Source organism: Lytechinus variegatus, chromosome 9 (assembly GCF_018143015.1).
Source record: "Lytechinus variegatus isolate NC3 chromosome 9, Lvar_3.0, whole genome shotgun sequence".
In the NCBI taxonomy this organism is placed as follows: domain Eukaryota; kingdom Metazoa; phylum Echinodermata; class Echinoidea; order Temnopleuroida; family Toxopneustidae; genus Lytechinus; species Lytechinus variegatus.
This window is the reverse complement of record NC_054748.1, coordinates 26352116-26424204: the sequence shown is the minus strand read 5'-3', so window position 1 is coordinate 26424204 and position 72089 is coordinate 26352116. Positions and strand designations below refer to the sequence as shown.

Here is a 72089-nt window from a genome sequence, read left to right as displayed (position 1 = left end):
GTGATCATTTTATTTTTGTCAGTGAAAGTCACAACCAAAATGTTTACCTCTTGACTATTGAGCCTGATTCGGTCATGTCATCTATCAGATTCCCATAACCTCCCGACCTTTTCTTGAGGTCTACCAAAGTTTGAATTCCAGCTTCATTATTTTGTGAATGGAGATGTTTTTGGAATTAAACATCCCAATAAATTCTGTCTGTGTATAAAACTTTTGGACTTAAAATTTGAACCTTCTCATGATATTGAAATTTAAAATTCAGATAGAATTATGGATGGAAGATTTATGTCGCACCTCCTCCATTTTCTTTTCCAAATTCAGTTTTGTCGGCCATGCCCCTTATATCAAACCTAGCAACCTAAATATCATTAATTTGCACTATATCAGAGATGCCAGTATTCAGGCTTTTGCCTGATTTCAGGCTCTGTCAACTTATCATTTCTGGCTTTTTCAAGGCTTTATATTGTACAGTACATATGGGCTTTTAACATGTTCTGGCGTCTTTTCAGGCCCAGTGGCCCGTATTCTAAAGTCGGGTTTAACTTAAACTCAGGTTTGAAGTTGTGGTTTAAGTATGGTGAGCCAATTGTTACATAAATCACTAACAGTAGAGATATCATACTTCAGCTCATTTTGCTCTCAAATCATTCATAATTGTCTAGGAAGTATAAAAAGATTATTGGCTTCACCATCAATGAATCAGGAAAGAGCACAGTAAACATGAGAAACGTACAACTTCATAACAAATTTGATACTTTTGGCTTCCCATACTTAAACCACAACTTTAAACCTGAGTTTAACTTAAACCCGACTTCAGAATTCGGGCCAGTGAGTAAAACTGACTGGCATCCCTGACTATATACAGACTGGAGACTTGTCAGTTTCTGTACTTCCATTGTGGCATTTTTCTATAAATGTATTTTAAGTTTCCTTTAAAATTCACCCATATTTGCCCTTTTTTATACAACTTTGTCCAAAATACAGGATGCAGAAACTTAGTACACGAATACCGTACGCTGCTTCCATCATTTTCAGGGCATTGTACATGCCAGTTATTGGATGGATTGTCGAGTTTCTTTGCTCCAAATTCATTCACTACATGGGTTTTCGCGGGAGAACGACGGAGGCGCAAGTCTTGAGCATCTATGAAGCGGCCCTCTTGGACTTTACCGCGGTAAGAAGGTGGTGTTTGTAGACGTCTCTGCGGTGGTCAATTGCCCGTTGGTCTGCACCCGCTTAGTGTACTTTTTATCTGGTCTCATCCCACACGGTCTAATACTCCTTCGTCTACGCCCAATTCATTTATCTCATTCCCCAGTCACCACTTTGTCTGGTTTCAAGTTAGACTTTACCTAGTCTGCAAGTACAAACTCATATTAGACACTTTAACCCATTTTAATGCCATTCTAGAGTGAACGCTAGAAGCCAATTTCTTTGCCTGTGCAGAGCTGGCCACGGTACATAATGAATCTAGTCTCACTACTTCAGACTCTACATTATGCGCTATTCGAATTGAGAAAACCAAGGTTCTGTGCTTGTAGACTTGGCATTACCCATTTATCTACTACAGGTATCCTCTTGGGTCTTGGTCTAATCTCACTCACTATATTTGATTAGATTTTTTGTGTCGGTGCAGGATCGCTTTCAGCACCACACTTATGCGCATTGCATGTGCGCAGAAATGCCCTTAGTAGCGCGCATTAGGGCATTGCGTAAGGGCGTTTCTGCACCAGTGAGGTGTGCGGAAGTTCGGTGCTAAGGGCGTTCCTGCACCAATGTATGTAGGTATTAGAAAAAGTGTAGTGTTGACCCAATTAAAAATGGACCAAATGAATATAAACCATGACATCCACCTGGCCTTTGTTACTTACCTTGTTGTTTTATCTTGATACAAACTGGCATAGAAGTTATAACCCATTGCTCTTAGCCTTCAAGTACTTTGGAAAAAGGTATAGAGTGATGCCATGGACATTTGGTCGTATGCTTTCATTCAATTATAGGCATGGTTATATGCGTGTACCATGTACTGTTGATGTCAGTGTAACACTTCATTTTACTAGTGTTTTCCCCATTTCGTAAAACCTTAAAATTTTTACTTGCCATTATGATAGCTACATGTACCATGTTAACACAATTCAAATGCCACTAGAAATCATGATTGTTGCAACAATGGCAAAGTTACCGTAATTGTCTTGATGAAAATGATGCTCAGATTTTGTTCATCTGTGAAACAAATTTACAGTGGTTTGATTGCTTTTCAGAATCATTATTCCACCTTTTATGACTTGTCAGCTGTTTGATTTTGAGACAAACTGTACCCTCTGCAAAAACCAAGCATGAAGAAACAGATTGAAAATAAAAACTGCCCTTAAAAACAAATGAACAAATATCCCACTTTTGAAACCAAACTAAAAACTCTTTAGAATAAAAATAATATGAATCTAATATGCTTCACTTTTCCTGATGTGATTGTAGTAACCTTTGTTCATTCTACTTTGTTTTTTCCCATTGAACATTTTCTTGGTAGATTTTTTATACTTATTTCACTGTTTTGCATGTTATGTGAAAATTCATTTTATATTATTTTCACAACTTTCAATATTTCATATTCACATACTGTATATATACATATCCCATATCATTAAACAATAAATGCACTTATATTTTACATTTTATTTGATGTACTTAAAATCTTGCTTTATGATTGGTTAAAAGTCAAGCTTTTGATAAAGTATGCATGTGATATTCCAAGTAATCATCACTAGCGGTGATGGATTTTTGTGTCTCGCTATTAAATCACTCCAACCCACATAGTCATAACACTTTATGAATGACTTTGAGTAAGCACAAATCACTCTAGTCAATTTTAATAAAAATTTTCAGTCATTTGTATTGTATACAGTGCACGTAGCAATGAGATGTGTTGTCCCCATGCCCTGCATGTACACCATAATCACAAATACTCATGAGGCTAATTTGAAATTCTTATTGATATGGTCATTAAATGGTGATTAAAAGAGTAAATTGATGAATTATCCATTTTTTTACAAATATGTATTGATATGATTGTCTGATTGTAATATTGTCTTTCAGAAAGAAATTTTCCATTAAGTTGTTGGAGCCACAATTTGCTCTCTGTTTAATATCCCCAGAACGATCACTCACGCAAGCAGTCTTTAGATTTTTGAGGTATTATTTTATTTTTAATTTCTCCAGTTTGCTAGATCTGTAAAGAGAATAGCCGAGAAGAAATTACCGGTCCTGCTATTCTTCTCCCTTGACGATGTTGTCGTTGAAGCAGAACTCCTCCAAGAAAATATTGACATTCTTGGGATTCCAGAGGCAGATATCAAAGACTATGATGTTAACGGAGAGTCAGAACTCATCTATGGAGGTGAGTTTTTCAAGGTGGCATTCTATCACCTTTCGCTTTTATTTAGTTCCTATTTTGTCTGAATATCAGGGACCATTTCATAAAACTTGTTATATTCAATTCAATTGTTTAACCATCAAATACAAAAACAATACAAACAAATTAACAACAATGAATGGAAATTACAATGATGGTAAGGTGACCCCCGAGAAGCAAGGCTTATAAAAGGGGCCACCAGATAACATATATATCAATGAATATAAAAAACACAAACATAATAACACACTCATGAATGCAGAAAAAAAAGGTACATTGGTAATTTCAGAAGGTTAAGAGGTTACCATTGCCCTGCACAACTTTTTAAATCTAGTAATAGTGGAGCTGTTTTTAATGTCATTGGGAAGTTTGTTCCATAATTTAGGGAAAGTCATTTTAAAAGAATTAGAATCAACAGAAGTTCGAACTTGAGGGAGACGAATGAGATCACATTGATGAGTATTGTAAGTATGAACTGATGAATTTGGAGCAAAAATATCTCTTAAGGTAGGAGGTTAAATTTTAGTATGGAACTTATACATGTACATGAAAACGAGAATTCAATTATATTAATCCATTTAATGGTAAAATGTTTAATTGGGTAAATAGCGGTTTGGAATGACTATTAAATGTAGCATTACATATAATTCGGATTGCTTTCTTTTGTAGAATGCATAACTTATCTAAGTGAGTTTTAAATGTGTGACCCCAGACAATATTACAGTAGGTTAAGTGTGGGAGAATAATACTGTTATATTAAGAAGTCAAAATAGTCTGAGGCATAAAAAGTCTAAGCCTGCAGAGAACCCCTACAGATCTTGATATTTTAGTACAAACTGAGTTGAGATGGGGTTTCCAAGAAAGATATTCATTTAAAAAGACACCTAAAAATTGGATACTGTCAACTTCAGAGATTATATTACCACCAATAATAAGATAAGTAATATTCAGAGGAACCATCCTGCCTCTTCCTCGAAAAATTATATACTTGGTCTTCTCAGAATTCAAGTGCAGTTTATTACAAATGATCCATTTATGTAGTTTATCCAATTCATCATTTGTTGATGATATAAGATCATTAATTTCTTTGTAAGTGTAACAGTGGTATCATTAGCAAATAATGAAAATCGTAAAACTGAGGAGCAATTAATTATATCATTTATATATAAAAGAGGAGGGGGCCTAACACAGACCCCTGAGGAATTCCACAAGATATATAACTTAGATTAGATTTGACACCATCGACCACCATTTGTTGCCTTCTACGTATCAAATAACTGGTGAACCACTGTAGTGGAACCCCTCTAACACCATAGTTTTCTAATTTACTTATCAAAATGTGGTGATCGATGGTGTCGAATGCTTTTGAGAGGTCCATAAATACACTAAGACAATAGTTGCTATCATCGATTGCTTGTGATATAATGTTTATTAAATTTAATACACCAAGTTCTGTAGAAAAATCTTTTCTAAAACCAAATGGTTGTGATATTAATTTGTCATTGGACAAGAGAAATTTGAAAATAAATAATTTTTTCTAGCATTTTTGAAAAGAAAGATAAAAGGGCAATAGGTCTATAATTAATGATGTCATGCTTATCACCCTTTTTGTAAATTGGTACTATCACAGCTGTCTTAAGTTTATCAGGAACGGTGCCTTGCAACATTTATTCATTGAATATAAAGCAAAGTGGGTTAATAATAGAATGGATACATGCCTTGATCACATGTGCTGCAATGCAGTCTGAACCTGGTGAGGCAGATGATTTCATGCAAGAGAGAACATTAAGTATTTCGGTATGAGAAGTTGGGTTAAAGAATAGTGAAACTGGTACACGGTTGAATAAATAGTCATGAAAATGAGAAGAGGAAATGGGTATCTTTTCTTGTGTAGCCATACCGATATCAACAAAATAATTATTGAATGCTTCAGCAATAGAAGCTTTACCCAGTATTTTGGTTTGATTGTAGTACATATGAGAAGGTATCGACTTTTTTCTCTTACCCAGGAGCTTGTTTATTACGGACCAAGTTTTTATCATGTTACCTTTAGTTTTCATAATATAATTTTTTACATTGACAAATGATACCAGTTAAAATATTCTTGTACCTAACATATTTATCACGATTTGAGATGTCAGATAACGACAGTAAAGTTTGTGTTTTTTCTTAATAGATTTGCTAATACCGTTAGTGATCCAAGGTTTATCATATTTTTTACGGACTTTCCTCTTTACAAGTGGAAAACATTCAAAATATAAATTACTAAGTTTATGAATGAATAGTTCATAAGATATATTAACATCTGTTTGACAGTAAATGACTGACCAGTCAATCAAGTGTAGTTTACTTTTAAATAAGTTAATTTTCTCATTTGCAAAAACATGTGATTTAGTACAAAAAGGTGGATTAATAGGAATAGCGTACGTAAAAGTAGCGTACGTATTAGATATGGGCGTGTCACTGAGTTTGCCGTCGTACGCGAGAGATTTAGATCTTGTATTCGACATTATCGACACATAAGAAGCAACAAAAATCAATAAATGATGCACATCCAGTCAATGAGATATGATATTACCTTATGATGCTGAGAAGTAGTTTGAAGAAGGTCCGTTATTGTGGATTTGGAGAGATTTTGTCGGAGCGAAAAAAAACCTACATTATCTTCAAAGCGCCCTCAACATATTAACATATCTTAATAATAGTTAAAAGCTACTGAAATCCTTCAATCTGATTGGCTGATGTTAAGTTTGTTATTTGAAGTCATGCATTTGTTACCATAATTAGTCTTTATTATTAATGGCAGCCTGTTCCAGGTGGAATACTGCGTATAAAGTTAAATAATCGCACAACTCTGCATTATTTCAGACCAGAATATTCCAAGCATGTGTTGATAACATCTTCTTGGTCAAATTTCTCCTAAGTTGAACAGATTTATATAGTCCCAAGAGATTTTACTGAGGCAGAGTTGCCCGGGTCCCGTAACACAAAGGTTAGCGATTAATCGTACACTTGATATTCGCAGTTGATTGTACACTGTAGTCGATACGATCAGTCATAAAGAAATGTTCTGGTATCATTGCTAAGCTTTGTGTTACGGACCCCTGAACAGGGGGGCGTTTCATGAAAGGACTTGTCAGACATTTTATCCAACAAGTACCAGTTTATCCGACAGTTACCATAGGAACAGTGCCTCTCAGCCCATCAGAATCAAGGAAAGATGTCAGATCTGACAACTTGTTGGATGAAAATATTGATGAAACGCTCCCCAGTTTGCTGAGACCTGACTTTTTTGAAGGCTATGCAAATCTACAACATTAAACAGTGTCTTCTGGGCTCAGCTAATTTGTATTTCATAATAATGTGCAACAATATTCATTATCACGAGAGCGTTGTGGGTCTACCGCTAGTTCCTGAGACATACAATACAGCATGGGCTGCGAATGTGAATTGAATCAAGTCATGATGACTTAGGTCACTGAAAAGTTACTCGAGCAGTATTACATGACTAGTTCCCATTGACATAAGCATATTGACTCGACTGACTTGACTAGTCTTGATTCATATAATGACTTGACTCAACACAAAACTCTAGTGACTCTTTATAGCAACTCTGAATTTCTATCCACCATATACTGGTTATAATTCTATATAATGCACAATGATAATGGAGAATGCCTGTTGATGAGTAAACACCCTACATGTGTCGAATTTCTCAAGAAAATTGAAGCCAGAGAATCTTTGAAGCCCATACAGCCTCAAGGGAAAAATTAAATAAGTTTATAATTTTACCATATAAATAGGCTTATCATTTCCATTGTATTCTTTTCACAGACGAGACCCTACGGAGAGTTGTCCGCTTCGCCAAAGCTACCCATCGGCTGCAGTTCACCAATCCGGAGAAGACTACAGCAGAGATCGTCTCGTTGCTGGATGCTCTGGGAAAAAGATGATGATACTGAGCCAGAGTGCAACACATCTCACACACACACACCAAAAAGTAATGATTTGGAATCGCTCAAAGTAATTGAAGTATAGTAAAAATGTAGTCTTCATGAGCAGGCTGCCTTCATGAACAGGTTTCAAGTCCAGGTGGGTGTTTCAAAAAGCTGTTCATCTAGTCCATTTGACTTTAAACTTGTTCTTAGGTGCTAATCAGCTAATAATAATAATGATAGTCAGTTCTTGTATAGCGCATAACACATAATGAATATTATCTATGCGCTTCCAAAGGACTTGGATATTATTACCCTGGCTGTAGCTCAAGCAGCTTTTACAGCACGGTGGCATTTCAAGGAATAAATTCCTGCGAGGTACCCATTCACCTCACCTGGGTTGAGTGCAGCACAAATGTGGATAAATTTCTTGCTGCAGGAAACTACGCCATGGCTGGGATTTGGTCCCACGACCCTCTGTTTCAAAGTGAGAAGACTAATCCACTGGGCCACAACACTCCACATAAGAATATCATTATCACAAGAAAGGGTGACCATTCGTACGTAAGGGACAGCTTTATGAAACGCCCACCTGGTAATTTTGATGGGAAATACAGATACATATATACACATGGTATTTGCATGATGCACCAGTGATATATATTTATACAGATTTTCCATGCCATCTGTTTAAAAAGCAAATCTACCTGAAATACTATGACACATTTTATTCAGTATTATCATGCTTTGGCCATTTTATTCTGTTAATGACATATGTTTGCATTTTCGACCAACAGATTTTATATAAATTTTTAATACACAAAATTTATAAAAAAGATATCTCAATACTTATGTTGTGATAAGAGTTTTATTGAGTTTGTTGGAGCCATTCTTATCAGGATATTTCATTGTATAAATTTTGAAATAGATTATACAATAGTATGAAGTAAAAGATGCCTTAATGTGCTGTGCCAAAGTTTATATTATTGGTCAGTGAATATTGAACTTAAGATAAATGTTGTATTAATAATTTTGAAATGTGTTCATAAAATAATGAATGTGAATATATGGGTAAATAAATTACCACACAAGTGTCCGTTTGAATGAATGAAATTATATGTTCTAAATTATTCTGGAATTGGTGTATTTGCTGAGAAATTAGCAAAATAAGCATGGGATTCTATACAGATGTTTGGTCTTAGGCCCTGAGCGCACTATGCAATCCAATACGACACAATTAAAAAAAAATCGCATTTTGCATAAAATTTGAAAGTTCCAAGGAGAAAAATTACTGTAGTTCTGCATAATGTTAGGAATAATAAAGTAATAATTTTGCTCTGCGGCAGTCTGAATCTGCTTCAAGTCTTGGCCGATGATGACGTCATTGCGATTTAGAATTAACTTTGCTGTTATTCCTACAGGGAGGCTCGAACTGGACTGAATTTTTATTTCAGTAGTCTCACCACTATTATCTCTGATCGCTAAGATTTCATTGGTTGGAATGTTCATATCAAATATTATTTTGATTTTGAAAATCAGATCACAGCGAATTGCATAGTGTGTGTTGGGCTTTTTAAAGATTTTTTTTTTGCCTGCGAGGATCCCAGGAAAAGGGCCATTGTTATTTCATCCCTATCACCAACATCTGGGCCCTGTTGTTCAAAGAGTTATGATTGATCCGATCAATTGTAACAATGGACGGCCAGCAACGTCAACATCTATTATGCATGTTTGTTCAAAATATTTTCTAGCTGTGATGTATATTCATGCATTCGTTGTTTTCTTGAAAATTCACTGCGCTTCTCTTGGCATAAAAAGGACATTGTGCAAATTTTTCATAGAAAAAATTATGACACTGATGGATTTCCATAGAGTTATGATTGATCTGATCAAACGTATCTCTTTGTACAAGTTGGTTATAAGGTATAAAATAGCTGAAAGAAAAGGTGGTATAAAGAGAACATTCCTTGTCATTTGTTGACAGTTTTTGTTTCTGGCTAGACAAGTGTGTGTCTGATAATTATACTCTAAAATAACAGAGTATTATACATGTATGCAGGAAACCAAAATTTAATGATATACAGTAAAAATCAGTGTTGACTTTTTCTCAAGTACCATAACATCCATATTTGATATACTTGTATATAGGCCTATATAAAGGTTTAATAAATTCATGACATTAATTTCTTTTTATAATAATATTTAGTATTAATGATAACACCATTTCTATAGCGCCATATCGTCTATTTGCTTCCTATTTATCTTTCTATTATCTTCCTTTGTTTCTCTTTTAGATATACACATTTTATAAAAATTATGGAAAAATATATACATTATACAGGGGTGCATGTGCGTGTGTCATCATTTATAAGCACAAATGTAGACTTTAGTGGGATCTGTACTTGTTGTTTTAAGAAAAATGAGATTTACTCATGTGTGTGAAGGGAATTCCATTCTCTATGTTATTCAGTGCTTCTATAGTATACAAATGCCCAAATGCTTATCATTTATCATGCTAGTGCTCACATATTAAGTGCTATATAACTGATGCATGATTTTATTGTTATTTTTTGTGAACTGGAGTTTAATCTTGTGTTTTGAATATAACATACAAATATACCACCCTTTCAGTAAGTATAGTGGGAATTATTGGTCCGATGTTGGCTGGCATTACTTTTTTAAAAAGTAATTTTAGCAATATGAATTTTGATGCAAAATGTGCTCATGCGGTGTGAGCTCGATCTGTTGATTGTTGTGTACATACAAAATTCGTGCTGCAAACACAAGCTTTTTTACTTGTGGTGCCTGGGGTCTTGGTGCGCGCGTGCAATGGACAAAATCGTATTGATCCAAAATTGCAAAAAAGATGACGTCATTGTAAAATGGGCTCAATGATTGATACAGACAACCAATCAAATGACAAGGATCTATATAGGTGTCATATAATGCCAAATAAGATAAGAATACAGGTAACTCGGCTTATTAAAGTCAACCTTCCATATGTCGAAGCATTATGTTTATGTCTGACGTAGAGTGTATTGCGATGTAAAAGAAAAACCATCATTATTGTATATCATGTATGTCATGTTTGATAATTATGCAATATTTTGTGAATGATTGGTAAATCATATATATATATACTTGTCATTACAATGTAAAGATGGATATTTTTATACCATGAATAAATTGATTCATTTTTCAAAGAAAAAATGTCTTCTTTATTGTATATCATGTATGCTGTGTTTGATAATTATGCAATATTTTATGAATGCTTGAAGGAATATGTATTCTTGTCTTTACAATGTATAGATGAATTTCTTTGATATAAATGAAATTATGTTCTCATTTCAAACATAATTTGAAGTCGCAATGTTTTTTAAAATGCAAATACCCGGTAGTAATATAAAGGGCCTATTATTAAAAGGAAATTAACATAGTTTGGACTATGTGGATGCAATGGCATATCTGGGGCCTGTTTCATAAAACTTGTAAATATAAATTTTCAACAACAGCTTAAAGCTACAGAAATAATTCAATTTGATTGGCTGATAGTAATCTTGTTCCAGAAACTGCATTTGTTACCGTAACATTAAAGTTTTTTTAAAACAGGCCTCAGGTTTCTATGATTCGAGATAGCAGGGCCTTGTTGCATAAATTTTACTATAATGGTAACTTTTCCATCCAATGGTAACTACCATGGTAACGTGGATCAACAGCCGATCAAAATCAAGGATTCCATGCTAGATACCATTATATGGCAGAGTTAACATAATGGTAAGTCTTATGCGATAGAGCCCATATTGTCTCAATTCTCAGGGTCAGCCGCACAGAAGCTATGTAAGAGCTAACAATGCACTATTAGAGGCCCTGTTACAAACAGTAATGTCGCAGCGATGTCTAATATGTCTGAAGAATGCATTGGATCAATGTTCGACATCATAATCCGGAATATGTGACTGGGCCTACTGTAAGTGCTCTGTTAACGCTATATAACAAGGTTTCTGTGCAGCAGATGAAGATCATTGTACACTACCATGGCTATTAAAACCCAATGTTAATAGCCTGTAAGCTGGAAAACGGTGGACTACGGGCCGACGGTCCCAGAGAGTGAAGTTGGCAGTCAGTAAAGCGTCTGCCCGTCGAACCAAAGATTGTGGGTTTGAGTCCACCCCAGATGGATGAATGAAGCCAGCCGTTGTGTGTAAACGTCTCTCCCCCGTTTCATACATGTAGATGCAGGCAATGTTACAGTGGAAAACACTCCGTCCCTCGGATAGGATGTTAAATAGGGCCCCGTTTAGAGGATCGAGAATCACTACCAGTACCTTTCCACGTTAAGAACCCACTGCACTATTCGATTAAGAGTAGGGGGAAACCCCGGTGTAGTGGTCCACCTGCATTCCCCCAACCAGTTATATCGGGAGAGACCTGCAGGTCACAGTTCTGTGTGCGCGCCCTTCTAGGCGACCGAGATTGGCTGGCTCCTCCAATGCGCCTTTGAATGTCTTTGGCAGATATATGGCGCCATACAAATGCTGTGCATTGACTAAATATGGCAATTAGACCAAATGGTTAGTAGACCAACTGCATGTAGACTAAGGATTAGACCATGTGGGATGAGACCTAATGGAAAGTAGACCAAGTGGGTGAAGACCAAGTGGCAATTGACGATTGAAATTCTTAATACAACCCCCCCCCCCACTCCCCGGGTCCAGCTGGATTATAGGTAATACCATTTTGGGGGCCATATTGTTTTTGCACAATATCTGGCCTCTCCAAACTATTGTGTCTAATCCACTAGATCCGTGCCTGTCCCCCCTCCTGAATCCGGACGATCAAAAAGTCTCACACAGCAAAGTGACCAAAGATTTGTAGGTTAGATTTTATTAAGAATATATAACTTATATAAAAAAATAAAAACATGCATTTTCTTTTAAATTTCAGAATGACATGACTGAATAGATGTTTGACTGAAATGGCAGGATATATGTCTCTTATACTAACATAAAGCACTTTTACTTGGTTAGTAGTACAATAAGTACATAAATACATAAGTACAAATACAATAGTATATTTCAATACAATAGTACAGTCCTGTTCTCAAATAACAGGACTGTCATAGGTACAAGAATAAAGTAAAAAAAAAGACTTCAAAGTCTGTATTCTGAAATTCAGTTACCTAATGCCTTGGTATAACTGTTAAAATTACAGAAAACTAATAATGCCAAAATTGTATTTCCAATGTTTGTTGCGAAGACACAGGGGTGTGGGTGGTGACAGATAAAAAGATCTGAATAAAGCTGAAGAGTATTGAAAAAGTTTGAAATAGAAAGAGCTCCCATACTTTTGTACAGAGGAAAGCCAAATATAAGCTGAAATTCAGCTGAAACTCAAAACAAAAAAATCTGAAATCAGATAAAAATCTGAACTCTCACACCCCTGAATACAGTATTCTCTTATTTTACTCCAGGTATTCAACTTGTGGATTTTACCCGTAAATGCTATCTAGTACTGGACATACCGGTAATAAAAAAAAAATATCTCACATCACCTTGGATATGGCCATGTAAACATGCATGCACAAAAAAAAACACAAAATTTTTCCTCAAGTCACCAACTGGTCCGACTAAAAATATTGCATATGAGGAACAATGTAATACAAAACAAAGAGTTAGCATTTACATGTACATGTTACAACAAGCTTTGCTGATGTCACATACCCATGGACAATCAGTAGTTGTCATGGTCGATTTTACAACATTCAACAACAACATAATAGCCACCACATTCAAAGCAACATTCAATAAGGTGGTGATTTTTTAAATATTGATGAAGAAAGCATCTAAAAGCCTGTTTTGGCAAAAAGTAAGTAATGTGAACTTGTATAATTGTGTATCATTGAACATTACAATAACACAAAACCATAGTAGTTATTGAATGCATTTTTTATTCGTTAGAATTTCTGTATGGAAATTTTCCGGCAGTTAGAATTAAAATTTAAATCTAGCACCCTCTCTTGGTAATATTTTTATATTTTATTCACAAAAAAAATCTTTAAAACAGCCATTTGAGCACATATTTCACTTTATTATTCAGTAATTGGATATCAAACAGCTGTTTTCAAATATAATATACTAAAATTTTCAGCCTATTTCTTAAAAAGGTGTTTTGTATAAACAAGACAAAAATACAAATATATTCTATTTTTATCAGGTATGCGATGAAATTGAAATTGTTACATTTTATCCAATACAACAGACAGAATCATTTTTGGAGCACATGCATAAATATAATTCAGTAATGAAATGGAAAAGTGCCATGCACTTTTGGGGGATTTACCAAAACTAACGATAGGCCTTAAGGTCTTTTCCATGGGACTTGGTAAGGAGGATAAATAATAATAGGCATTTATATAGCGCTATCTATCTAGAAATATTCTATTCTGAGGCGCGTTGTTATTATTATTATTACCTTGGCTTTAGCTCGAGCTGCCTTTCATGCATTCAAGGAATTAATCCTGCCGGGTACCCATTCACTTCACCTGGGTCGAGTGCAGCACAATGTGGACAAATTTCTTGCTGAAGAAAATTACGCCATGGCTGGGATTCGAACCCACGACTCTCTGTTTCAAGTCAGAAGACTTGGCCACAACGCTCCACATGGCCTACCAAAGGGCACCAGTGCACCAAGTGTGTTTTGAACCCAGGTACATGTACCCCTGTTCTACTGAGTGAGCTGTCACGTATTCGCATTGGTATTTATTTTCCATATTACAATGATAAAAACAATACAAGGTAAATGAATGTACATAATAAAATCAGAAGTATAGTGAAATGGCTGGTTAAACCCACTATGCTTTGTTAATATAGACTGATTTTATTTGTCAGGTAACTATGAACAAGTACAAGAAAATATGAACAGAAGTGTATACCTTGACAGGATTGCCCATGAAAGCCGAGATGGCTATACACAAAGCTGTAATGAGCCAAAATTGCATATCCATGGAAACCAGCAATTATCGCGGTAGTCAAAACAGTGACACATCATTTGCTCTGGCTACAATTGGTCCTGGATTTAGTTCGTCTAAGATATAGGGTTAGATTTAGATTTGAAATAGGGTTAGAGTTAGGTTTGAAATAGGGTTCATGTTGGGTTTGAAATAGGGTTAGTGTTAGGTTTGAAATAAGGTTAGAGTTAGGTTTGAAATAGGGTTCATGTTAGGTTTAGGATAGGATATAGTGTTAAAGGGAAAGTTCACCCTCACAAAAAGTTTATTGTAAAAATAGCAGAAAAAATAATAAAAAATATTGCAGAAGGTTTGAGAAAAATTCATCCAATAATTAAACAGTTATTAGAATTTCAATTATTTGATTTGTGACGTCATATGCGAGCAGCATTCCTACATAGCAAATGGTAAGAAAATCAATGAAATGTCATTTTCTCAGAAAATTGAAAATGGTTTTCACTGTAACTTTTGTATATCAATAGGCAAATCATTTCATACCCGATCATGAAAGAAAACAAAATTAAGGCATCAGGAACCATACAAAATTTGAAATTCATACATTTTATATTACATAACACATGGGGCAGCTGCTCGTTTATGACGTCACAAATCCAAAATTTTGAACTCTAATAACTTTCTTACTCTTTAACAGATTTTCCTCAAACCTTCACCAATACTTTTTACTATTTTTTCTGCTATTTTCACGACAAAGTTTTCTTCAGGGTGAACTTCCCCTTTAAATCCAGGATTGAAGGTGGACATTCCATTAATGTGTGGAATTCGCAGTGGAGCAACCGTCTCCGGAGCAAATGTCATGGAATCGTCAAAACATTCGACGACAATATTCAGCAAGAACAATTTCTCAAGGTGATTCCATTGTGTCTTTTCTCCATGGAACCCAGCAGTTGTCATGGTATTTTGGGTTGCTCCGTGTGTCGGAAGGCTTATTCCTAGGGGAAACCATTGTCGCGCGGTATTCATCGATTCTCTTCAGGAGTCGCTCGACAATGTCTGAGAAAGCGATGAAAAAAAAGGATAAGAAAAGACAAAATGAGATTAACAAGATCAGACAAGATCAAGATGGGTACTAACACATCATTAAACAATGAATGCAGAAAAAGACGGTTTAAAGCAAGTGTCACTTCTATCTTGGAACATTAGAGCGGGTCTTGAACTTTTCACATGGTGACACAACATTTGCTCCACGACAATTGCTTTATTTCTTCTAAGATGTAGGGTTAGGGTTGCAATAGGGTTTTAAGTTAGGTTTAGGGTAGAGTATAGTGTTAAACCCAAGGTTGAAGTTAGTCATTCTATAGGTGTGTGGAATTTAGAGCGGAATAAATGTCATGGAACTTCTTAAAGCCTGCCTTTTTAGTAATGATTAATCCCCCAAAATGTGGCTAACACTATCCCGAGTGAATGCTCTAAAATGGTTAAAAATGAAGCCCAGAAAAAATTGCGTTCGAAAATAATTATTTAGTGCTTCAAAAATTGAAATATAAAATGACCGAAAACACCATCTTAATTTCATCCCATACACTTATGTGTACTATTTAGGCGTCTATAAGACACCTATTTTCAAAATTGGTGTTTGCCTTGTAGTTTTAGCTTTTCATTCTCAATAATGTTTTTTTTCAGGGTTTATTAGTTCTAATACATGCACTTGTACACATGTTTCATCTTGGTTTGAGAAATTTTTAAATTGGCTGCTCGCAAAGTTAAACAATACCTTTAAGATTTTGATGATATAAAATGAAAAAGTGTTCTACATGATAAATTTTGTGATTTTACATTCTTTAATGTTCATGATTACTAATATCTTTTTTTCTTTCAGGAGAGGGTGTAAAATAATTTGTCTTTTGATATACTGAAGGTCCAATAAAAACAATTTTCAATTTTCTGAGAGAATGATATTTCATTGATTTTTTAAATTGCATAATATATGGGGTAGCTGCTCGCATATGACATCAAAAAGTTAAAATTCTACTAACCTTCACCAATGTTACTTATTATTTTTTAATGCAATTTTTAAATAAAATTTTTGTCAGGGTGAACTTAATTCCCCTACAGGTCATTTAAATTTTAATGAATTCCCTGCTGATCACCTACCTCGATTCCAGTCCGCTATGTTGTAAAATTCACAAGGATCATGCCGTATGTTGAATAGACATGGCTTCTCTATAGGTTTGCAGTTGGTTGAGGCATTGGCAGGCTTGGGCAGGCAACGCACAACAAAGGCATTAGGGACGGGGTTGGATTCCAGATCAGCTGGAATGCAGAGAAAAAAAGAAACAAAGTTAATAATAGAGCTGCACTAAATAGTCCGACAATATTGCATCCAGAATGTATATTCCATCACACAATATGCAAACAATTGAAGTTTTAACATGTTTCTGATATAGGTAAACTTTATCAATGATACATGTGGTCCATAGGTGTTTCTAACAATATAAAGAAGGCATTTTTGCCTAATGCTTCATCCTCCAGTGCCACAATATGACATTAGTCTGCTGTGCAAACCCTTCACTCAAGTTCAGGGTCTGAACGTGCAACCAATAATGCCTTGTGTAGCGGAGGCCCTTTCGCTCAGAAATAGCAATTTTTACTGTATATCTGCTAGTCTTTGCATGGAGACCCACTTGTTGATCAAAGTTTCAATCATGGTCCGAGCCTGCAGACTAAGATGACATTACCTAATGACGTGCCCTCAGGGGGGTACCAGCCATCCCAGTCTGTTCCTCGTTGCCCCTGTACAAGTTTATAATCCCCAACAAGAATGGAAGACAGGTTCATCGCAGAATCTATCATGTGGAGGACTTCTGTGCGAGGTGAAGCCTGCCCTCTGTAGTTGAAAATAGGAGAATGCAAGATGGTGGAAATTATAATAAAATCTGAGTTTATTCTTTGTAGAGAAAAGGGTAATAGTGAACAGGGAGAGGTGGTATGGTGCAAAGGAAATTAAATGCATGGAATTGTGAAATCTGCCATAAGTTTGAGCTAAACTTACGTAGGACTGTTATTTTGACATTTGGTTTCCTTTAATAGTTTAGTTATTTATAGTTCAAGCTTTGGTATTTAGTTCAGCTTTGTTTATATTCTACATGCTTCTGTTATCGTCCATTTACATTTGACTTTCAACCTGCTTCTCCTGTCATTCCTTTCCTATTCAGATGTGTTCATTCATTACATTCCCGCATCTGATTCTTTTGTTCAACATTCTTATTATGCAATCATCCGAATCAAATTTTTGTTGGGGTGGACTTGTCCTTTAATAAACATCCAAGGCCCAAATTCTGGAGGGAAACTTTTAACAGGCTCCAAGATATGATGAAATTGATAGTAGACCAAATTGTCTGTATTTAACTTAAGCCATTGTAAACTGTGTGCTGAAAATAATTAGAAGCCCAAAATGACAAAAATGTTTATCATGTTTACTGTGATCTTTCCCCATGCATTAATTGTGATGAAAATTGTTTCAGTTACTATTCCTAAATGCTAGAGTAGCAATTGTGATGTCAAATTGTAGTTTCATAGAGATGTTATTCACAATTAAACCACAACTTTAGACCATGTTTTAAATTGAACAAGAATTAAAAATACAGGCCAATGGGTTTAGCCCATGTGGTACAAGAATATTCAAGATGTACATGTAGACCCAAAGGCCCATATTCTTAAGTCAGATTTAATTCAAACTCTGGTCTAACGCTGTGGTTTAATTATGGATAGCCAATTGTGACATAAATCTCTAAAATTTGAAGTTTGATGTATCAGCTCATCTGACCCTCAAAACATTCTCAACTGTCTCGGAAGGATAAGGAATAAATAAGAAATATTTTGACTATTAAAGAATTAGGAGAGAGCATATGAAACATGAAAAGCACACAAGTTAAACAATTTTTTGACATGTTTTTCTTCCCATAGTTTAGCACAGTTAGACCATGGTCAAAATTAAATCCGACTTTAGAATACGGATCAATGTAACTAAGAAATACTCACCTCGAGAGCATAGGCCAGACATCAAATCCATCGAGGTGTTTTAACCTGTTGGTATTCCCACCCGCTACGCCATACAACGTTGGAACCCAATCACAAACATGCATCATCCCATCGCTCTTTCTCCCAGGCTTCTCAATGAGGGCGCCCCATACAAATCCAACGGCACGTACCCCGCCCTCCCAGGTGGTGTGTTTCACCCCCCGCAGTGGCCAGTTGCTCGCGTAGTTGTAATCAAAGCCGTGAGCGGGTCCTCCGTTGTCGGTTGTAAAAACTATGATGGTGTTCTCGTAGAGGGGGCTTTCTTTCAAGGTCTCTGTGATGTTACCGATTGAGTCGTCCAAAGCTGCTACCATTGCTGTTATAAAACAAATGAATGAATAAATAATCACTTATAAATACATATCAAAATAGACCTTTTGAAGGTAACGTGGAAATTACAGATGCGCAGATTCTAAGTTCAAAGACCAGCTGTGCATTAGATTTTCTGTTACTCGGTGTAAGATCGGCGGCATTGTGAACAATGTATATTGGGATAGGCTGTAATACATAAGGAGATGGGGGGGATGAGCAAGAGTCCGAAAGGCGGGGGTGTCATGCCTGAGGGGTGAGATAGGTATATCTTTGGGAGTTAGAGTGGTAACCAATTCGTCTATTGGCAACTTGTCCACTCATCACATGGTCTACCTTCATTTTAATAGTCTTATGCCATTCTGTCCATCAAAATTTCATCAAAAAACCATTTGGTCCAACAACCATTTGGTCCAATCATCAATTCGTCTACTAACCAGTTCGTCTATGCCCATTTCATCTCATAATCAGTTGGTCTACAATGCAAATCATTTTCATTTCGCCCAATTAACACTTAGTCCAATTAGACCAAATGGCATATGGACTAAATGGCAAATGGACCAACTGGTTATTAGATGAAATGGTGAAAGGATGAAATGGCAATATGACCATGTGGATGGTGGACGAACTAACGGTAGACCAAATAATAGTAGATGAGTTGGTTATTGGATGAATTGGCATTAGACCAATTGAAAATTAAATGTTACAGTATGAGGAATTAATACTGTATGGCCCATATTATGAAGTCAAGTTTAAATAGACCATTGTCTCACTCTGTGCTAAAATTATAGGAAGCCAAAAGTGTCAAAATTGTTATCAAGTTGCATGTTTCTTATGTTTGCTGTGCTCTTTCCTGATTCAACGATGGTGAAGACAATTATCTTTTATACTTCCTAGACAATTATGAATGATCTGAGAGCTAAATGAGCTGAAATATGATATCTCTACTGTTAGTATAAACTTATGTAACATTGGGCTATCCATTTAACCCTGAGTTTGAGTTAAACCTGACTTCAGAATAGGGGCCTATATATACACATACCAGCATATTTTCTCCTGTTTTTATCTTTGATGTGAGAGAATAACTCATAATACTTATACGGAGCTTGCAATCTCTGACCGTCGTAATTGGCACTATGCACTGCTTGGTGAGCCAAGTAGATATATAGAGGCTGTAAAGAGAGAGAAAAAAAGAATTACAGTTGGTATTTTTGTTAAAATTGAAAAAATTCTGAAAATTGTTATCAAAATAATAAAAATTGCACTCATCATCTTCATCAGTTTATTAACGCTTTGCCTGCCACGGACAGAATCACTCCTGATGAATTTTCTGAAGGTATCCATTGCAAAGAAGATTAATGTAGGTACAGCAGCATCATTACTACCATCACCATAATCATCATCATCATCACCATCATCATCCCCCTCTTCCTAATCACCACCATCATCATTATCACCACCACCATCATTATCTTCATCACCACCATCATCTTCATCAGTTTGAAGGATCCCCTCTTACCTCATCCTGATCATGATTACGAATGATCTGTTGTGTCCTTTCTGTAAATATCTCTGTAGAATATTTCCCATACACTGGTTTGTAGACTGAACCATCCAAATGAAAATCAAAACCTGTCCAATTATTCTTACTCTGCAATGGAAGAACAATCACAGCAGATGAAGTCATGTTTGAATTGGATGAATTAAAGATAAACGCCAGTTGTGGTAACGATCTCAAAAAGACTTTTTACAGAATCCAATATAATGACCACCCAAGTGTCTGTTTGTCTGAATATAAAATATCTGCTAAAGGATTCTGGAAGAAATTGTGTAATTGCTGAGAAATAAGCAAAATAAGCGTGGATTCGGGTACTTCCGTCGGGTCTTTATTCCAGCAATAATTATACACTGTCCCACGTGTGCCTATCTGTGTTGGCGATCTTCAGTGTGATCGTTTTTCAGCTTAGATTTTATTTAGTTGAAATGTAACTATACCAGATACAACTGTACCAGATTTAGATCCACGATTATAGTAGACCTTGGTTTTACAGACTTTCTCACGATATCAGTGTTTTCCTGCAAATCATTAAGCTTTATAGATTGTCAAAACTACATATACTGGTAACTTTTCCTAAAGCGCTAAACTATTTCTTCGGGACCAGCAAAAAAAGAAATTGGTGACACAATATTTGCTCCGGTCTTAATTTCGCCTAAGATGTAGTATTAGGGTTGCAATGGGCTTGATAGGGTTTTATATTAGGTTTATGGTTAGGTTTAAGATATGGTATGGTGTTAAATCTAGGATTAGCATTTGTCATTCCATCATTATGTGGAATCAACAGCAGAGCAACTGTCGCCAAAGCAAATGTTATGGAACCCAAAAAACTTTTCCTTTCTATACACGTTTGGCATAATCAGATGGTATCCTGTTTGTAAAGTTACACACAACTGGAACATGATCTTAAGTGCTAAGTGAGCTACATAGGGATAGTGAGGAACAAGAAAGGTCACCAGTCGTGCATTAAGTCTTGCGTAACTTTACAAACAGCTTTATGACACACCCACCTGGGCTCTGTAACTCAAAGATTAGCGATCAATCGCTAAATGAACTGACCAATCAAGATCAATATTACACATGCATTTGGATCAAAATACTGACCAGGAACCAATCAGAAGTGTTCTCTCATATTTGCTATTCATTGCTATTAAAGCTTTGTGTCACAGGGCCTTGCTCTAAAAATAGCTTTCACACCTAGGGCAAATCTTCTAATTCTCGACCTTTCATACGAAATGGAAGAAAATGTGACAAATGAAGAAGATTTGCCATACAATCGTGACTGAGACCTCATAGGTCACCAAATGCTGAGGTCTGGGAGACACACAGAGACCATGCCTGACAGAAGAATCTATACCCTTATCATGACATTACAGATATTAAATTTGATGAAGTGGTTTATCTTTTTTTGTTTCAGGTCAATGATTCTAATTTCTATTTATCCTATGGTACTTGCCACATCCATACAATATAAATGAATATCATATAAAAGATCAATTTTCTTGGGTATACATGTTTCAACAAGCTTGTAATGGCTTTCTAGTGCACGCCCCATTTCCATTCATTAGTTTCCACTATACTGTCATAATCATGCATCAACTATTATTTCACTACATGTATTACCACAGTTTGTTCTGGTTATGTTTTGTTGATACCGTTGTTTTAGTTGTTAATCATATTTTCTTTGCCTATATATATTTAACTTTGTTCTCATTTCAATGTGTTCTTCTTAATCAATTTGGGAAATAAATTGTTGAATTGAAAAGCTATGACTCACAGCTTACCTATAATTACCATGCAATACACCACGCATGTGAACAGTAGACAAAGATAATAGACCAGTTCGTACATGTAGTAACTTTATGGACAATTTTGGTCATTTCTTTCATTATGATATGCAGATTTCAAAGCAAGATATTACGTAAGCATGCCTTGCATAGCAGGATGAAGAAACTGAATAGACCAGGTGACTAGAATAGCACACCAAAAACACTTTATGAAGGTATTGTTGCATTTCTACTTTTAAAGCATTTTATAGCATGTTGTACAATGTACCTGGAAAACTGTGAAATACCATTCGTTCGTTGACGCATTGTTGTTTTCTTTTTTATATAAATGAAAACACGATGCAAAAGATATCAAAGTTGGTGCTTATCTCATTAAATTTTAAAACACCATGTCACTTTAGTACCAATGACCTTCCTCTGATCACACGCAGAGTGGACCTATGAACTGGCTTATTATTTAAAGATGGTGCAAAAATATCAGGGTTTACAGTAAAACTCACCGTGGAGGTTTCATGCGTATAGTAGTCCCCCATGCCACCGTAAAACCCGTAGAAGGTTTCAAAGCCACGATGACTTGGTGTTAGACTCTCCTTGAAAAACCCAAGATGCCACTATAACAGGATAAAGATGGAAAGGAAGATTTGATGAATGGAAGGTTCAGATTCAGAAAATCAACGACTATGGCTTATTCATACACACACTCCATACACCCCCTCTAGGATACTTAGATCATCAACTCAACTACTCCTTCAAGTACCCAGACTAAGAACTAAGATGCATGGCGAAAGGTCCTTCTCCTACAGTGCCCCAACCATTTGGAATTCCCTGCCCAGTACTCTCCGCTCACAAAATAATTCTGAACTTTTCAAATCACAGCTTAAAACATTTCTCTTTAATGAAGCATTCAAATAGGCCTTTCCCAATACTTATGCCGTACATGTATGTAACTGATTAATGTTGATGTTGATAATTGTCATTCTAAGTAATTTCTTATGTTAGTGCATTGAGAGTCCATTCAGGTCTGAAATGTGCTATATAAAAACTGCATTATTATTATCATTATTTCTTGTTGTCTACTGGGACTGTATGGTCCCTGTAGAAAGAAGGGACGGATCCAGGGGTCAATTTCAGTTGGTCTAATGCCAATTGGTCCTATTACCATCTAGTCTACTATCATTTGGTCTACCATCAGTTTGTCCACTGTTCAGAGGCCCGTATTCTGAAGTCATGTTTAACTTAGACCATGGTCTAACACTGTGGTAAAATTATGGGAAGTCAAAAGTGTCAAAATTTTTATTAAGTTGTATGTTTCTTATGTTTACTGTGCTCTTTCCTGATTCATCGATGGTGAAGATGATCATCTATTCATACTTCCTAGAGCAATTATAAATGATTTGAGAGCCAAATGAGCTGAAATATGATATCTCTACTGTAAGTGATTTATGTAATAATTGGCTATCTATACTTACACCACAACTTTTAACCTGAGTTTAAGTTAAGCCCGACTTCAGAATACGGCCCACAGGGTCTAACTGCCATTTCATCCACTCACCATTTCGTCTAATAGCCAGTTGGTCCAATAGCCATTTAGTCCATATACCATCTGGTCCAATTGGACTAAACATTATTTTGTTTCATGTAAGTTTGAACCCAAAAAAACCCCAATTAAATGAAATAAATAAATGAATCAATGAAGAAAACCCTATTAAAAAGTATATTCTACATACCTTCCCAACCATGTGTGTTCTGTAACCTATTTCACTGAGGTACTGAGGCATGATCTTCTCCTTGAGTCCTAATCCATAGGGATCATCTAATCCTATAACTCCATGTTGTAGACCTATGAAAGGATAAATCATAAACTAGAAATTTGATGTGTTTAAAGGACACAGATGCCCCCGCTTGACGCGATCACAAATTCATTCAATATAATTGAACTTAACATCGTGCAGAAACCAATATGCATATATATCATGAACAAATTTAGACCTTTCAACCAACTCGAATATATAATGAGCTATGACCTTTGACCTTTGAACTCCAAATTTGAACTTTGCCTGTATTTGGTGTCATCTACCTACACACCAAAATTTTTTGTAAATCTGTTGAATATTTCATAAGTTATCATGCGGAAACCAACTCGCATATTTAATGAGCTGTGACCTTTGATCTGCGGACTCCGAATATGAACTTAGCCTGTATTTTGGTGTCATCTACCTACATGTACACACCCAAAATTTTTAAAATCCGTTAAATATTTTCTGAGTTATTGCGTGGAAACCAACTCGCATATTTAATGAGCTGTGACCTTTGACCTGCAGACTCCGAAGTCAAACTTAGCCTGAAATTCGGTATCATACACCTACACACAAAAATCTTTTAAAATCGGTTAAATATTTATCGAGTTATTGCGTGGAAACCAAGTGGGGGGAAGTACAGACGGACAGGATCAATGCTTAATGCCCCCACGTTTTTAAGTCCCAAAGGCTGATAACAGATTATGGACGAACTTGAGGTCTAGGTGGTAAGCAGTGAGCAATGGCATAGAGAGGTCTTATATAATAATCTGTGATGAGGCATAATCTTCCCATTTATAGTCCTAATCCATATGGATTATCTAATCCTATTACATGTTGTAGACCTCATAACAATTATAGGGAAACATCCCAGACTCAGTTTACAGTCAAACTTGACTACCTAGTCGCAGTGGGCAATGATATCAACAGAAAGTCTCTATCAAACTGTATTTATTATTATCATATCATCACACATGAAGTTACAGCAAGTTTTAGTTTTGACCCGGGGGGGGGGGGGCTGTCCTGCACTATCGCAAGATATCCCAAAGCCCCAGGGGATAAAATACTTGGGGTCTGGCGTAGGGGAACTTTGGTCCCCAAAACACTCAAAAGAGCTCTGGAAACTAATACAAGTGGAATGCCTCTGGCCGTCTCACCTGCATCACGCGGTTCAATATAGCAGCAGTGCTGACTTTGAATACTACTCTAACTCGCACAAGATGTTCAGTGATACATAGTTACTCTTATGTCCACTTTTTATGAACTAGACCAATAAACTTACAGAGATATGATGGTTATTCAACAAAAAACCCCATCATGGCCAAAGTTCATTGACCTTACATGACCTTTGACCTTGATCATGTGACCTGAAACTCGAACAGGATGTTCAGTGATACTTGATTACTCTTATGTACAAGTTTCATGAATCAGATCCATAAACTTTCAAATTTATGATGGTAATTCAACACCCAATTCGGCCAAAGTTCATTGACCTTTGACCTTGGTCATGTGACCTGAAATGCGCACAGGATGTTCAGTGATACTTGATTACTCTAATGTCCAAGTTTAATGAACTAGACCAATAAACTTTCAAAGTTATGATGGTAATTCAACAAATACCCCGATTCGGCCAAAGTTCATTGACCCTAAATGACCTTTGACCTTAATCATGAGACCTGAAACTTGCACAAAATTTTCAGTGATGCTTGATTACTATCATGTCCAAGTTTCATGAATCAGATCCATAAACTTTCAAAGTTATGATGGGAATTCAACAGATATCCCCAATTCGGCCAAAGTTCATTGACCCTAAATGACCTTTGACCTTGGTCATGTGACGTGAAACTCATGCAGGATGTTCAGTGATACTTGATTAACCTTATGTCCAAGTTTCATGAACTAGGTCCATATATTTTCTAAGTTATGATGACATTTCAAAAACTTAACCTCAGGTTAAGATTTCGATGTTGATTCCTCCAACATGGTCTAAGTTCATTGACCCTAAATGACCTTTGACCTTGGTCATGTGACATGAAACTCTAATAGGATGTTCAGTAATACTTGATTAACATTATGGCCAAGTTTTATTAACTAGGTCCATATACTTTGTAAGTTATGACGTCATTTCAAAAACTTAACCTCAGCCGCCGCTGCCACCGCCGTCGGAAAAGCGGCGCCTATAGTCTCACTTTGCTTCGCAGGAGAGACAAAAAAGGGGCCCTGGAAACCTCAATCATGGCAATGATGCATATATGGACAGAAAGTTGTGATAAATAGTCCCCAACATAAAAAAAAATTGCCTGCAAGCCCAAAGAGACATAGCTGCAAAATTTCATGAGCATTTCCTGTATTAAAAGAATACTGAATTAGTGCAAAACTTTAAAATGTCATAACTTTGTTATTCCATGTCCAATTTTACTGAAATTGTCAAAATTTTCCACCGAAAAATTTGCCCCCCCCCCCTCTTGGAAAATCCTGGATCTGCCCCTGCCTATAATAGCAAACCTGTATAACACCTAGATGGATCCTTGCGATTTGATTGGTTGTTTGATATCGTTCATTCAGCCCATATTGAAATGACGTCATCAACCGTGCAATTTTGTATCCATTCATCGTGCAATTTTGGATCCATACGATTTTGTCCATTGCACGCGCGCAACGAGACAGCTCATAGACAAATAAATATGCATGTTGTAATGAAGTAACAATCAACAGACCAAACTCGCACTGCATGAGCATGTTTTGCATCTGAATTCATAAATTTCTCATGAAAAAAAAAAAAAAATTTGTGTGTCATATAAACCAAATACCTTGTAATGAATGTTTTTTCATTCATGCAATGGACAGAATACTTCATTCGGTGAAAGATGAAATAATGATCCATTCACCTCTGCTGCGCCTTGTTGAATGGATCATTTCATATTTCACCTCATGAAGTATTCTGTCCATTGCACTCAAAAACATTCATTATTTGTATACTATTGCCCTTGATCATCTTCTGCATTTTATAGCAAACCTGTATGGATAGGATGTCTACCAGTCATGAGAGCACTTCTTGTTGGCGTGCAGACGTACGTCACATAATAATTGGTGAGAATGACGCCCTCTTGTGCCAGAGCATCAATATTAGGAGTCGGAATCTGTGATGAACCATGAAAGCTAACGTCGTTCCAACCCTGCGGGAATGAACACATGGAAATTCATAATAACAATAATAACAAACAATACTTGTATAGCAAAAATATCACAACAAGATCTATGCACTCTGAGAGAGACCTTGGATATTATTATCACGACTATTAAATTTGAGGTGGCTACCGTCATAGTACGCAAGAATTCAAAGGATGAATCCTGCCTCTAGGTCCCAATTCAACTTGCAGCACAGTGTGCTCCTTGCTGAAGGAAATTAATGCCAGAGCTGATATTCTATCTCATATCCCTTTGATTTAGAGGTGAGTCCTGGCAAAGAATTATTTTTCTTTTTTATTTAGAATTTCTTTACTTTATTTATTTTTTTTTTCATTTTTATTTATTTTGTTTTATTTATTTTATTTCAGTTTTTTATTTATTTATTAGGTGGTCTGTCATTTATGACAGATCACCTCTTAATTTCGTCAATTTCTTCTTATTTATTACTTTATTTATTTTTACGGATTTTCTTGTCGCCAAGTTATCTCAAAATGGATTCGGTCAATTTCATTGAATTTCATGTCATCTATAGGATCTGTCATGGACACGTCAAAATAAGCTTTTCAAGGTCATCAGGTCATGATGACGTCATCTAGGCGCCATTTTGTAAAATCACATTATCAATCATATCTCCATTATCAATTATCAAAAATCAGTCAAATTAACATCACATCAACTTCAGGTCAAAGGTCATTAGGTCATGTCATCAAAGGTCACCTGGAGGTCACGACGCGCGCGTCAAAATTTAAAAATGCTCAAAATCACTTTTTGACCAAACGAGAGTACGTTTCAGGTCATTCTAAGCATTTCAAAAATTTGCGCGCGCACACGCATGCGCGCGCGTTTCCGCGCGTTACACCTTAACGCAACGCAGAAACACCGTTTTTTTTACATCATTGCATTGATAATAAAATTCTTAACAATTTGATACCTTGATCAACCTTCTACGACCATTAATGACGAAATTAACACCCGTTAAAGTTTGCAGCACGTGTGCGCGCGAGCTCTCACTATAGGCCATATATGGGCAAAAACATGCCTATTGAAAATTCACTGTAGCTCTTTAAATAATCCGTTGACCCCCAATTTTTTTTTCATAAATCGATAGAGTATGAGTTGTAGATTTGATTTCATGTCACCATTGTCCCTAAATTATATCGTGACGTCATCAAAATGGCGCCTAAACTAAAAATTTCATTTTTTCAAAAATGACGTCATCAAATTTATGCAAATTTCATTGTAACTTCTCGAATATAGGTCGTTTTTCGCCCAGATTTCGATATGTTGTAGTTTAAAATGTATTCTTTCTATTCAGTATACATGGATTTTCGTTTTGAGAAACGCATCATTGCGTAAAACAGCGATGAAAAGAGGCATGTCATTTTTCCTCATTTTGCGTGTAATCTCTATGGGACATGACTTTTTCTCAAAACTAGATTCGACATTCCTCTATTTCGTGAGCCATATCTCCATTGTTTCGTGTCGGTTTTCCCTGAGCTTTTAGTATGTTGTAGCTGAGATTCTGAGCTTTCGCAATGTGCCCTTCATTTTTTGATCAGATGCCGGGATCATGCCCGTATTTCACTTGCAAAATTGAACTTGTAATTCTCAAAATTGCTTACGTGTATTCTCTATGGGGAATATCGTGGCTTTGACTGCTTTCTAAAGGGCGCGGGTTCGAGTCCTGGGGTGAACAAGATGATTTTTTTTCAGTTTTTTTTTTCTTTTTACCACTTCTTACATGATCCTTTATGATAATTAAAAGGTATAAATGTTTAAATTTAGCAAGATAAAACAGATTATAATTGCATTTTTTCATATCACATGTGTTTTGCGTGTAATCTCTATGGGACATGACTTTTTCTCAAAACTAGATTCGACATTCCTCTATTTCGTGAGCCATATCTCCATTGTTTCGTGTCGGTTTTCCCTGAGCTTTTAGAATGTTGTAGCTGAGATTCTGAGCTTTCGCAAGTGTGCCCTTCATTTTTTGATCAGATGCCGGGATCATGCCCGTATTTCACTTGCAAAATTGAACTTGTAATTCTCAAAATTGCTTACGTGTATTCTCTATGGGGAATATCGTGGCTTTGACTGCTTTCTAAAGGGCGCGGGTTCGAGTCCTGGGGTGAACAAGATGATTTTTTTTTTCACTTTTTTTTTCTTTTTGCCACTTCTTACATCATCCTTTATGATAATTAAAAGGTATAAAAGTTGAAATTTAGCAAGATAAAACAGATTATAATTGCTTTTTTCATATCACATGTGTTTTGCGTGTAATCTCTATGGGACATGACTTTTTCTCAAAACTAGATTCGACATTCCTCTATTTCGTGAGCCATATCTCCATTATTTCTTGTCAGTTTTCCCTGAGCTTTTAGTATGTTGTAGCTGAGATTCTGGGCTATTGGCAATGTGCCCTCCATTTTTTGATCAGATGCCGGGATCATGCCCGTATTTCGCTTGCAAAATTTGAATTGTAATTCTCAAACTTGCTTACGTGTAATCTCTATGGGGATTATGCTAGCTCTCAGTGGATAACGCATTTGACGTGTTCGTCCATATTGCTGACGTGTAGGTCCGTGTTGCTGACGTGGTGGTCCGTGTAGCTGACGTGTAGGTCCGTGTTGCTGACGTATTGGTCCGTGTTGACGACGTGCTCTGCCGGCATGATCCGTGTAGATCCGTGTGAAGCTGCCGTGTTGATGCCGTGTTCACAGTCATCTGGGGCAAAACTATCCCGGACCTCCCCGGACCATGCCGGCATTGCCGTGTTGATCCGTGAGGTATAATCATCTATCTTGTATGTATCTGTTTGAAGATGTATGTATGACGATTGTCATCACCACATCAATAATCACATTTAGTAATGGTCAAAACTTATTCTTAGGATGTCTACGATCAAGATTATCAATGATATCTAAATGATTTATTTCATACATCAGCCGACACTGAATGACAAATCATGACAGACCACCTAATTCGTCCGCATGACGAATTAAATTCTAGTTATTATTATTATTTTTTTTTTTTGGGGGGGGTACTTTTCACAACTTACTGCCTGAATTGGATAAGTCTACATGGTAATGAATTGCAATTTTCCAGGGCTTCTTTTTAGTTTCCACGGCGCTTTTGAGCATTTCGGGGCTAAATCGCCCCCCCCCCCCAGCCACCATGATGTATTTTTTTCTTTGGGCGAGTCAAAATCACTCAACCACAATGCTTCATGATTTCACTGAAGTAAAATTCTGTCTGGAAGTCTACTTACAAAAATAGATGGTAAAAGTGAGCACACAAAACAAAAGTAAAGTTCACATCGTTGAGAAAGAAGAAATCACAGATTTTTCTTTTCAGAACTCTAAATAATTTTTTGAAAGGTGATATAGAGTCTAGTCAAGAGAGTATGTCTTCATATTTTATGACCATCATCTACACTGACAAATAAATGTCAGATATATGCCAAGAACTTGGTACATTGCACAGTACTCTGAATTTGCAGTAAAAAAGAGATCTGCAGATAATATTTCTACAGAGTATTAAAGGGCCCAGCAACTGACAAATCATGGGGGAAATAAGAATTTTGCAAAAGGCCAATTGACTTGCATAATATAATCCGTCCGTCATGAGCGCCCGTCGGACTAATGCGATAAAAGTTCGGACTGCACGAATTTCCAGTTTCCAACAATCCCAATTCCTAGACTTATGGCAGGCCTCTTGATTGCTAAACCAAAATAAATAACCACTGTAAAGTTCCATGATTCAAAGTGAAAGGCAGTTTACGTCTGGTTGGTTAGTCTATTGCTCTCAAGACCTCCCAGACATGCCGGCGTCTATTACATTACACCCCCAGGCCGCGTGCAGCCGAGTGGAATCCCTTCTCTGTTGATTTGTCAATGAAAGGTCGCTTTAAGTATAAAACCTTTGCTTCAGAACATTCCCTTCGAATGTCAAATGCTCGTGGTTGAGGCTTACAAATAATTGTTTACGCTGCACCACTGTATTGGCACACAGGTTAGATAGAATTCGAAGTCCATGCACGCCAGACAAATGTCGATTTGAATCAATAGAGAAAAATCCAATAACGCTGAAAACTTCATCAAAATCGGATGTAAAATAAGAAAGTTATGACATTTTGAAATTTTGCTTACCGTACTTTTCACAAAACAGTTCATGAACAAGTCAGAGACATACAAATCGTAGTACAAGTACGATGATACACCAACCTGTTGGACAGTACTTTCGCGGATGATGATGATGAGAGTCAATGATGTCCCTCACTCACTTTTTCTTTTTTATTGTTTGAAATGTATACACAATATTTCAATTTTTACAAATTTGACAATAGGGGCCAACTTCACTGAAAATGTTTTATAAATGGTAATTCCACATGTTAAGAGACAAATTTAGAATATTTCATAGAATAAAATACAAAAGAAATAGTGAGTGGGTGATGTCATTAGCCCCCTCATTTATATACAGACCTGGGGCCCATTTCATAAAGGACTTGCAACTGCTGTAACTTTGCCAAAATCGATAATGGCAACTACCAGGATAACCTTGATTGTGATTGGCTGCTGAGCCCTGTTGCCATAATGACAAATTTACAACAGTTGTAACTCTTTACGAAACGGGCCCCCAGGATGTAAATATAAAATGTTTTATGACGTAAAATTTAAAATGTCATTACATGTACATCTGATTTTGATGAAATTTTCAGTGTTATGTTTGTTGGATTTTTCTCTTTTTATTTAAAAGAACTTTTTGATGGGGTGGACTTGTCCTTTAATAGTAACAACAAGGGCACCGGAAGCACGGGGAGGGGGGGGTGGGCAAAATCTGAATTTCCTAAATTTTCAGCTCGCACTTTGCGCTCGCAAGTTTTGATTAGTGAGATGGGTTTGTTAATTATGATTACAACTTTACAAGTGCTTTTATGTGCATGTTTAGATGTAATTCTAACACAATCAGCAAGCGCTCATTGGCACTCGCATTAGATGACTATATGGTGAGATGTGTATACCCGGTACTCTAAATGGATTCCTAAAAAAAAGTACTTAAAATCTTCATGTTTGGGGGTCAATATGTACAAAAATTTCAGCTCGTGCTTCGCGCTTGCATTATTTAGCCAGACAGGTACATCTCATGATTACAAAAGATTTATTTCAGGTCTGAATATCAAAATTTTAAGCTCACGCTTTGTGCTCACATTATTTGACCAGTGAGAGGCATATCCGTTTATTATAGCACTTTCCTTAAAATGTCTCTATCAGGTCAGTATAACTGGCAACTGGGCGTGCTTCACGTGCTCATATAGTGACTCAAATTTTTTCTGGTGCCCCCCCAATGCCGTGACCCACGGTACGCCACTGCTGTCAGCGACAAGTTGAAGTTTATATTATACATCTGAAGAACTTTTCATTTATTTACTTCTTTAGAAATTTAGTCAGTTAGTTATCCCAAGTCAAGAAACATAATTGGGAGATGGTGGCAATCTGAAAACAATAGTAAAAATACCTCCAGCTCTAGGACAAGGCAAATATAATTTCTCACAAGTACTAAAAAAAAATGAAACTTTCTTCAAATGACAAATGGTTTATCATGAATTATGTTCTCATCTGCTGTTTGATTTGCTATACTGTATTCGCATTGAACACGTCACTAGGGTAACTTAGAACTCTACATTAAATTTATACATGAATCATATTCATTTTAATATATTACAGATTTCAGCAGATTGTCAAGTCAATTTAATTTAAGGATCGGTGCCTTGACTTTTAATGTTATTGCTGGTTTGTCAACATTTTTTGTGGGGGCATAGTCATTGTTGGGAATCGTACCAGTTAGCTTGCCATAGTTCAGCATACGTGATCGACGCAAATGTATCACGGAGAATTCCATGTATCGACAGCGATGTGGACGACATCGCCATCATGATTATACTTGAATAAAGGCAACAGCCATCCAGATACATAACTTGAAACATGGTGTCAGAAGTGGAATCACCGGACATATGATTTGACAACACATCGAGCCTGTAAGAAAGCCAGAGTTCGTCGAGATGTCAAGTAAGTTCGGTAGAATTTGATTGCATTTCGCGGGCAGAAGTTGACCTGCTAAGGCCTGGCCGCGCCCCCGCGGACGAGTGGGTTAGCGTAGTGAAGGAGCCACTGAAGCCTTTCTTACCCAAGAGTGCATACCAGCACGGGAGCCGGGTCAAAAAACTTTAGCCCAAGATTTGCAAACGGTGAAGGATTATAGACTTTGACAAACTCAAGCATAAATTCGAACTATAGTTTGATAAATGATGGCTGCATCAAGCAATTTTCCAGTCCCATCACCCATGGATATGAAGGGGGATTTGAGGGGAAATTGGAAGTTTTTTCAGTCGCAATGGGAAAACTATGAAATTGCGTTAGAGCTAGATAAGAAGCCAGACAAAGTGAGAGTAGCAACTTTAGTATCACTCATAGGGAAAGAATGCTATAAGCTCTACACTACACTAGAAGAGAGTCAGAAAACGACAACCACACAAATCCTTGATGCTATGAAGAAGCATTTTGATCCTACGACTAATGTCATATTTGAACGGTACCAGTTCAATACTAGAAATCAAGGTGAGAGGGAGACAATCGATCAGTATGTGACAGCACTGAGAAGTTTGGCAGAAACCTGCGAGTTCGACACGCTAAGAGATGATTTGATCAGAGACCGCATCGTCCTAGGAACCAATGATCCAGACGTAAGGGCGAGGTTGCTGCGTGGGGAAAATCTAACGCTACAAAAGGTGATAGATGTGTGCCGTAGTGCAGAAGTGACTAAACAACAACTCAAAAGCATCGAAAGTGCCAGCACTCATACTGAATCAGTGCAAGCAGTGTACAAAAAGCATGTGAAGCCAAGAAAGGCGAATTCCGGTCACGAGAAGAGCCACAGCAAAGGACAGCAGAAGACACAAATGATACGAAATTGCAAGTACTGTGGTGGAGAACACAGGAGAGAGAAGACCGCTTGCCCAGCATGGGGAAAGCAGTGCGGCAATTGCAAGAAAAACAATCATTTTTCAAAAAAATGTTTGGCAAAAGGACCGAAGCCAGTGAGGTCTCTTGATGATGAGGATGATGACCTGTCAGATGAATCCATCTACACCATAGAGAGGATAAGCAGTGTTGGATCCAATGGTAAACGATGGAGAGCAAATGTCATATATCGAGCTAATGGATCTGACAAAAAAGAGATGAACAGTCAGATTGACACAGGTGCTACAGTCAATGTGCTGAGCTACACTGACTTATGTGATGTCCTACAAGATGGAAACCCAAGGCTGGAGCACAGCAAGGTCAGACTGAAGCCATTCAAAGGAAAACTAATCAAACCAAAAGGACAGACAGCACTAGAAGTCCAGGTCAATAATGGTCCAGTACACCTGCTTCAATTTCAGATAGTTGATGGATCAAGTCAAGTTCCAATCCTATCAGGTGACTCTAGCGAGGACTTAGGGTTAGTCACAAGAAACAACCCGGAGCGGATAGAGATCCTTAGTCAAGCAACAGAACAGCCTCTGACGAAGGAGCAGATAATGAAGGAATACAAGGATGTATTCACAGGGCTGGGATGTCTGCCTGGAGAATATCACCTTGAGACTGACAAGACAGTGAAACCGGTACAACACATGCCACGGAGGGTACCAGCAGCACTCAAACCAAGCCTGAAAGACAAGATAAGTGAGCTTGAGGAGAAGGGAGTCATAAAGAAGGTGACAACTCCCACTGAGTGGATCAGCAGCATGGTAGCAGTGAAGAAACCAGGGAAACTGAGGATTTGCATAGACCCAAAGGATCTAAACAAAGCCCTGAAAAGATCACATTATCCAATGCCTACCATAGAAGAGATCCTGCCCCAATTGTCACAAGCCAAGGTGTTCACGATCCTCGATGCCAAAGATGGATATTGGCAAGTGAAGTTGGATAAAGAGAGTAGTTTTCTGACCACATTCTGGACGCCATTTGGTCGCTACCGATGGCTGAGGATGCCATTTGGCATTGCTACTGCTCCAGAAGAATACCAGAGAAGACAACATGAAGTAGTCCAAGGGTTACCAGGAGTAGAGGCAATAGTTGATGATCTCCTAGTCTATGGAAGTGGAGAAACCATGGAGGAAGCGATCATCAATCACGACCAGAACTTGAGGAGACTTCTAGAGAGAGCAAGACAAGTTGGGCTCAAGTTCAATAAAACCAAGATCCAACTGAAACAGACCGAAGTCAGGTACATTGGTCATGTACTTACTGACAAAGGACTCTGCCCAGACCCAGAGAAGATCAGAGCGGTTGCGGAACTGGAAAGGCCACGAGATGTAAAGACGGTTCAACGTTTTGTAGGCTTCGTCAATTACCTTGCCAAGTTCCTGCCACATCTGTCAGAAGAGTGCGAACCACTGCGGCAACTTACACTTAAAGAAGTAAAGTGGTTCTGGGGTCCGGCACAGGAAAGAGCTTACAGCAGAGTAAAGAAGTTGGTGACAACAGCTCCAGTACTCCGGTACTACGACGTGAACGAAGAAGTTACAATCCAATGTGACGCCAGTGACACGGGCTTAGGAGCAACCCTCATGCAGAAGTCACAACCAGTTGCGTTTGCATCTAGGGCTCTGACGGAGACAGAACGAAGATATGCTCAAATAGAGAAAGAATGTCTAGCGATAGTATTCGCATGCGAACACTTTCATCAGTACCTATTTGGGAAGGAGACAGTAACTGTAGAATCAGACCACAAACCTCTACAGTCTATCTTCCTGAAGCCATTGCTGTCAGCCCCAAAGCGTCTGCAGCGGATGCTGCTAAGATTGCAAAAGTACAACCTCCAGGTCACATACAAACAAGGGAAGCTTATGTATGTGGCTGACATGTTGTCAAGAGCAGCACTACCGCTGAAAACCCAAGGAGAAGGAGGATACTACGAAATCTACACAGTCAGCCAACAAAGACAAAGAGAATTCGAAGAAATCAATCCAAGAGAGTCGGTGAACTTCACAGACAAACGGTTCAAGCAAGTAGAAGAAATGACCCAGAAGGATGAGATCCTACAAGTGCTCAAACAAGTCGTGATCGAAGGTTGGCCAGATACAGTAAACACTGTACCAGTAGAAATACGCGAGTATTGGGCTTATCGCGATGAGATAACTTCGCACAATGGTATTCTCTACAAGGCCAACAGAGTCATTATACCGAAGCGGCTCAGAGGCGAACTACTGCAAAGGGTGCATGCCAGCCATCAAGGCATGGAATCTAGCCTGCGAAAAGCAAGAGAGACAATCTTTTGGCCCAAAATGAACCATGAGATACGGGATGTAGTTCGACAATGCAGTGTTTGCAACGAACATCAGGCACAGCAGGCGAAACAGCCACTACTTCCTCGCGAAGTTCCAGACCGACCTTGGAAGACACTTGGCACAGACCTCTTCACACTGAATGGGAAAGATTATCTCATTACGGTAGATTACTACTCAGACTTTTGGGAAGTAGATGAGCTCCAGTCGACCACAAGTGCAGATGTGATTACATGCCTGAAATCACAGTTCAGCAGACATGGCATTCCCAAGGAAGTCATCAGTGACAATGGTCCACAGTACTCCAGTGATGAGTTCAAATGCTTCATGGAGGAGTGGGAGATACATCATACCACATCTTCGCCTCATCACCCCCAATCCAACGGGAAGGCAGAATCTGCTGTAAAGATTGCCAAGAACATCATGAAGAAGTGCGCAAAGTCAGGCACAGATATCTACAAAGCAATCTTAGAGTGGAGAAACACCCCCACCGAAGGAATGCAGAGTAGTCCTGTCCAGAGATTGATGTCACGTCGGACACAGACAACACTGCCAACAGCACAACACCTGCTGAAGCCGAAAGTAGTGACAGGAGTTAAGCGAAAAAAGGTAGAGAAAGGCAAGAAAGCAAAGACACAGTTTGACAAATCAACAAAAGAGCTACCAGACTTGAAGGTTGGTCAAGCAGTCAGAGTTCAATTAGCGATCAACAAAGGAAAACCAACATGGCAGCTAGGTGTTTGCATGAGAAAGCTTTCACCAAGGTCTTATGTGGTAAAAGTCAATGAACAGCTCTACCGTCGAAATCGCAAACGCATTCAGTCAACCTATGAATCTTTGCCAGCGACTCCAGATGTGTGGACCGACATTCAACCTACCACGAACACAACAGGCCCACAGTACAACAATCCTGGAGATGAAGAACAACGCGAGCAACAACAGCAAGCGACGCCATCACCGGTAGTAGCCCACACCCGCACGAGAACCATCAGGCCACCAAGTCGTTACAAGGACTATGTACAGCCGTAAAATATCAAACACAACAAATAACTGTAAATACAAAGAAGACAGAAATTGACAGTCTTAAACTTACCTGGAACGCTCACAATATATTTAACAGCGAACATATGAACAATGACGTCTACGAAACAATTAACCGCGGACAATAAACAAAGAACAATCGCGAGAAAAAAAAAAGTTTCAAGGACTGTAAGATAATTTTTTAGTGTTTATTGTCCAAGTTGATTTTGGATATGTTTTTTCCTTTAACTGCGATAGTTGATGCATATTGTGTTTTATGTTTTCCATGTTTATTTTGATGTAAACAGTTGAGTCGATTTGTATGTGGACATGCAAGCAATCGCAAAGTTTTAAACAATATTTTTGTTATAGTTAAAAAACAAAACAATAAAAAGAAAAGGAAGAGAAGGAAGAAAGGATAGATGAGAAAAAAACGATATTGATTTTAAACATCATAGCTACAACTGAACTCCATGTCAGTTAGAAAATTGCGTCAAGTACATGCAGTATTTTTATACACTGATTTTCTGGAAAAGAATTCATTTGCATCATTCTTTCATATGAAAAGGGGGATGTTGGGAATCGTACCAGTTAGCTTGCCATAGTTCAGCATACGTGATCGACGCAAATGTATCACGGAGAATTCCATGTATCGACAGCGATGTGGACGACATCGCCATCATGATTATACTTGAATAAAGGCAACAGCCATCCAGATACATAACTTGAAACAATCATGTTCAGAACTTTAGTTACTCACAAGATCATCTGCTACGATGAATATGATATTTGGAGGCTGGTCTGTGTAAACACTGTGTAATAAACAGCTCAGTAAGATAAAGAAGATCCTAGGCATACTGATAATCTTCTCACAAATTGCCACTTTGTGTGTCAGAGTCTAGACTCAGAGTTTCACTCCTCTTCGGTCTTCCTTGCTCTTATCTTAACGCTCGAGCTTTTTCATCTGTCATTTGATCCAGTAACGTGACATGTGTCCAGTTGTAGTCTAAGTCTTAGACATCAAAATTTGTATTCAAACACTTATCACTAAATTGGGGTCCACGAAAATAATAATAAGCTAGTATAAATACTTGAATTATTTTATTAGCTCATATATCTTGGGAATCGTCAAGTTTTTATAAGAATTAATTGACACAATGTTCCAGCAAATATCAAGAAAATAAGATAACTGTCAATTAGAGTCTGCATGCGTATATGCAGAATAGGAAAACATTGCAGTCGATATATCATGTGACTCAAAAGTCATGTGACTGAGTGCAACTGAGCATGCATAGAGAGCGAGTTCGAGAGGATCAAACTTCAAAGCAAAGGAGGAATCGGGAGTTTTTCGAAAAGAAAACATCATTCATACTGTTGCTTCAAATTCGTCAGAAAATTGAGAGAATAGGGTGTTTTAAGGTGCGTACGGTATTAAGTTTGGAATTCACACCTGAATATGATACACAAATAAAGAACCTAGAATAAATACCAGCGACGGCTCCGCGCTCCTGCCCTGGGACTTAAGTTGGAGTTCGCCTCCTCCACGGCCATGGCTAACGCGGCGGCGGGGCCTCCGAAGGGCGGGCGAAAGAGCTTAGGCCTATGCTTAGCGAAAGGCGGCGGAGCTCAAGGGCCGGGTACGCGTATGTAGTGGTGCCGGGTGGGTATGGCCGATTGCACGAAAGGGTCTTGGCCGTTGGCGAGGGGCAGTCATTACCGGGGGGGGGGGGGGGGAGGGGCACTCAAATTAAACCTTACCTACCCAGTACGGCAAATACAGTGGAAGAATGCTAAATCAGGACAGCAGCAGTCGAGCTTCCAGTTCCAGGTAATTTGGGGTGTGCCTTACGCACGAAGTCGAAGCCTGCCCCCAAATTTTAATGGGGGTCTTTCATATCGCTTTTTGATGCACCAAATGACTTTTTTATGAGAAGCCTTTCTTTAGATAAATTCCCTGTAGCTGTAAACATATTTTATTCATTAATTGAACTTAAGTTTGAAGGGAACAAAATTAAATCTATTGAGTATTGTTTATAAAATGACATAATCCGGTAAATAATGTTAATTGTTTATACTACAGTAGAGGCGCACGGCCAATATGGGAGACTCTCCAATAGGGGAGACAATCTCCCACATTGGAGACTTGCTTTGCAAAAGGACAAAAGAAACAACACCAACAAAAGCATGATTTTTTCCACCCAAAATTTTGTCTCACTGAGGTCAGAAGCCCATTTGTTTTGTGTGTGATTGACAACAAAAATCCTTATCAAAACAAAAGTAGACGGTGAATTTTTAAAGTAGACGGTGAAAAGGGGTAATTTGTCATGAGGAATCTGCTTATCACATTTTTATTTGCCGCCAAGGTAATCCTTTTGCCGCAAATGTAAACAAAAGAAATTAGTCTCCAAAACTGGAGACTGTCTCCGAAATTGGATACCCAAATTCTTTACAAAAGTCTCTGATATTGGAGATATGTCGTAGGTCGCAATAGGTCACTTCCAAGAAGTACAAGGGGCACAACAGATTCATGTTCACTTGTCTTTATTTGTCCATCACAAGACAAAAATAAAAGAAAAAAAAAAAAAAAAGGAATCCAAAGAACCCTAAACTGATTTGTTTTCATTCATAAAAACCAGATGGATGCGATTCTTAGTCATGTTTAACAAAACAAGGAATCCAACAACCTCGCAACCCAGATGACACGTCCTATTGAAAACAAACTTTGCATAGCCAATCCCTAAAATTTCTTTAACTAAGAGGACGCCAAATCGAGCTTCAAATATCTTTATCTATAGAAGGAAATACTTTGGCTAAAACTCAACTTTCCACAATTCCCCCGCTCAAGATATAGTCGACCCGACTATAATATAGCACATAATTCAATTTAATATCAGGTCGACTTACACTACAATCAATGTTCAAAATCACAACAAAGATTAGAAAGTACCGGTATATGGTATCTATCTTCCAGTTCGCTGATTCAAATAAATTAATATCTACTCTCTGGATACTATTAAATCAAATATGTCTTTTCAATTTTCTTGATTATTCTCCAATCTTGATCAAATTTCTGCCTTATTACTTCAACCTATGAATGAAAAGAAAATTCTTTCACTGAACTTCTAACAGTAAATAGTCCACTTATTTCTTGGAATAATTGAAATAATAAAAACTAAACAATCCAGATTCAGCCAAATCACTTGATTAGCATATTCCAATACTTTTTTTTTTATTTCACTCATTCGACAGTAAACTAAACAAGGTTTAGGATGTAAATACTGACCTCTTCAAATTTCAATCCGAAAAGAAATTTGTATAAGATACGCATCTGTCACGAAGAACTGAAAGCAAGGAGTTATTTTGTCTTCTCATAAAGAATTGATCTCAAAATGTAGAATTTCAAACTTGTACTGAAAGTAAAATTCATAATCCCTAATGAAAAAAAATTAGGCTGAGAGTCAAATTGTATTTGATTTTTTTTTCTACTCTAAGGACTAAAGACTACAGTTAATTTATTGAATCCTGTCAAAATTGAATGAGAATTACTTTTAGCCAATTATGTGTGTTTTTAAGGATTAGATAATTTTTTCTTCCCTTTTTCACGAGAATAAGCAAAGAGGGCAAATCTGACTCAAAGAAACTAATATATACCAAGCAAGCCTTGCAAAAGAAATCCTATATGACACAGTCCAAATTTTCCTTTAGCAAAATTTGTCTTCCATATTCTTAAATGAAAAACTAAATCAGCTAGACACTTGAATCTCGAATACTTTTCACTAAATTAGGCTAGTTTGATAAAATCCATCTCTAACGGGATCAATTTCATGAAATAAATAATAAATCCCTGATCCAACATTTCTTGCAACATTTGTTTATCATCTATTTGTGCAGGGGGCAAACGTCGATATGGTAGCCTTATAGGAGGACCTTCTACAATTTTCATGAGGTACCACAATGCATTCTCCCAAATCAAATGAGCCCTCAGAAAAGGCATCCTTATGCTGAGCCAATAATTCAACAATCTTTTCTTCTTCAACCACTGACAAACCCTCCAATTTCACTCCTTTAGGAAGATCTACACCATCTCTACTACCTGCCTTGTTGGTATCCTCCTTAATACTGGGAGTCTGATCAGTAATAACATCGTGTCCTGACACCAACAGGCTACCCTCTTCCTGAAATTCTACATGGACTTCCTGCTTCCTACTCACTGCCTGAGCTTCTGCTACCGGCGTGTGAGGGGGGATTCGTACCTCATGCTCAGAACTATTCTGTACCAATAACTCCACTGAATCTCCCCTAATGCTTTGGGAGCCTTCCACTGTACAGAGTGTTGGATCAAACCTACTCAGCGTGTCCTTCACCAATACCTCATCTGTATCAAAAGCACTTGACTGAACCTTACAAACTACTCTTCGAACAGACAAGGGTGGAAGAACTTCCTCAGAGCTCACACTAATATGTGTAGAGCAACCAGCCAACTCATCTCCGCAGCCTTCTTTTGGTTTAAATGATTGAGATAAAACCGACTCCATCATCTTAAAAGGCAACTGACGAAGGATATTACAACCTAACAAGATGGGATGTTCGCATTGAGCAGAACGACCAACCTCATCATGAATCACAAGGAAGCTACCTACTAAATCCTGACCTTCAATAGTTATAGGGACTTCTACATATCCCTCAACAGGGACTTCAACTCCACCTACCCCTACTACGTTTACAAACAAACCATCATGCTGTTGTAGACCACAATCCAAATTTTGAAGCTGGGAATGAAATACCGATGAAGGAATTATGGAAGCCTCCGCCCCCGTATCAAACACACAACCAAGTTTAACATCTTTGAACCGGACCTTGCCTCGAGGACTGTGAGAGATCAACTTCTGGGTTAACACGCTACTCTTAGCATTACCTATACCACTAACTCTCACACTTGGACTATCCACTGGAACATTTGAGGAAATTGGACTATTAGATATTACCGCTTCTGGACAATTCTTGCTAACGTGTCCTCGACCTTTGCAATTGTAACACAAAGTTGGCTCAGTGCATCTGGGTCGAATGTGCCCTTTCTTTCCGCAGTTGTAACATACAACTTCATTTTGTGGAACTTTGGGAGTGGTCTTCATACTTTTAACCGAATCTGCTAAAACCGCCACCTGTCTACATAACTGATTCAAATGACCTCTTAGTTCACTAAGCTCATTAATGTCAACAACTGACTCCTTATCACATGAAACTACTCCTATCAAAGGGTCCTCCATCTTCACTTCTTTTACCCCGATCTTACGAATAGATTCTTGGTCTCTAAAGAGATCCAATGCCTCTGAACGCATGTCCATGAAAGGTTTGCTTTTCATGGCCAATTCAATCCTACGTAATTCTCGCCTCACCGATGCCTCTCTGGCACCCCTTACAAAGCCTTCCTTCAAAGAAGTATCACGTAATGCGTGTAATGCTTTCTTTTCATCTTCAGAGGGAGCTGCCTGCTCCATGCGAGAATAGTACCTCATCAAATTCCTACTAAAGTCCGCCAGTGACTCACCATCCTTCTGAACACAAGAGTGAAAACTAGCACTCAGGGTCTGAAGGGATTCTACAGGACAAAATTGGGATTTAAGAATCTGAACCAACTCGTCATAGTCTTCTCTGACAGAATCCGCTCTACAAAGAATCTCTTCTTTCGCTATCCCACCTAAATGATCCACTAAGGCCTGAGCTTTGGATTTTCCACTTAACTTATAACAATTACTATAGGCCTCAAACTCATCTAACCACTCCTTCAGGGATGGATCCCCAGGAGACCTAGGTGGACCCTTGAATTTCTGTAACTTCACTTTGGGTAATTGTGGAGTCTGTTGCACACTCAATCCTTTCAAAACACCAGTCAAAGTTTGCAACATCTCCGCCATTTTTTCTTCCGCCATCTTGAGCAATCTACTACCTTCAACTATGTAACTACTATCTTAATCTATCTCCAGGAAATCTAACTCCACAAGAAAAGATCCAGCCTATGCCTTCAACTATGTAACTACTATCTTAAGCTATCTCCAGGAAATCTAACTCCACAAGAAAAGATCCAGCCTATGCCATACTTAAATAAAGCCCTAGCAAAACTTATTCTTGCACCAGCCTCAATCACAGCTCTGAATCAATCTTCAAATACCTCATCCTATTTGTTTTTGTTTTTTTTTGTTTCATTGCTATCCAAGGTCAAACCCATTTCAAAGTATACCCAAAATAATCAAATTGGAACCTAGTAACTATTTGATTCTCAGCCTAACCTATTGGATTTTTCTTCTATTTAACATCCATCATTAAATTAGATTCAAGCAACTCCGCTTTCAGCCATCGTTACAAAGTGCTGTGAAAGAAATAGGAGAAAAATAAATTGTTATTACACAGCTTAAAACTACTCTTAACTACGGCTGGAATCTGGATCAAACATCTGTACCCTCAGTCAGCTATGTTCAGCTACACCGCCCGTTCTCAACATCTCTGGAACTCAAATCGGGTCTCAGGAACCTACGAATAAACATAATCATTAATCATACCCTGTCTTACCATATTCCTATTCTTTTATCAAAATAGGATCAGTTCAGTTCAGTTCAAAATCTGGAAACAAGTTAGTCCATCTCTGTCTTGAATATTACAGTCACTTCTCTCCACCGCTACCATCACTCCAACTGTCCAAAGCTGTTGTCACTCTGTCGACGCTGTCACTCTCTCTGAAGCCGTCATCGATGCAACCGTCAGACGCTCTCATCTCCCCAATCGTTTGATGCGTCGTCACTGTAACCATCTGGCACTCTTGTTGCTCTAACCACCTGACGCTGTTGTCGTCGCACCAACCGTCTGATGCCGTCGTCGCACCAACCGTCTAACGCAGTCGTCACACCAACCGTCTAACACCGTTGTCGCACCAACCGTCTAACACCTCCCTCGTTGAACCTGGGGTTGTCCCTCAGAATCGGCGCCTAATCCTGACCTATCCTGTCCATGACGCCATTTGTCGTAGGTCGCAATAGGTCACTTCCAAGAAGTACAAGGGGCACAACAGATTCATGTTCACTTGTCTTTATTTGTCCATCACAAGACAAAAATAAAAGAAAAAAAAAAAAAAAAGGAATCCAAAGAACCCTAAACTGATTTGTTTTCATTCATAAAAACCAGATGGATGCGATTCTTAGTCATGTTTAACAAAACAAGGAATCCAACAACCTCGCAACCCAGATGACACGTCCTATTGAAGACAAACTTTGCATAGCCAATCCCTAAAATTTCTTTAACTAAGAGGACGCCAAATCGAGCTTCAAATATCTTTATCTATAGAAGGAAATACTTTGGCTAAATATTGGAGACAGTCTCCAATATTGGCCGTGCGCCTCTACTGTACTAGAATAAACTTGTTAGAAGGCGCTTCACACAGCGCGTTTTAATAAATGGGTGGCATGAAAGACGATCCTTGCAAAGACATGTTCTTGCAATCGGCGCACTCTACTTAGTTTTTTTATTGTGGAAAGAATATTTGTTTTTGTCTCACCTGCGAAGCAAAGTGAGACTATAGGCGCCGCTTTTCCGACGGCAGCGGCGACGGCGGCGTCAACATCAAATCTTAACCTGAGGTTAAGTTTTTGAAATGACGTCATAACTTAGAAAGTATATGGACCTAGTTAATAAAACTTGGCCATAAGGTTAATCAAGTATTACTGAACATCCTATTAGAGTTTCATGTCACATGACCAAGGTCAAAGGTCATTTAGGGTCAATGAACTTAGACCATGTTGGAGGAATCAACATCGAAATCTTAACCTGAGGTTAAGTTTTTGAAATGTCATCATAACTTAGAAAATATATGGACCTAGTTCATGAAACTTGGACATAAGGTTAATCAAGTATCACTGAACATCCTGCATGAGTTTCACGTCACATGACCTTGATGTTCAGTGATACTTGATTAACCTTATGTCCAAGTTTCATGAACTAGGTCCATATATTTTCTAAGTTATGATGACATTTCAAAAACTTAACCTCAGGTTAAGATTTTGATGAACTTCGGCCGAATTGGGGATATCTGTTGAATTCCCATCATAACTTTGAAAGTTTATGGATCTGATTTATGAAACTTGGACATGATAGTAATCAAGCATCACTGAACATTTTGTGCAAGTTTCATGTCTCATGATTAAGGTCAAAGGTCATTTAGGGTCAATGAACTTTGGCCGAATCGGGGGTATCTGTTGAATTACCATCATTACTTTGAAAGTTTATTGGTCTAGTTCATTAAACTTGGACATTAGAGTAATCAAGTATCACTGAACATCCTGTGCGCGTTTCAGGTCACATACCAAGGTCAAAGGTCAATGAACTTTGGCCGAATTGGGTGTATCTGTTGAATTACCATCCTAACTTTGAATGTTTATGGATCTGATTCATGAAACTTGTACATAAGAGTAATCAAGTATCACTGAACATCCTGTTCGAGTTTCAGGTCACATGATCAAGGTCAAAGGTCATGTAAGGTCAATGAACTTTGGCCATGTTGGGGTTTTTTGTTGAATAACTATCATATCTCTGTAAGTTTATTGGTCTAGTTCATAAAAAGTGGACATAAGAGTAACCATGTATCGCTGAACATCTTGTGCGAGTTAGAGTAGTATTCAAAGTCAGCACTGCTGCTATATTGAACCGCGTGATGCAGGTGAGACGGCCAGAGGCATTCCACTTGTTGTAACTTACAGGTCTTCAATGAAATCAATGATGATCAGAACTGTGTGATCATTTTTAAATTCTTGGAAGGCTGACTCAAGTGAGATGTATTCAGTTTCAAAGATGTTCAAGTTGGCTCCGATGAGAGCTTTTCTTCTTTGCTGTATGCTCAAATGTGTGTTCACAGCCCAGCCTCCTAATATTATATTCATCGTTGCAGACGACCTGGTGGGTATAAAGATCAAGATGATTTTGTCCTAATAATATTATAATAAAAAAATGTCTCTTACTCTCTTTAGTCTGGTCAACTCAGAAAGAGGAAATGTTTATGAGCAACTACATGTGTCAAAGGTCAAGTCCACCTCAGAAAAATGTTGATTTGAATAAATAGAGAAAATCAAACTAGCAAAACACTGAATATTTCATCAAAATCAGATTTAAAGAAAGAAAGTTATGACATTTTAAAGTTTTGCTTATTTTTCACACAACAGTGATATTCACAACTCAAATGAGACAGTCGATGATGTCCCTCACTATTTCTTTTGTTTTTTTTGTGGTTTGAATTATACAATATTTCATTTTTTATAGATTTGACAATAAGGACCAACTTGACCGAATCATATAGTATTAAGAAATGCTCATTCCACATGTTCAGGGAGGAATTAATTTTTTTTCACTTGACAATGAGGAGAAAAATAGAATATTCCATATTTCTTATAATAAAATACAAAAGAAATAGTAAGTGGATGAAGTCATCAGTCTCCTCATTTGCATACCCACCGTCATGTGCATATAACTGTTTTGTGAAATTAAGAAAAACTTTAAAATGTCATAACTTTTGTATTTTACATCCGATTGTTATGAAAATTTCAATGTTATGCTTGTTGGATTTTTCTCTTTTTATTGAAATAAGCTTTTTGTTGGGGTGGACTTGTCCTTTAACACTTCTTATTATCCATACCAATATAAACCAGCTATAGGTCTTTGGTATTAGAAGGAGGAGGAGGGATAGAAGAAGAAGGGGGAGTTGAAGGAGAAGGAGGAGGAGAAGAAGAAAGAGAGAGTGGGGGGAAGAGGGAGGAGGAAAATTCATTTCATATCAATCTTACTATATTATATCCCAATGACTTAGGTATGTATTAAAGAAAGAAAATGAAATTAGAAGTAGTTTTGCTTTTGATGATGGAGGAAATGTGTGATTGACAATTATTTTACCTAGAAAGCACACATTTGGAAGTATGCAAAACCTGCCCCTATAAAGCAATTTTGTTGATTTGAAACATTTTAAGACTTTCATACTGTATAGCTCCTTATCCCTCTTTGGAACTTTGTAAAAGTTCTTTTATTATGCCTTATATGGCCTGTTCTGTTATATCAAATTTTAGATAGTTTCATTCCTATTGATTTCTTTGTGGTAAATCACAGTTGTTTCCACAAGATGTGTGGTTTACTTAATTTGTTTTTCTATTGCAGGGATGGAACGATGTTAGTTTTCATGGTTCATCGCAGATCCTGACTCCGCATCTTGATGCGTTGGCATTGGAGGGGGTCATGCTAACCAATTACTATGTGTCCCCGATTTGTACGCCAACTAGGAGTGCTATTATGTCAGGCAAACACCCGATACACACAGGTTTGTTAACATCTTCACAAAGTCACATAGTAAAGCGTGGAGCGTTGTGGCCCAGTGGATTATTAGTCTCCGGACTCGTGGGTTCGAATCCCAACCATGGCAAAGTTTTCTTCAGCAAGAAATTGATCCACAGTGTGCTGCACTCAACCCAGGTGAGGTAAATGGGTACCTGGCAGGAATTTATTCCTTGAAACGCAGCGCGCGTAACAGCTGCACTGCTAAAGCCAGGGTAATTATGCTGCATATACTGTAGAGATCTTAGAGACTTCTGACAAAGTAAGTATTAAGCGCTATATAAGCAAGTATAATTATTAAAGAAATATGCGCTATGGCTGGGAATTGAACTTGCATCCCTCTGTTGTAGAGATGAGAGGCAGAACCACTAGACCATGAGATTGCCGCCTAACCCACTCTGGTGCTGCTACTTGTGTGTGTACGCATAGTGATGAAATACATTTTGTCTGCTTTTAGCAGTATAAATACTAGGAGTAGGCTATAAATGATTTTTATTTTGCTTCAAGGAGTACTTTTTGTCTTTTCCTTTTACCTTATCTCAACATGAAATGACAATATCTTGGGGCCTGGGTCAGAGAAAAAAGTCTGTGCCGGCCAAAATCCAAGATGGCTGCCATTTCCCCAAAAAATCACATTTTGGGCATTTAAGGTAAAAGGAACACATAAAATCTGTTCCCTATGTAAAATGACCCCCAAAAATTATTTTGACCACTGTATAGCCCACATCGGTACATGGATGTATTCTTGTCATTTCAGGGCTGCAGTATAGCGTTATCATAGCAGACCAGCCGTACGGCCTCAGCACCAATGAGACCATAATGCCTCAGTATCTCCGGCCTTTGGGATACCGTACACATATGGTTGGTAAGGTAAGGAAATGAAATGTAGTGTTCTTCTTTTCAAGACTTTTGGATATAAATGGGCTATCACACCCCAGGTGGGGGGGACGTTACGAAGACTCGAGTGCGACTTCTTAGTGCCGATGCACCCATGATATCCAACATGCGTTCTCATTGAATGAATATGCAGTAGGACCTGTGGGAAGGATTTGACCAATGCAGTGATGGCTTATTTGCCACATGCAGCTAGGAATTCAAATAAAATTATCAGCCACACTTAAATTTTTGTGAAACACCCCCCACCTCCCCCCCTCGGATATTTTAACCAGCATATTTCAATCAACCCGATTTCTTGATAACAAGAATTGATTTTTGATTAATAGTTTAAATTGATTCTGTGATAAAAAGTTATTTGTTGTAATGTGTGATATCAAGAAATATTCAGATTAATGAGAGCATGGGTTGCCAATACTTACATGTAAGGGTGGTGATACATACAGCATTAGTCGAAAGTTGACTGAACCGGCATCGGAGGAGGCTTGACTTAGGTGTAACACCCCCGACGCCACCTTTAATTCAAAAGCCTGGCTGACGCTGACTCCGACTGATTTCACCTGACTGAGTCCACCTGTGTATGTGGTATGGAGGTGCCTTCATGCCACCTTTAGTCCGTCAATTGGTGTATGTATCACCCCCCAAGCGATTTTGGAACAAATCGCATCTTGCTCATTTTCTGAAAAAGTGAATAGAACATATCATTTTATTTGAGGTTAAAATTAATTGAAACAATACTAATATAACCATTTTGAAAGATTACAAGCCTTTATTTTAGAGTAAAGGCCAAATTAGTTTCAAATCGTAGGCAATCGTACGACTGGTATGACGTCATTACGACTAGGTATCAAAATTGCTTTTATTCTAAGAAGGATGATTGCACAGTCACAGATTTGAACACAGGTATTCGTACGATGATTTAGAACATTACACAGTAAGATATTCCAAGTCTCAGTATTAGCACCAAATTCTACTACATTTTATTCTGAATTCGGGTCGCAGACCAATCATAAGGTGTGCGGTCGCCTTTAAACTACACTCAGAGGTAAAAGTCCATGATGAATTCAGGGTATTGGGAGATGAACATGTACAATGTCAACAGGCCAAAAAAGTAAATATTTTCAAAGGCCTCTTTTCACAACGTACTACCTACATGTAAATCTGAAATATTGGATAAGCTTTAATATTGCAGTAAATGGGAATTTTCCAGGGCTCAAATCACCCCGAGCCCCCATGTAATTTTTTCCCTTGATGAGCATTTCATTATGATTCACCTCCTCACTACAGTACAATTTGTTTGTTGTGGGTTTGGGAAATAGTGGCATTTAGGGTTCTTCAGCAAGGACTATACACCCATCGAAAGAGGCTTTGAGTCGACATACGGATATTACCTCGGCCAGCAAGACTACTTCACCCATGAAGCCCAGGTAGAACAGGTAGAAGAGATACATGTACAATTTATCCTGCATGTATGATTTTTTATATTTTTTATTACACTGCAAAAAGGTAGGTGTTTTTCAGCATCAGCCCAGTATATTTATATGTCATCATCAGAGGAATTGAAGTTTTGTTTGAGGCAACACCGGGTTCAATTTCTTGAAGGTTTCCAGCCAAATCAAAGTAATTTCAAGGAAATAAGGAAAATAGGTAGCCATTTCATGGATGTAAAGCTGTGAAATTTGAATTTCAGCAACTTTTGGGGAAGTTTTTTTTTCATATGGTCAAATGGTTTTCAAAATAGGAGAATGTTTAAGCTTTTATTGGTTGTTTTGAATGGTGCTTAAGTGTTTTGACCCCTTGTGTTTACTGTGGTTTTTAAGCAGCATCAGATAGTATTAAAACTTAATGGCCCGAATTCACAAAGATGGTTTTGAAAACCAACGGTTGTGTCCATGGTTTATGCAGATTTCCTGTATAAATTACGCTTCATGTAGTGCGTATCGGGCCCATGTATAAAACATGTCCAATGCTGACGCGCGCATTTGTCACAGCTGAATTGACGCCCGTTACCACGCTTAGAAACGCTATTTGTTTGAAGAGTGGACTCATGAATAAAATAGCGTGGATAACCACGGCAACAGGCGTCAATTTGGCGCACTGTGACAAAAGCGCGCATCAACATTGGACATTTTTTAATATACGCGGTAAAATAAGCGTAATTTATACAGGAAATCTGCATAAACCATGGACTCAACCGTGGGTTGTTTGATTTTAAAATGGTGTTGTTTCAACACTTCTGTGTTGTGGCCATACACGATACTGGGCTGATGTTGATATTACTCCTTCTTTTTGCAGAGTGCCTTGAATGTACAGTCTTGAAAGGATGCTCAAGTCTGAAGTCGATATGAACTGAAATTCGAATTTGAATTTAAACTTTATTTTACCATCATCTTTAAACAAGCTCAACACACTGAAAATGTCATTTGATTTTGATGAAAAATAAAACAAGTTTTGTAGCATTGTTAGTATCACTGTATCAGTGAAACGGGTGCATTATCATTGTCATGAATATCATTAGCGGCGGAAGCCAAAAATTTCAGGAGGGGACAGCCAAAAAATTTAGACAAGCAAAAAAAAAAAAGGTTCTCAACCCAAAATTTTTAGGGGGGACGTAGCAAAATAAATTGACAAGCAAAAAAAAAAAAAAAAGGTCATAAACAACAAATTTAGGGGGGAGCGTCCCCCCCGCTTCCGCCGCCTATGATGAATATGCATGGATCACATGTTCATTACCATGAATATGCATCAAGTGAGGTAATGATATCTGTTTATTAATAGTTCATATTGATTTCAGCAACGAGCATCCCTTTTAGCCTGCATGCATATGTTTTGTTTCAATGTACACTAATAATCATATGAAATATTTTGTTCTCTCTCTCTCTCTCTCTCTCTCTATCGCTCATAAAAAAATACTAACAAATCTTTGGCGGTGCATGCACACAAATTTTCCTGGGCTTGCTTGGCTGTCTGTCTGCCTATACCTCAACACACCTAAACCACACCCTTGTCTAACCCACTCCTACCCCTCCTACCCCTATCCTACCCCATATCATGTTCTCTATGGGGGCGTGGCTTTTTAGTGGCATCTAGGGTTTTTCAAGGATAGTCTTACTCCCAGTCACCGTGGTTTTGAGTCGTATTACGGTTACTACGGCGGAATGCAGGACTACTTTACCCACGAGTCCACAGAGGTAATAACCCAAATTTTCTGTCATCCATATTTCCTTAAATACTCTTTGATATTATTTCGTCCTCTGTATTTTCTCAACATTGAACCTTAAAGAATGATCCTTTTCAGCTGCTGCATGAAAGCTGTCTCTATTTGACCCTTGCCCCTATTTCTATTTCTACTTGTACCCCATTCGTTTACTCTTTACTGTACATCTCTATCCTTTAATTAAAGGGGTGGTCCAGGCTGAAAGTATTGATAGCTTAATAAATAGAGTAGAATTCACTGAGCAAAATGCCGAAAATTTTGTCAGAATCGGACAACAAATAGCAAAGTTATTGAATTTTAAAGTTTAGTAATATTTTGTAAAAACAGTCATCATGAATATTCATTAGGTGGGCTGATGATGTCACATCTCCACTTGTTCTTTTGTATTTTATTATATGAAATTAGGTTTATTCAAAATTTTTCCTCCAAGAACTAGAAAATTGGATTGACAACTGATTTAGTGCATTAGATATTTATTGCTGCAACTTATTTCATCATAAGGGAGACATACTATTCACACAAGTATGAAATAATGAAAAAAATGTGATTTATGTAATAACATAAGAAAACGGAAAGTGGAGATGTGACATCATCAGCTGGCCTAATGAATCTTCATGACAACTGTTTTCACAAAATATTGCTAAACTTTAAACTTCAATAACTTTATTATTTGTTATCCGATTTTGATGAAATTTTCAGCGTTTTGCTCAGTGAATTCTACTCTGTGTATTAAGATATAAATATTTTCAGCCTGGACCACCCCTTTAAATTCAATGTCAATGTTTCTCAAAAATAAGAAACATATGTAAAATATAGAGACAGAGCATTGTCCCAAAAGATATAAAACATATTTATGACAATGAGGGGTCAATGAGCAAGTATCCTTTATAAGATATTTTTCCCAAATTCAAAACATAGAATTTACATTCTTAGTAAACATTAGTATTAAAAAGACATAACGTTGATGAAAAAAACAATTGTCAATTTGTTAGGGAGAGATTTGCTCCAGGGATGAGAGATTGAACACCAGGCTTTCAGATGTATCTTAGTTTCCTTTTGTTAATAATACATTATTTTAATGCTGGCAGCAATAGGCCTTCTTTGTAGCTTTTATTTGTTTATTGATCTCTGTGAGTAGCTGTTGGTTTGATAGATTGCATGAAATTTGCCACTCTTTATGCATGTGAAATAGATTACAGGTTTTAGAATAGATTTGTGAAATGAAGACAAGCTACTGACTGCTTCCCTGCTCCTTTCCAAGATGCACCCACCTGTCTTTCTTTCTTTTAGCTCTTTAATTAATTATGCATGTTTATTAATGAAATTGACCCACTCATATTCATCACTTTTCATTTAATACTCCATTTACTATCAATTGTCCTAATGCATAAATTACTTATTTGATTTTGTTTGTTTAATGTTTGCATGATATTGATTGCTAATCTACCGTCATTTGATTTCCGTCATGTTATAATTCAAAATGTATGTGTGCTTTTTCAATTTGAACTAAGTTTGCATTAGCTTTAGTTAAAGTGATATATATGGAGTAAAATAAAAAGGAGAAATATCTGATTAAATAAGGTGATACCCCCCCAAAAAAAAAAAATCAAGTAGGACTTTGTAGGTGTACATTATATTTGAAATTAAATTTGGAAAGATATCACTGATACAGACATAATTGCACTTACATTATGTATTAGAGACCAGCTCTTACTTAAAAAAGTTGTTTCTGATTTCCCTAAAGATCCACCATTATCCTCCAGCTGAATGACTTTTTGAAATAGTCTTGTAATACTAATGCTTTGACTTGTGTGATTTCAGTGTATTTGCAAGAACTGATCCTGCATTGCAGAGTGAAAACTTGTTATTATATGTTTAAATGCAAGATTACCAATTCAAGAATCTTGATGTTGAAACAACCTCAATTTATTTTCATTGTTTACTTCTTCCCTTGTCGCAGAGTGAAAACTTGGGATTATATGTTTAAATGCAAGATTACTATTTTAAGAATCTTGACGTTGAAACAACCTCATATTATTTTCATTGTTTCCTTCTTCCCTCGTCGCAGAGCAAAAACTTGGGATTATATGTTTAAATGCAAAATTACCATTTTAACAATCTTGATGTTGAAACAACCTTGATTTATTTTCATTGTTTCCTTCTGCCCTTGTTGCAGAGCAAAAACTTTTTATTATATTATTAAATGCAAGATTACCGTTTTAAGAATCTTCAAGTTGAAACAACCTCATTTTAATTTCATTGTTTCCTTCTTCCCTTGTTGCAGAGCGAAAACTTTTTATTATATGTTTGAATGCAAGATTACCGTTTTAAGAATCTTGAAGTTGAAACAACCTCATTTTATATTCAATGTTTCCTTCTTACCTCGCAGCATAAAGTGACTGGATTTGATTTCCATGTGAATGGGTCAGTCTACAAACCCGTTTTTGGCCAGTATTCTACCGAGATTTATACAGAAAGGACACAGGAGATCATTCGCAATCATAACCCGCAAGAGGTAATGCCTCGCTTAATGTTCGCAGCGATCAACCTATGATGGATTAGTCTCTGGCTTTAGGCAGTAGCGTACCTAGGATTTTCCACAGGGGGGCAAAATTGTCCGCAAAAATAATTGAAAAAAAAAGGTCTTCAACCACAAATGAAGGATTTCGTGCCAGAAAAAATTTGACAAGCAAAAAAAAGGTCCTCAACAGGATATAAAAGGTCATCTTGCAGCAGAAAAAAATTGATAAGCAAAAAAAATAGGTACGCTTGTGGCTTTATGCGCCATTGGAGGTGGCTACAAGCTACAACTATTAAGCATTTTGATTAAAATATCATCACAATATAATTTCCTCTAATAATAACCCTGTTCAGTAGTCGACGATTAAATGTTGATTTTCAATGGTTGGTGCATCAACTACCGAGTAGGCCTGGTGGGTGTTTCATAAAGCTGTTCGTAAGATACCAATGACTTTACGCGACTGGTGACCCCTTCTTGTGCTAGATGATACATCACTATGTCATTCATTTAGGAGATAAGAACATGTTTCAGTCGTTCGTAAAGTTGTGCGTATTCTTACAAGCAGCTTTATGAAACACCCACCTAGCAGGTGTTTCAAATAGCTGTTCGTAAGATACGAATGACTTTACGCACGACTGGTGATCCTTTCTTGTGCTATGTGATTTCCCTGTATAATTGAGTTATGACCTAAGAACATATTCCAGTCGTGCGTAAAGTTGTGCGTAACTTTACGAGCAGCTTTATAAAACACCCACCTGGGATGAATACCCTTTTGTCATTCAATTGTTTGCCTGGGTAAACAATGAAATAGTTTGAACAGTTGAGATTTCTGGATTATATTTATAAGAAATTACGAAGAATTGAATATTTACATGACCTGCCAGTGGTCACACTTAACGAGCAAGCTGACTCATTCGAGTGTCCCAGTACAGCGCCTATGACATGCAAATCGAGTTGACACAGCTGAACGATGCACGGTCGCCAGTGCGGCTGTCGTTGTGTCTTGAAATAGTTGCATTGTTGGAACTCATTAAACTTTAGAATAAATTTCATTTGCTGTCTTCCACTTTGTTGTCAAAGATTATAGCCGTGTACTTTTGATGATAAAAGTGTCAAATCAGTAACTAACATTTGTCGAACATATTCCGATTGTTTGTAAACTGAGATCAAATTCATTGATTGTTTTTACTCCAGGTTGGTTTTTCATAAAGCTGTTCGTAAGTTAAGAGCGACTGGTGAACATTTCTTACGCAGTAATTAACCACCAATAAACATTTAATGGTGAATATCATTTACCACAAGAAAGGATCACCAGTCATTCTTAAAGTCGCTCTTAACTGAATAAGAACAGCTTTATGATATGGCCCTCAGGCCTGCTACCGAGTGAGTGAAACAATATCAAAATGTAACAGTTTTTTATGCTTTTTTTTTAACCACTCAGTATTTTGGTCAGTCCTTTAAGTGTAACTTTGAAAGCCATTGTAGTATAAAAACCATTGTCTTATATTTCCCTTTTAGTCCTACATGTATATAGTGTACAATGTAGATACCCATAACTATATTTCATGTATCTATTATTCATTTTTGTAATTTTATCGATGACCTGTTCATATTTTTAAATTATCTTTCTATATTTTGTAGCCGCTGTATATCTACCTAGCCCATCAAGCGGTACACAGTGCAAATTACGATGGTCAGAGGTTGCAAGCTCCGCATAAGTACTACGAAAGATTCCCGAACATTAAAGATGAAAACAGGAGAAAATTTGCAGGTAATTTCTTTTGAGAATATCATGAAGGGTGACACGACATTTACTCCGGTCTTCATGGCCCGAATTCACAAAGGTGGTTTTGAGAACCCACGGTTGCATCCATGGTTTATGCAGATTTCCTGTATAAATTACGCTTAAAAACGTCCTCAGACCTGCCAACATTTGAAAATGGAAAAAAGGAGTCCACGAATCGCGCGGAAAGCCGAACTCCCAACGGCGGGGGGCAAGGCCCCGGCAGGAGTGCAAGGGGGCAGAGCCCCCTTGAAGCTGGAGGACATTTAGGAAATTTCACCTTAAAAACAAGCCTTCTGGAGCGCTTCTTGAGCTTTTTATGCCTTGTCCTTTCTCTGGAGCCTTTCATAAGTGGCTTTTTTGGCACCATGTATTACCTCTCTTGAGTAAGTACAAGTATGGCATAGTTTCTTTCTACTCTCCATAGCCAATTCATGTACCATCAGAGAACTTAATGTTCTTGTGCTCAGGCTTGCTCTCTGCTTAGTTTTGTTCTTTACCAGGATGGAAAATACTCTTTCACAGTCACTATTGCTATGAAAAATTAGCAGAACTGCTTTCATTGTTTTGCATAGGAGGGAGTACTTCTCTGTGTGCCTTGTGATATCCTTAATAGCTCCTATCTTGTGCCATTTCTCATCGATTCTGTCTGTATTTGAACTTGCAACAATTTCATCAACATCTTGATCTATTTGATAAAGATTAAATTCTTGTTCAAGTTTGTCCATATCTTTGTAAACGTCGCGAAACTTTTGAGTGTGCCCTTTTGCTTTTGGCATCATGGATCATTCACACAGTCATGACAGTTCACAGACTAAAAAAAAATACAGCAGGGGTCTAAAAGTTTGCAAGAATCGGCACTGAAACGGCAGACTTGTAAAATCCAAAGCATTTAGCTCACTAAGCACAAAGCACATATAAAAATATCATGAGAAGATATTAGTTTAAAATGTTACCGTTTCTAAACCCTCAGCTGGCGAAACAATCCATTTCCCACACGGTATTCCAGAACGGTAGTAGCGGAGGCACGCAAGCGCTGCGCTGCATCGTACCGTATGCATAGAGTTACATTCGCACTACACGCGCTATGAATCCTCGCGATCGCGGGCGAACTGTCCAATGTCAATACACACGATCGCTGTCGGATAAATAGCGCGCTGGCCGTGGCTTGTTGCGCTTCGTATATGCACACACGGAGCACAGGCCCATCACGCGTTCTTATCCATTGAACTCTGAACTCCACGTACGCGCGCGTAGTGCATGCGTTTAATTAACGTTACGCACGGTATATACTACCGTGCGTACGTACGTAAATGTAACATTGAGAGGACTCAGAGAGAGAGAAAGAGAGCCGTAGGCAGATGCAGACGGAAAGTGCGTCATTTCCCAAAAAAAGAAAATCATCTGAAATACAAAGAAAACGGAGTTCTCCGCTTTTGGGCCGCTATAAATTCTGAAAAACGGAGAAACTCCGGAAAACCCGGAGAAGTTGGCAGGCCTGCGTCCTATGCTGATGCACGCTTTTGTCATAGTGCACCAGATGCCTGTTACCATGGTTAGATATGCTATTTATTCATGAGTCCACTCTTCAAACACTGGACTCATGAATAAAATAGCGTATCTCACCACGGCAACAGGTGTCAATTTGGCGCACTGTGATAAAAGCGCGAATCAGTATGGGACGTTTTTTAATATATATGTACGCGGTAAAATAAGAGTAATTTATACAGGAAATCTGCATAAACTATGGACTCAACCGTGGGTTTTAAAAACCACCTTTCTGAATTTGGGCCAATATCTCAGACGGCATAGTGTTAGGGTTGTAATAGAGTTTTTGATTCAGACTAATGTAAAGATAAGGATTAGGATTTATTTAGTGTTGGAGCATAGATTTTATGTTTGGCTTGACGTGCGGATTGTCCATTGGAGTAATTGTCCTGGAACCGTCATGAAGTGATGACGTATGATTATCTGTATGATAATTACTATTGTCATCGTCGTCATTGTCATCACGATCATGATCATCATCACAACTACCATCATCAACATAATCCTTATCTTCATCTCCATCTTCTTAGTCTTCATCATGTAATTCGTGAATGCTTTAGGCTTTTTACAGGGATGATCCGTTTCCAGCGGGCAATGGGTTAAGCTGTTTAACGCTGAATTATGTAGTTTTCATATAGACTTTGTACAGGAATCACCCAGTTCTCTTAGGCAGTGGGTTAACCTGTTGACTACTAAATTCTCTGAATCCCATAGGCTTTGCACAGGGATCAACCAGTTCTCTTAGGCAGTGGGTTAACCTGTTGACTACTAAATTCTCTGAATCCCATAGGCTTTGTACAGGAATCACCCAGTTCTCTTAGGCAGTGGGTTAACCTGTTGACTACTAAATTCTCTGAATCCCATAGGCTTTGTACAGGGATCACCCAGTTCTCTTAGGCAGCGAGTTAACCTGTTGACTACTAAATTCTCTGAATCCCATAGGCTTTGTACAGGGATCAACCAGTTCTCTTAGGCAGTGGGTTAAACTGTTGACTACTAAATTCTATGAATCCCATAGGCTTTGTACAGGGATCACCCAGTTCTCTTAGGCAGTGGGTTAACCTGTTGACTACTAAATTCTATGAATCCCATAGGCTTTGTACAGGGATCACCCAGTTCTCTTAGGCAGTGGGTTAACCTGTTGACTGCTAAATTCTATGAATCCCATAGGCTTTGTACAGGGTTTCCAGAAGGCAATGGGGTAAGTCATTGACTACTGAATTCTGTAATTCATATGGTCATGTGCTGGTAACACCCAGTTCCAGTAGTCCATGAGTTAACCTGTTTACTACTGAAATCTGTAGTTTCTATGAACTTTTATAGGAACAGTATGGTTCCAGTAGGAAATGGGTTTTGTCCATGATTAATTTGTATCTCTTTTGTTGATGGAGCCTTTTCTAAAAATAAAAAAATATTTATGACAATTTTATGTTTTCTTTCTGTTGATAGCCATGGTCTCTGCCCTGGACGACTCTATTGGAAACATCACCCAGACATTAAAAGAGAGCACCCTCTACAACAACACCATTGTAGTTTTTACGACCGACAACGGAGGACCTGCCCACGGGTTCGACGCCAACTACGCCAACAACTGGCCGCTGCGAGGAGTGAAAGACACGACGTGGGAGGGTGGGCTTCGTGGTGCTGGATTCATATGGGGCGCCCTCATTGAGAAGCCAAAGAGAATGAGCGATGGGATGATGCATGTCTGTGATTGGGTTCCAACATTGTATGGCTTAGCAGGTGGGAATACCAGCAGTTTAGAGCATCTCGATGGCATAGATGTCTGGTCTATGCTCTCAAGGTGAGTGAGTTACTACTTGAATACAAACTCTTCTCGGAAATTGTGAACATTTCATATAACTCAGGAATTAATATATCCTAAATTTCATAGAGAACACCTTTTCTTTAGTAGTCCTCACCCCTTCAGTTATGAAAAATGATGAAATACAGTGGAAAACAAAACAAATTATGGACAGACCACCATTAAACATTTGTACTGTTTTTATGTTGGATGGACAAAGATCTAATTTGTTTTGGGGGTATCGAGAACAAAGGTCAAAGGTTGTTATTTGATATATCAACTTCAACGTTACCCATATAGGAGCAAAAATGGTGTGGATAGTTTTAAGAAAATTGAGGCAAGTGGTTAACCTAAGAAAGATGGGTATTTTGAGCTTGGAAAAATGGGGAGGGGGGGGGGACCTAATGGCCCTTCCCAAGATCTTGGATATTAACTTTCAGATTGCATTTAAATTTGTTTTACAAAGAATTCATTATGTATTCAATACAAGTTTAAAAGTCAAATTGAAATTATTACTTTTATTCCACTGAAATTCGTGACTATGATTTATAATAGAAATAACTTTACGAATTAAAATAATACTAAAATAAAATAACTTTACCCACTGTAGGCACTTCAGATCCAAAAACTGTTCTCCCAGCGGTGCCTTCTTAAAATGGTCATGTTATTGTTAAACTTATGTAAATGTTTTAAAAATGTAGATCTTTTAATATCAGATTAATTTTCGCATAGTTTGGAGTCTGATGTTGTGGGGAAAAAAAATCCCTGTTCAAGTTGTTATATTTTGTTTTATCATCATTATTATTATAATCAATTAGGGAACTCATTTCAATGAGGTATGAAATGGATGTATCTTATTTAACTGAAAGTGAATTGAAGGAACTGATTGGCTCTCTGTGCCTAGATTAATTCCTGGTCCCACGCCCGAGGTTGCTTTTGTTAACTTTTTGTTGTTTAATGTTTTGAAGTGTATTTTTATATTTTGAATATGTTGTGTATATTGAACATATATTGAATATGTTTTATATATATATATATATGTTTGTAAATTTGAAAATATTGTATTTTTTAATCTTTGTATGGGCATTTTTTTATATGAATAAAGAAGACTTTAAATTGAATTACAATATATTTATGCCTTATTGCAGAGGGGAGCCTTCACCTCGGAATGAGATCCTGCACAACATTGATCCTGTGCGGAATGTATCTGCAATCCGTATTGGGAATTATAAGTTGGTTCAAGGCCAGAATTACAACGGCAAGTGGTCTGACTGGTACCCGCCAGAAGGAGAGTCCACTGGTAAGAATCTTGTTTGTGATATTAAACGGCAATTTAAGAAACCTGGGGGTGTTTCACAAAGATTTAAGTATGACTTAGATTCGCACTTAAATGTTGACGTGTACATGATATGCAACACGCGATATTATTGATCAATACGCAGTAGTGCGCGTCCTCTTTGCATGATCTGACCAATGTGGTCATGCTATTTATACCGCACATAACTAGGAATTTAAGTGCAACTCTATGTCATACTTAAGTCCTTCTGCTGAAACACCCTCTGTTTGTAGGGTAAACTCATTGGCCCGTATTCTGAAGTCGGGTTTAATTCAAAGTCAGGTTTATAGCTGGGGTTTAATAACCAATTGTGACATAACTCACTATTAAACAGTAAAGATAAAATATTTCAGTTCATTTGACTCTCAAATCAGTCTCAATAGTCTAGGAAGTATGAATACGTTATTTGTCTCCACCACTGAAGATTCAGGAGAGAGCAGAGTACACATAAGAAACATACAATAAAATAAAAATTTTGACACTTGGCTTCCCATAATTTTGGCACAGAGTTAGACCATGGTCTAAATTAAACCCGACTTCAGGATACTGGCCATTGGGTAGTATTCTGATGGCCATAGTTAGGGAAACCTAGGTTAACTTAGACCACGCTGTTATGGAGTGCCAGCTGTCAGCACATCCACCAATTAAACATTATTTTTGTTCTGCTGAGAAAAGTTGTCAAAAAGTTAACGAAGTTGTGTAATGGAAAGAATATGAAAATACAAAGATATGAATCTCAATGAATTAATTGATACAGTTTTCAAGCTAATAAAATTTTCAAAATTTGTCTTGATAACAATCATGATAACAATACTACTACAACTACAACCAGTGGCGTAACTACGGGGGGGGGGGGGGGGCATGGGGGGGCACGTGCCCCCCCAATCGGCTGGCCAAAAAAAAAAAAAACGGGGAAAAGGAGAAAAAGAGGGAAAAGGGAAGAGAAACGTAGTGGTAAAAAGAAGAAATTATTGTTCATTATAGTTTTATATTATATTATGTTATGTAACATAAGAAGCATTTTTTTTTCACAACTTCATGAAACATTATTTGCTTACTTGTGTATTCATTGTTCCTGGTGCTCGCATAGACTGTTTAAAGAGATATATAAACCTGCTGTTTTCAAATCAATATACAACAAAATAATATATTTGCTCGCAATTAGAGTTATTATTGTTTTAAGTAGTGATATATTCTTCTTTTTCATGACTACTGAAAGTTATTGCCCTATTTTAAAGTCTTAATATAAAACATTTGATTTCCTGTCCGTGCTAACGTTCGCATTAGTGGATTGGTGAGATTTCTGCTCTTCATGAACTCCTAAATTCAGTCCGTAAAATGCAAATTTTTCTGATTTGAATATCAAAAATTTTAGCTCGCGCTTCGCGCTCGCATCAATTTTTAGCTCGCGCTTCGCGCTCGCATCATTTGGTTAGTGAAATACGTGGGGTCTTAGTGAATTCCTACAAACAAGCCTTACAATGCCCCTCTTCATGTCTGAATTTCCTAGATTTTCAGCTCGCGCTTCGCGCTCGCAGTACATTAGTGAGATGCGTATGATAATCATGATTACAATGACTTCAAAAAGTGCTCCATGTGTTTAGATGTAATTCTAACAAAATCAGCAAGCGCTTGGCACTCGCATTAGATGACTATGGTGAGATATGTATACTCTGACTTAATGGATTCCTAACCATAGTCCTTAAAATATCCATGTTTGGGGTCAATATAGCTGAAAATTTAGGAAATATAGACCTGAAGAGGGGCATTCTAAGGGTTGTTTGTAGGAATTCTCTAAGACCCTACGTATTTGACTAACAATGATGCGAGAGCGAAGCGCGAGCTGAAATTTTTTAATATACAAAAATTTCAACTCGCGCTTCGCTCTTAGAATGCCCCTCTTCAGGTCTATATTTCCTAAATTTTCAGCTCGCGCTTTTGCGCTTGCAGTATTTGATTAGTAAGATGCGTATGATAATCATGATTACATGACTACAAAAGGTGCTTCATGACTGTGTTTAGATGTAATTCTAACAAAATCAGCAAAGGATGGCACTAGCATTAGATGACTATGGTGAGATATTTATACTCTTAATGGATTCTAAAATATAATCCTTAAAATTTCCTTGTTTAGGGTCAGTATAAACAAAAATTTTAGCTCGCGCTTCGCGCTCGCAATGTTTGTTTAGCGAGACAGTTAAGTATCATGATTACAAAACAATTTGCTTATAATGTCAATTTTTAGCCCCCAATATCAAAAAATTTCAGCTCGCGCTTCGCGCTCGCATTATTTAATCAGTGAGATACATATCCATTCAATGGCACTGCATGTCCTTAAAATATCTCTATTAGGTCAGTATACCTGACAACTGAGCGCGCTTCGCGCGCTCCCTAAGTGACCCGAAATTTTTGCTGGTGCCCCCCCCAATGCCGTGACCCACGGTACGCCACTGACTACAACTACTACTACTACTACACAACTACTACTACTTCTATTACTCCTAACAACTACTACTATTACTACTACTACTACTGCTGCTGCTACTACTACTACTACTACTACTACTACTACTGCTGCTGCTACTAATAACAATAGTAATAAGAACAATAATGAAAATTATATTGATATTAAAAAGATTTATAATAATAATTATAATAATATACATTCTTTATTTTTGGACAAGTGTTGGTTGTTGGTTTGCAAGTGATGGGTCACATATTGTCTATTTTTCTTCCTGCTGCAGACAATTCCTCCGACTCTAATCCTGTTCCGAACGCCTTTGTTGTGAGCTGCCCACCCAAGCCGGATAATGCTTCCACGAACTGTGATCCATTTCAGAAGCCATGTCTCTACAACATCAACGAAGATCCCTGTGAATTTTATAACATAGCTGATGAGAACCAAGGCATGTTGTAATAATAAAAATAATAAGTTACATTTATACAGTGCATATCAAAAAAAAGTTTACACATTATATATTCGTAACATCCTGAAGATTTTTCCACATTTTAACATTGGTGGTACAGATCCATTTAAGCAAAAGACGATATAACTGTCGAAAAATATTTCCGCTTGAGTGAGCACCACTTACTTTGGAAAAGTTAGTGAAAAATGATTTGCGCAGAACTTTGAAATAGTTATGCGAATAAAAGTAGACCTTAATCATAAAGAACACATGGAATGTAGCTAGGAAAATTGATTTGATGATATCTTTTCCTTTTTTTAACTTGTTTCCTTGCCCAAAACACTTGGCAGAGTGCATTGCGCCCCACCCCCACATACCGAGGTCATCGTGACAATATTTGCTTTACAGTGAGCTGTGATTTACATGAAATGGCTTAGGCTTCATTTTCATTTTGTTAATCGTTGTCAAGCTTGGGAAAAGTGTGGAGAAACAAGTGTTAAATGAAAAATGAAATGTAAACCCACTACAAATGATACACACGTAGTGAAAAAATGCTGGAGATGTCTGATATAAACTTTTGTTCAGATTCAGTTCTGTCCTCAGATCCAGCTGGCACAAAAAAGGGTAAAGTTTGTGCTTCCTAAGTGTTGAAATTTCAATTTGGGTGGCAAAGTTGTTACAAAATGCTTGAATTATCTGTTTTATTTCAATTGACTAAAAGTGCGAGGGAAATGTTTGAAAAATGTTTCACAGGGTAAGTTTCCCCTTGACACAGTGTGAAAACAAGCATTTCTGCGCAAACATAATTTTGCGAGCTTTCCAAAAATGGACAGTGCTCACTCAAGTGTAACATTCTGTACAAAACTTTTACTTCTATTGAATAGTTGACACCCAAACCTAAGATTATAAGTGATAAAAATATCCACATGTATATTTTTCGATTCCCCTTTTTTTTTCAAAGCGTAAACTTTTTTTTGATACGCACTGTATAGTGCTTCATACTTTATTTTCTAAACGCTTTACATCGTTGTTATTATTATTACCCTGGTCAAAGGATCTGTCACTGTTCCACACATACCATCTCCGCTCCCTGGGGAGTATCCTGGCCATGCAACCGTTTATTGGTGCTCACATGCTTTGTGGAATCAATTAAATCTCTGTCAATCTATGTTTATATTTAAGTTGCTTTTCCCCAAGTCGAACAGTGCCCCGTCTTACAAAGAGTTACGTTTGATCCAATCAATCGTATTCTATGGAAATCCATCAATGTCAATTTTTTTTCTACAGGAACTTTGCACAATGTTCTTTGTAAAGAAAGGCAAACACAACAATGAATTTATGTAATTTACATCGTACACTGTATCTAGAAATATTTTGAACATTCATGCAATTTTAGATGTTGACGTTGCTGGCTATCCATAGTTGTGATTGATCGGATCAATCGCAACTCTTTGTAAGACGGGGCCCTGATCTCTTTGGTCCTATTGGATTCCTGCATTGTCAATGTTATAGTGATTTAAATATATAGGCCTACTTATACTTTTCTTTTTTTTTCACAGATATTGTTGAAATACTGATGATGAGGATTGAAGAGTACCGTAAAACGATGGTCCCTATTAGGAACAAGAAACCGGATCCACTGAGCAACCCCAAGTACCACGACAACTGCTGGGTTCCATGGAGAAACGATACGGACTCAACACCCGACCAAGGACTGAATTATAATATTTTACGCCAGGGTCCGTACAGTACTATTGCCAGAAGTCAAAAAGTGGTTATTAAAGGCATAGATTAGTAGTGGAGAGATGGGGCTTTTGAGACTTCACTAATTTGCCAGCTGGAAAGAAATTTAGTGCATTATGATCTTAGATTATTAATTATGGATATATTCAATTTATTTAACCCTAAGCTTCCCGGGGGGGGTGGGTCAAATTGACCCCCCTCAACTCCAGACAATTTTTTTACCGCGCTGCTCTCTTTCATCTTTTGAGACACCTTTTGTAGGGACAGTGATTTTCCACAATTGTAGAAAACTGACGAAATTCGCAGAATTTTTCGAAATGGAAAATCACAGCAAATGTATATTTTTCAACAGAAATTACTCCCAAATCAACAAAATATGAATATCAACTGGCCACAAAACACGATCTCACTTCGCATCAGTCGTCCACGCATCATGACTGCACTCATTTCCATTACCCAATCGTATCGAAAACATTCACAAGCGCAAGCTATCTGAGCGCGACCGAACATCTCTCAATGAATGTTGAATAAAGTAAGGAACACGGCCGTGTGTCTGCCTTCTACATTCCGACATAACACCACGATCGCGGTACTCCTCAAATTAAAATTGGTGGATAGGTGGAAGTCGTCGACTGCTCAAAATGATGTCCAAAAAGTCCCCAAATTATCGATAAAATCTCATTCAAACGTAGAATAATGCTAATAATGTGAAGGGTGAGGATGTATTCATGTTGATTATGCTTCTATGAATATTTTCTGTAGTCGTATATGTATCTCTTCGATATACAATAGATTTTAGAGCAATGTTAGTACAGTGGCAGATACAAAGTTTGATCAGTGCAAGCATTTTGACATCGCTACTCATTGCGTATTTATTTCCTATGTAAACGGAATTGTCACTTTTTCATGTACAGAAAATCAATGGGGATACAGAAATTCTGTCTTCAGACATGCTGAAACGGAATTAAAGATTTTCTGAAAAGGCGATATTTTTTAAATGGGAAAACACTTTTGCTACGCCTGTCATACCAAAAATTTGCTCCGAGACATGATTTCATGTGCAAAGTCAATTCAAATTGTATTTTCCTCAAAATATCATATTTGTAATGTATGATTATTTTTACTCTTGCTGGTTTAAATGGATTTATTTTTAGCTGATTATGATTGCAATAGGGTCCCTAACGTAGTTCATCATAAAAAAACAAAGAAATGCATAACAAATTCACCAATTCCAATTCATGCAAATTTTCGCGATGATTGCGCGATCAGCGGTCAAGATCTGAAGTGTGGTCAGATTGACCCCTGCCCCATTCTGCCCCCAGTACAACCTGGTCTAAAATAGCCAAGTTACATTAGGGTTAAGCAAATTGGATATATAAATGCATTAAAAAAATATGGCATGCTGGTAGACATGGAGTCATAAGCCTATTGCTGAGTGCAAGACTCAATTCCGGGTTTTTTTAGATTAAATTAAAGCATATTTTTTTTTACATTTCTTTTCTAAAAGTATATTTCTTTTTAAAAGCAGATTTCTTGTGTTGGTGCAAAGAAAATTAACCCTAAATAGACTGGGCTATTTCGACGCCTAAGAAGATGGAGGGGGGGCTGATTCAGACCCCCCCCCTTATGATCTTGGCCATCGATCGCGCGATCGCAACGAAAATTTGCACGCGTGTTACCCATGGCATTATCTACAAACTATCATATCAAATTTGGCGAAAAATCACAATTATGTTTGCTTGTGTATTGTATTTTACAAACTATCGTGATACAAAACTTGTATGTAGCCACTTTTGCCCAAAGTAGTATGTTTTGGATCCTCTCAAATCAGTTGATCTGGAGTCTTTAATCTTGAATCTTTTGTCACGATATGTTTAGTGGTGATGGAAAATATTTTTCTACATTAAATACTGCTTTGTACTTTGTAAGAACAGTCTACGTTTCCTTCATTGATGTTTAGTGGTGTTTAAATCTTACACTGTAAAAATCATTTAGATGACCAAAACCCCAAGTGTTAAAGGGGATACGCCAGGCTGAAAATAAAAAGATTTGAACAAAGAAAGAAAATCAAACAAAACATTGAAAATATAATAAAGATCTTCATGATTTTGTTCAAAAAAATCTATGCATGTCTTCATGAATATTGAATGAGCAAATTGATTATGTGATATCCCCATTTCTTCTTTTGTACTTTACTATATGAAATTATGTTTATTCAAATTTTGTCCTTCAAGAATTAAAAATATTGGATTGACAACTGATTAAATGCATTAGCTATTCATTACTGTAACTTATTACGAAGGATACATATCATACATACATGTATGATAACAGGAAACAATTATGATTTCATGTCATAACATCAGAAAAAGGAAAGTAGGGACATGACATAATCAGCCCACCTAATGAATATTCATGATGACATGCTTATAGCTTTTTCACAAGATATTGCTAAACTTTAAAATTCAATAACTTTATTATCAGATTTCATGATTTTTTTTTGTAGTTTAATACTTGGTGAATTTTACTCTAAAATTTCCTTTAAACTATCTTTTGTTTAGTTGGCCATGAATTACATTGTCCACAGTAGGCCTACAGGTAAATTGCCAATTCATCTTAACTTCCAATTTGTCCTCTCACCTCATGGTCTACCTTCGTTTAGTCTAATGCCATTCCATCCGTTAACATTCCGTTGGTCCGATAATCATAATCATCACTTCTTCTAATCACCCTTGGTTTAATATCCATTTCGTTTTCATTCGTTTTGCACAATTAATACTTCAATTAGACCAAATGGTATATGGACTAAATGGCTATTGGATCAACTGGTTATTAGATGAAATGGTGAGTGGACAAATGTGCAATTAGACCATGTGGATAGTGGACGAAGTGATGGTAGACCAAATGATAGTTGACGAGTTGGAAATTGGACGAATTGGCATAAGACTAATCGGAAATAGACCGGCTTACATACTTGGGTGCGCGTGTGTGTGCACGAGTGTGTGAGAGGGGGGGGGGGCGAGTGAAAACAACCAAAGTACCAAGAATGAAGCTTTTTGTCTTCGCACAAAAGTGAGCAGAAAAAAATGAAGATGATGGGAAGGGGGAAGCACACACACCTTTCCTGGGGGAAAAGAAGGGAAGGTGGGTTAAAGGTCGAGTCCAACTCAGAAAATGTTCATTTGAATCAACAGAGAAAATTCAGACAAACATGCTGAAAACTACATCAAAATCGGACGTAAAATAAGAAATTACGACATTTTAAAGGTTCGCTAATTTTTTCACACAATAGTTATGCACAATTTAGTCACATGCAAATGAGAGAATCGATGATGTCCCTCACTAACTATTTCTTTTGTTTTTTTATTGTTTGAATTATACAATATTTCAATTTTACAGAATTGACTTGACTGAACCATATAATGTTAAACAATGTTAATTCCACATGTTCAGGGAGAAATAAAACTTTGTTTCACAGGACAATGAGGAAAAATATTAAAATATTTCATATTTCATCAAATAAAATACAAAAGAAAAAGTGAGTGAGTGATGCCATCAGTCTCCTCATTTGCATGCCGATCATATAATGTTCATATAACTATTGTGAAATTCAGCGAAAATTTAAAATGTCATAACTTTCATATTTTACATCCGATTATAATGAAAATTTCAGTGTTATGCTCGTTGGATTTTTTGTCTTTTTATTTAAATCATTTTTTCGTTGGGATGAACTTGTCCTTTAAGTAAAGATTCAGAAAAGTCCTCGCATCATATCCAAGCCCCCCCCCCCCTCCTCCCCTTCACCATCAGAGCCAGCTTTTTGTTGTAATTAAAAAAAATTGTAATAACTTTGAATGTTAATATATGTGATCGAAGGACAGATATATAGATAGATAGAAGATAGGTAAATGGTTTATTAACAAGTGGAATGCCTCTGGCCGTCTCACCTGCATCACGCGATTCAACATAGCAGCAGTGCTGACTTTGAAAACTACTATAACTCGCACAAGATGTTCAGTGATACTTGGTTACTCTTATTTCCACGTTTTATGAACTAGACCAATACACTTACAGAGATAGGATGGTAATTCAACAAATACCCCCAATGTGGCCAAAATTCATTGACCTCACATGACCTTTGACCTTGATCATGTGACCTGAAACTTGGACAGGATATTCAGTGATACTTGATTACTCTTATGTCTAAGTTTCAAAAGTCAGATCAATAAACTTGCAAAGTTATGATGGTAATTCAACAGATACCCCCATTATGGCCAAAGTTCATTGACCTTTGACCTTGGCCATGTGACCTAAAATGCACACAGGATGCTCAGTGATACTTGATTACTCTTATGTCCAATTTTTATGAACTAGACCAACATACTTTCAAAGTTATGATTGTAATTCAACAAATACCCCCAATTCGGCCAAAGTTTATTGACCCTAAATGACCTTTGACCTTGATCATGTGACCTGAAACTTGCACAGGATGTGCAGTGATACTTGATTACTATTATGTCTAAGTTTCATGAATCAGATCCAAAAACTTTTAAAGTTTTGATTGTAATTCAATAGATACCCCCAAATCGGCCAAAGTTCATTGACCCCAAATGACCTTTGACCTTGGTCATGTGACGTGAAACTCATGCAGGATATTTGGTGATACTTATGTCTAAGTTTAATGACCTAGGTCCATATACTTTCTAAGTTATGATGAAATTTCAAAAACTTAACCTCAGGTTAAGATTTTGATGTTGATTCCCCCAACATGGTCTAAGTTCATTGACCCTAAATGACCTTTGACCTTAGTCATGTGACATGAAACTCTAATAGGATGTTCAGTAATACTTGATTAACCTTATGGCCAAGTTTCATAAACTAGGTCCATATACTTTCTAAGTTATGATGTCATTTCAAAAACTTAACCTCAGGTTAAGATTTGATGTTGACGCCGCCGCCGTCGGAAAAGCGGCGCCTATAGTCTCACTCTGCTATGTAGGTGAGATAAAAATCAAGACATCATCGCGGCTAAGGCCGAATTGCAATGTATTCACAAGGTAATAAAGACACAAAAAATATTCAAACAATAACAAAGATAATTACAAAAATAATACGGATAAAGTATGGTATTGAAAAATACTTGTTTTGTGGAATTTTGGAAATGTAAGAGAGAGGTGGGAAGGAGGAGAGGCAGATAGAGAGGGGGGGGGGGGTGGATAGGGATAGAGAGAGGGGGGTGAAGGGAATGAGTGGAGCAGGAAGTCAGAAGAAAAGAAGGTACAAACATTATGAAAGAGGTAAAAGCATGAAGTTGTAAGGCTGTACGTAAGAATAAACAAAGTTAGAAGAATTCGAAAGTAAAATATTATCCTTAACACATATTGGTATAGTGGTCCATTATCATTTACCGGTGTATAGTTCTTGTACTTTAAGAAAAAAAGCAGTAGTAGGCCTATTTACAATTCAACATTTCAAAGAAAGAGAGGAAGAGAGATGGATAAAAAAAAGAGAGAGAGGGAGAAATATGGATAGAGAAAGACAAACAACAGGAAGAAAGTTGCAGCAGTGATTATCTTATACACATGGTTTAAATCAGTTATCAATGCATTTTTTCATTGTTTTAGAACAAAATTTGAGTAGGTACGTTTCCATACAATAAAAAAAAGATTTTTAAAGGAATAGTGAGCCTATGACATATCGGCAATCTTATTGACATATACCAGAATATTAGTATGTTTCGTAAAAAATAACTTAATATATATGAAATGTATTATTTCACTTTCTATTCCTTTTTTGTTAATAATAATAATAATAATTAAGACTTATATCGCGCCAAATCCACTCTGTAGAGTGCTCAAGGCGCTTTTTAGGAAATTATAAAAGAAATTAAGAAGAATTGAACAGAAATGTTTTGAGGTAATTTTTGAAAGTTTCAGAAGTCAAGCACTGTTTGATGTTATGAGGGAGGCTGTTCCATAGTTTCGAGGATGAGTAAACAAATGATCTTTCACCCCAAGTTTTGGAAACTTTGGGGGTAACAAGAGAATTGGAAAGGGAGGAACGTAAGGATCTTGAAGGGGTATAACTTTTGATCAGTGAAATAAGGTACTGGGGAGATGAGCCATGAACACAATGGAAAGTTAACAACAAAATCTTGAACATAATACGCTGTTTTACAGGGAGCCAATGTAAGGATCTTAAAATAGGAGTAATGTGTTTTTTTTTGTTTTCAGTATTGTCTTTGTTTCATATTTAATCGTAAGGGGTTTATGCATGCTTGTGGATCTACCGTGTGAGTAAATAAAATTTGACACCACACAAATCCCAAATTTAGATAAAATAGTTATAGTTATTATATATGACCCGAAAGAGTGTTTCCTTCAAAATAATTTGATCGCAACTATGGACGGCCAGCAACGTCATTCATTCATTCATTTCATTTATTTCAAATTCTCATTAAAAAACATACAACATACAAATCAAAGAATACACTACATGTATATACAGATAAGGATACAAAAATAGAATAACAACAGAATAAATGAGAATATGAGGGAGCCAGCATAGGCCAAAGGCCTTTCTAAGGCTGGGCTCCCGAGACCATAATAA

At 37.3% G+C, this 72089-nt stretch overlaps 5 protein-coding genes across 8 annotated transcripts in view; 3 read left to right on the top strand and 2 right to left on the bottom strand.

The window, feature by feature from the left end:
• Window positions 1-7643, top strand: part of LOC121421609 — a 20476-nt gene extending 12833 nt beyond the window's left edge. Inside the window, exons 6-8 of one of the 2 annotated variants that reach the window (XM_041616365.1) lie at window positions 985-1174; window positions 3217-3394; window positions 7244-7643. In XM_041616365.1, coding sequence (XP_041472299.1) covers window positions 985-1174; window positions 3217-3394; window positions 7244-7362 — 487 coding nt within the window. In that variant the 3' untranslated portion in view covers window positions 7363-7643. The remainder of the gene's footprint in view (window positions 1-984; window positions 1175-3216; window positions 3395-7243) is intronic. The other variant, XM_041616366.1, reaches the window with a different exon arrangement.
• A 7394-nt stretch (window positions 7644-15037) lies between these two features.
• LOC121421908 (arylsulfatase I-like) lies at window positions 15038-33219 on the bottom strand. The gene is made up of 10 exons (XM_041616709.1): window positions 33208-33219; window positions 26852-27011; window positions 23767-23879; window positions 22540-22650; window positions 20217-20348; window positions 19740-19869; window positions 18350-18704; window positions 17047-17195; window positions 16463-16621; window positions 15038-15361 (listed from the first exon to the last, which is right to left on the bottom strand). The coding sequence occupies exons 1-10, from the start codon at window positions 33217-33219 to the stop codon at window positions 15213-15215; spliced, it is 1470 nt and encodes a 489-aa protein (XP_041472643.1). The 3' UTR covers window positions 15038-15212.
• A 109-nt stretch (window positions 33220-33328) lies between these two features.
• Window positions 33329-37378, top strand: LOC121421907 (uncharacterized protein K02A2.6-like). Its single transcript, XM_041616708.1, has one exon. It carries the CDS (start codon window positions 33329-33331, stop codon window positions 37376-37378), a length of 4050 nt encoding a protein of 1349 aa, XP_041472642.1.
• Window positions 37379-38686: 1308 nt separating this feature from the next.
• Window positions 38687-65678, top strand: LOC121421570 (arylsulfatase I-like). Of its 3 annotated transcripts, none has more exons than XM_041616317.1 (11): window positions 38687-38788; window positions 46114-46309; window positions 47555-47714; window positions 48486-48598; window positions 51703-51813; window positions 54229-54354; window positions 56002-56131; window positions 59141-59495; window positions 60644-60795; window positions 63576-63737; window positions 65297-65678. In XM_041616317.1, exons 2-11 carry the CDS (start codon window positions 46187-46189, stop codon window positions 65530-65532), a joined length of 1668 nt encoding a protein of 555 aa, XP_041472251.1. In that variant the 5' UTR covers window positions 38687-38788; window positions 46114-46186; the 3' UTR covers window positions 65533-65678. The 3 variants fall into 3 exon arrangements, with proteins under 3 accessions (XP_041472251.1, XP_041472252.1, XP_041472250.1); XM_041616318.1 differs by lacking the exon at window positions 51703-51813 and adding an exon at window positions 49942-50049; XM_041616316.1 differs by lacking the exon at window positions 51703-51813 and adding an exon at window positions 49942-50058.
• On the bottom strand, window positions 39950-44491 carry LOC121421569. Its single transcript, XM_041616315.1, has 2 exons — window positions 43390-44491; window positions 39950-43316 (listed from the first exon to the last, which is right to left on the bottom strand). Exon 2 carries the CDS (start codon window positions 43297-43299, stop codon window positions 41245-41247), a length of 2055 nt encoding a protein of 684 aa, XP_041472249.1. The 5' UTR covers window positions 43300-43316; window positions 43390-44491; the 3' UTR covers window positions 39950-41244.
• Window positions 65679-72089: the final 6411 nt, after the last annotated feature.

What these genes read in the sequence shown, in the direction of transcription:
- LOC121421569 (XM_041616315.1), bottom strand. Translation starts at nt 43,299, where the DNA reads ATGGCGGAAGAAAAAATGGCGGAGATGTTGCAAACTTTGACTGGTGTT.
- LOC121421908 (XM_041616709.1), bottom strand. An exon ending in ATACGCATGAAACCTCCACG is followed by an intron (nt 20,349 to 22,539) that starts GTGAGTTTTACT and finishes CTTCCATTGCAG; the next exon opens with AGTAAGAATAATTGGACAGG. An exon ending in CCCTGAGGGCACGTCATTAG is followed by an intron (nt 16,622 to 17,046) that starts GTAATGTCATCT and finishes TCTGCATTCCAG; the next exon opens with CTGATCTGGAATCCAACCCC.
- LOC121421570 (XM_041616316.1), top strand. Translation starts at nt 46,187, where the DNA reads ATGTATTCAGTTTCAAAGATGTTCAAGTTGGCTCCGATGAGAGCTTTT. An exon ending in GCAATCATAACCCGCAAGAG is followed by an intron (nt 54,355 to 56,001) that starts GTAATGCCTCGC and finishes TATATTTTGTAG; the next exon opens with CCGCTGTATATCTACCTAGC. An exon ending in CATAGCTGATGAGAACCAAG is followed by an intron (nt 63,738 to 65,296) that starts GCATGTTGTAAT and finishes TTTTTTTCACAG; the next exon opens with ATATTGTTGAAATACTGATG.
- LOC121421907 (XM_041616708.1), top strand. Translation starts at nt 33,329, where the DNA reads ATGGCTGCATCAAGCAATTTTCCAGTCCCATCACCCATGGATATGAAG.